At 36.1% G+C, this 59,447-nt stretch overlaps 5 protein-coding genes, 2 long non-coding RNA genes and 1 pseudogene across 8 annotated transcripts; 5 read left to right on the top strand and 3 right to left on the bottom strand.

Annotated features, from left to right (window-relative positions):
* The first annotated feature begins 12,597 nt into the window (after window positions 1–12,597).
* Window positions 12,598–13,626, top strand: LOC145640406 (protein FAR1-RELATED SEQUENCE 3-like). The gene is made up of 2 exons (XM_081691689.1): window positions 12,598–13,071; window positions 13,588–13,626. The coding sequence occupies exons 1-2, from the start codon at window positions 12,598–12,600 to the stop codon at window positions 13,624–13,626; spliced, it is 513 nt and encodes a 170-aa protein (XP_081547815.1).
* Window positions 13,627–18,437: 4,811 nt separating this feature from the next.
* LOC145638009 (uncharacterized) lies at window positions 18,438–19,110 on the top strand. The gene is made up of 2 exons (XR_014114584.1): window positions 18,438–18,704; window positions 18,829–19,110. It is a non-coding gene; the product is annotated as an uncharacterized LOC145638009 (long non-coding RNA).
* Window positions 19,111–20,383: 1,273 nt separating this feature from the next.
* Window positions 20,384–21,788, bottom strand: LOC145638007 (uncharacterized). Of its 2 annotated transcripts, none has more exons than XM_081688986.1 (4): window positions 21,170–21,788; window positions 20,923–21,060; window positions 20,775–20,836; window positions 20,384–20,692 (listed from the first exon to the last, which is right to left on the bottom strand). In XM_081688986.1, exons 1-3 carry the CDS (start codon window positions 21,446–21,448, stop codon window positions 20,786–20,788), a joined length of 468 nt encoding a protein of 155 aa, XP_081545112.1. In that variant the 5' UTR covers window positions 21,449–21,788; the 3' UTR covers window positions 20,384–20,692; window positions 20,775–20,785. The 2 variants fall into 2 exon arrangements, with proteins under 2 accessions (XP_081545112.1, XP_081545109.1); XM_081688983.1 differs by having other exon boundaries at window positions 20,775–20,849; window positions 21,170–21,786.
* Window positions 21,789–21,928: 140 nt separating this feature from the next.
* LOC145638008 (uncharacterized) lies at window positions 21,929–22,878 on the bottom strand. The gene is made up of 3 exons (XR_014114583.1): window positions 22,358–22,878; window positions 22,123–22,176; window positions 21,929–22,004 (listed from the first exon to the last, which is right to left on the bottom strand). It is a non-coding gene; the product is annotated as an uncharacterized LOC145638008 (long non-coding RNA).
* Window positions 22,879–39,998: 17,120 nt separating this feature from the next.
* Window positions 39,999–40,604, top strand: LOC145640405 (putative mitochondrial protein AtMg00310 pseudogene; annotated as a pseudogene).
* A 78-nt stretch (window positions 40,605–40,682) lies between these two features.
* Window positions 40,683–41,674, top strand: LOC145640403 (uncharacterized). The gene is made up of 2 exons (XM_081691688.1): window positions 40,683–41,141; window positions 41,261–41,674. Exons 1-2 carry the CDS (start codon window positions 40,683–40,685, stop codon window positions 41,672–41,674), a joined length of 873 nt encoding a protein of 290 aa, XP_081547814.1.
* A 951-nt stretch (window positions 41,675–42,625) lies between these two features.
* LOC145640402 (putative serine/threonine-protein kinase WNK10) lies at window positions 42,626–43,775 on the bottom strand. Its single transcript, XM_081691687.1, has 3 exons — window positions 43,740–43,775; window positions 43,397–43,588; window positions 42,626–43,285 (listed from the first exon to the last, which is right to left on the bottom strand). The coding sequence occupies exons 1-3, from the start codon at window positions 43,773–43,775 to the stop codon at window positions 42,626–42,628; spliced, it is 888 nt and encodes a 295-aa protein (XP_081547813.1).
* Window positions 43,776–51,071: 7,296 nt separating this feature from the next.
* LOC145640401 (heat shock cognate 70 kDa protein-like) lies at window positions 51,072–54,000 on the top strand. The gene is made up of 2 exons (XM_081691686.1): window positions 51,072–51,685; window positions 52,358–54,000. The coding sequence occupies exons 1-2, from the start codon at window positions 51,466–51,468 to the stop codon at window positions 53,998–54,000; spliced, it is 1,863 nt and encodes a 620-aa protein (XP_081547812.1). The 5' UTR covers window positions 51,072–51,465.
* The last annotated feature ends 5,447 nt before the right edge of the window (window positions 54,001–59,447 follow it).

The following is a 59,447-nucleotide window of genomic DNA, read 5'->3' as shown; positions in this document are numbered from 1 at the left end:
AGGAAAATGTACAATCAATTGTATTGTAATTAATCCAGTGCGCTTTGTATTAGGCCTATTTTTTCAATCCAATTACATTATAAGTCACAAACAACACTTGCAATTTATATATAATGTGGTGGTTTAGCAGAATTTTAATTTGTAAGGTTATCCTTTTAGGCGAACAAAAGCATTACATGTATGTCTTTGAGCCTAGGCATAACTCCCAAAAGGGAAGAAGCGAAAGCACATACATAGTTAATAGGTGAACCTACGTGCGAGTGTGCGACGATGCAGGTTTATAGTACAATTGCGATGATTTTAGTGTCTGTTTTAATATTATGTTATTGATAACATGATACATTCTCATGATATCAAAATAAGTATATAATTTAAAATTATATTATTTTACTAGTCTTTATTAATTTCTCATATTTACTGGTTTATTAAATTAACTTAGTTTTTTTACTCTATGTGCATAGACTAATCTCCTCAAAATTCATTAATAAATTTTACTTAAACTTAATAACACGTTAACACACATTAAGCAATTTGCAAATTAGACAATACATCATGGACAGACAAAACCCTCATAATGTGTAAAAGAGTGCTTGGTTGTTATTTTTTTATTATTTTTTTTAAAAAAAACACTACTAGAAAACACCTTATTTCCGACGGATTCCTTCCGACGGACCTTAATTTCCGTCGGAAAGTTTGAAATTTACGACGGAAATGTGTGCCTCGTATTATTTCGTCGGAAAATAGATCTTCCGACGGAAACTCCCTCGCAAATTTTCCGACGGAATTAAATTTCCTCGCAAAAATTAAATTGCGACGGAATTTTCCGTCGAAAATTGGTTTCCGACGGAAATTTCCGTCGCAATTTAAATTTTCCGAGGAAATTAAATTCCGTCGGAAAATATTTAACACAAAGCACCAAAACTCGTGCCTTAGCAACAGAACAGAAGAGAAGGGAGAGAAAGAAAGGGGAAGAGAAGAGAGAGAAAGAAAGGGGAAGAGAAGGGAGAAAGAGGAAGACCGCCGCGCCACCGCCGGACTTTCTCCCGTTCGTCCGCCGTCGGTGCGCACCTCAGGTAAGTGCCTTACTTGGTTTTTTTTTATTTTTTTTTTAATTTTCGAAGAACCCTAAGGTTCCTAACCCTAACTATGTCCAGCCACCGCCACCGCCACCGCCCTGAGGCGCCGGAATTTCTCCCCTTCATCCACCGTCGGTGCGCCCTGAGGTAAGTGCCGCACTTTGTTTTTTTTTTTTTTTAATTTTCGAAGAACCTAACCCTAACTATGTCCAGCCACCGACCCCTGTGGTTTCTTTGCCACCGCCACCGCCCCTTTCCCTTCTACCACCACCGCTTGCCTGCCGACGGTAAGTGAATTGTGGTTTTTATTAATTTTTTTTTTTAAACACTAACCCTTACCTGTTTTGGGTTGACAGGCGCCACCTTTGGGTCGACGACCACAACCACCACCACAACCTCCGGCCACTGTGCGTAGGTGGTAAGTTTTGTGGTTGTTTTCTGTTTTTTTTTTTTGTTTTTTTTATTTTTTTATTTTGTAAAACACTTTAATTAATTGAATCTCACATTACACACTCTAAATTATATGTCAATTAAATTTATTTGTTATAAGTGTGGATTTTTTTGGTGTAATTGTCAATAAAAAGGGTAGATCTAGAGTTTAATGACATTATAAAACTTAAAATTGTTAGTTTAGTTGATGAATGACATGTTAGTGAAATATATAAATTTAATTGTATATAGAAATATGTTAGTTTAGTTTATTTGGTTAAAAATAGGCATTAGTTTTGTTTATTTTAAATAAAAATATTAACTTAGTTAAATCAAGTTTAATTATACATGTTAATTTATAATGTTAACATTTTTGTTAGTTTAGTTTAGTTTATTTTAATTATGTATGTTAGGTTATTTGGTTAAAAATAGGCATTAGTTTTGTTTATATTAATAGTATGGTGTTATGATATGTTTCTCTTGTTTAGTTTAATCTTGATATATTTGTTTAATATTATGTATGTTAGTTAAGTATATATATTTTTAAATAAATCTTATAATTAATTAATTTCTCCCTTGATCTTTAAAATAAATAATGTTAGTTTGGTTTAGTTTAGTTTAACATAATGTAGTTTAGTTAATATTATGTTAATATAATGTGTTGTAGTTTAATTTATTTTAATATAAAGTATCTTAATTTAGTTTAGTTTTTTTAGAAATATGTTAGTTTAATTTAATATATAAAACGGTAGTTTGGTTTGGTTTAGTTTAATATGATATATTAGTTTACTTTGGTTTGGTTTGATTTGTTTCTCTTGTTTAGTTTAATCTTGATATATTTGTTTAATAATATGTATGTTAGTTAAGTACATATATTTTTTAAAAAAATCATTTGCATAATCATATGCCTAGATACCCGTTCAAGGCATACACATTAGGAGTATGTCTTGAATAGTCCCCGGTTGGGACTGTCCTTGTACGTTTATTCTCACTTAGGTGGTGAATGTATTCCTTTGTTTTAATTCTAAGGAAGATCCTTGCTTGTCATTTCTCTACAATGTTCTCTAGGTACATATATAGGTGTTTCTAATCGCCTATATTGTGTACTCGGGGAACTGTAGGGAGATGCTGCCGGATTTTCCATAGAATTGAAATTCTGGCATACATTCACTAGTGAGATTGAACGTACAAGGATCGGTTAGGTTAGAGTGATAAGGACCCTTGGAAATCGTTTCTCTTCTCATTTGCATTTCCATAACAGTTTGATCTACAATGAATATATATTGTGCTTTATGACTAATGTGATTAATGGCATATGTGTTAGTTGTGTAGAACTTGTAATCATGAAACGAAAAGAACGTAGCTGGATGTACGAAAGGAAGGTTGGGAATTCTATTAATCCTGAGTTCTTGAAGGGGGTAGATGAATTCCTTAAATATGTGGAAGATCATCCCGAGAGTAGCAACCCGAATGAAGTTAGGTGTCCATGTTTTAAATGCAAAAACAAACATCTCTGGGATCCAGATACGGTCAAACTTCATTTGTATTGCAGCGGTTTTTTACCTAATTACTACGAGTGGATGTGTCATGGGGAAGGGTTTCCAGGAACTCGTAGAAGGGAGTCAAATGAATATCGTGAAATGGTTTTGGATGCCTTTGGTCAGTCTCAAGATCAAGGCCATTCCGAAGAGCCACCTGTTTCATTAGAGGAGGAGCCTAATGCACAAGCCAAGCCATTTTTTGATTTGTTAAGGGCTTCTGAACAACCGTTGTACGAAGGGAGTTCATTGTCTGTGTTAGAGATGGCTTCTAGAATCACTAGCCTAAAGTGTGAGTATAATTTGCCGCACAGATGTGTTGATGGATTTGCTTCTTTGGTTAATGAAGCGATTCCTAACAACAACCACATGGCCGAGACATTCTATGAGGTCAAGAAAATTGTTAAGGGGTTAGAGCTGCCCCATGAAAAGATTCATGCATGCCCGAAAGGATGTATGTTGTTTTGGAAAGATGATGCTCAATTATCTACATGTAGGGTGTGTGGCAGCGACCGATACAAGAAGACTTCTAAAGGTAGCTTAGTGCCTTTGAATGTTCTATTTTATTTCCCTATCACACCTAGGTTGCAAAGGCTTTTTGCAACTAAAAACATTTTTGAGGAAATGACATGGCATGCTAAAAATCCTCGAGTTCAAGGCACAATGGCACACCCTAGTGATAGTGAAGCGTGGAAACACCTAGATAGTTGCTTTCCTGAGTTTGCCTCTTAACCTCGTAATGTTCGACTTGGCCTATGTACGGATGGATTTGCTCCACATGGTCAGTTTGGGGGACAATATTCATGTTGGCCTGTCATTTTGACCCCTTATAACTTGCCTCCGTCAATGTGTATGAAAAGACAGTTCATGTTTCTTTCGTTACTCGTTCCTGGTCCTAAAAACCCTAAGGGCAACTTGGATGTTTACATGCAGCCGCTCATACACGAGTTGAAACAGTTGTGGGAAGTTGGGGCAAATACTTACGATATTTTGAGAAAACAAAATTTCAATCTTCGAGCAGCCATCCTATGGACCGTTAGTGACTTCCCGGCTTATGGTATGTTATCTGGTTGGACCACAGCCGGTAAGAAGGCTTGTCCATATTGCATGGAGAAAAGCAAAGCATTTTGGCTCGAAAATGGTGGTAAGGTTTCTTGGTTTGACTGCCATCGTCAATTCCTTCCGACAAATCATCCTTTTCGAAATAGTAAAAATGCATTTTGTAAAAACAAAGTCGAAAAAGGTTCACCACCTCACATCATGTCAGGAGAGGAACTTTGGGAATGTGTGAAAAACCTCCCGAAAGCAACAGATGGCCCCGAGGCACTGAAACGTCTCAAGAATGCAAAAAAAGGGTGGTTCAAGCAAAGCACTCTATGGGACCTTCCATATTGGAAACATCTGCTTGTTCGTCACAACTTAGATGTCATGCACGTTGAAAAAAACTTTTTTGATCAGTTGATTCACACTATAATGGACGTGAAAAAGCAATCTTGTGACACCCCATCAGCTCGGAATGACATTGCTAAATAATATAAACGGCCCCAGCTACATCTTCAAGAGGATGATAGAGGAAAAGAATTCATGCCAAAGGCTCCATTTGCTCTTGACAAGGCTCAGAGAAAGGTTTTGTGTGAGTGGGTCAAACAGCTGCGGTTTCCTGATGGTTACGCTTCCAATTTGAGCCGATGCATTGATTTGCAATCAGGTAAGTTACATGGAATGAAAAGTCATGATTGTCACGTGTTCATGGAGAGGTTGTTGCCCACTACTTTGAGAGAATTGCTCCCTACCCATATATGGAATGCAATTACAGAGATAAGCCAATTCTTTCGCGATTTATGTTGCTACACAATTACAGTTAGCGACATGGAGCGATTGGAAAAAAACATAGCTGAGATCCTGTGCAAGCTTGAGAAGGTTTTCCCCCCATCTTTCTTCAACTCCATGGAGCATTTACCAATTCATTTGCCATATGAGGCAAGTTATGTGGACCTGTTCAATATCGGTGGATGTATCCTTTCGAAAGGTAAATCAAAGGTCCTTTCTCAACTCTTACTTTCATCTCTTTCATTTATTTCCGTTACTTATACTTCTACAGCTACATAAACATAATTACAGGTTCCTCAATCACCTGAAACGAAAAATTGGTAATAAGGCTCGTGTTGAAGGTTCCATATGCAACGCTTATCTCACTGAAGAGATATCAAACTTCTGCTCCAATTACTTTCAGCCCTCAGTTGACACAAAAACACGAGATCTAGGTCGAAATGTGAATGCTGATGTGGAATCCCCGGCTGACAACGATGAAATCCCAGAGCTGTTCACGGTGGATAAGGGTCGTGTGTCAAATTTGGGTAAAACTCGGTATTTAGATGACAAGGAACTCGAACGTGCTCATTTGTTCGTTTTAAGAAATACCGGCATTCTTGGTGAATACGAAAGGTATATATGTTTACGATAAACTTTTGAAAATCCCTTAAATTTAATATAATTGCTGCAATGATTAACCATGTGTCATTAATCTATTAGGCAGTTTGAGGACTACATTCTTAGTACTCGAACTTATTTGCGTCGAGAAGATGTCATGGAGAAATGCGAAAGTGAATTCCCTGATTGGTTTCATCACAAGGTGATAATACTTTTCGAACATTGCATCTCGATTAATTTGTGATAATATAATATAATATATTTCATTTCAATTAGTGTGACGCTTGTATTCGTAGCGGTTATAGGTGAGAGAACAAAAACCAAGTTCCGATGTGTTGCGAGCATTGTCTATGAGGCCTTTCAAGCGTGTTCGAACTTGGAACCAGATATTTGTCGGTGGCTTTAATTTCCACACACAGTCCTATGGCAAACACAAATCTACGATGAATTACGGGGTGTGTGTCTCAAGTGAGGACGGTGGAGAGTACTTTGGCATTTTAAACGACATAATTGAACTTGTCTACACCGGTCCCGAAAAAGAGTACAAGACTATTTTGTTTAGTTGTAGTTGGATGGATTGTGGTAAAGGAATGAACATTCATGAACAATACAAGCTTGTCGAAGTAAATCATACTAAGAAGTATCCCAAGTATGATCCATTTGTCTTATCTTACCAAGTGTCTCAAGTGTATTATGCATCTTACCCTAGCCTTAAACGTGATCGGGTTCAATGGTGGGCTGTATTTAGAACTCAAGCAAGGTCGGTGATTGATGCTCCGGTGGATTTAAAGTTTTTGCAGGGTCCTTCCCCACAAGTACATGCAACGCTTTGTCCACCAAATGACGTTCCAGACTATGAAATTGATAGTGATGATGATGATGACGATGGCTTTATTATCTCAAGCGATGAAGAAGAAGAAGAAAGCATTGGCTCCAGTGACAGTGACGAAGAAGAGGACATCGATGTATTTTTAGATGACACTAGTGATAGTAATAATGATAGTGATAATGATAGTGGTAGTAGTGATAAGAGTAATGAAGAGGAGAATATGTAGTTACTCCTTTTACTATTGTCTTCGAATGTTTAGTTTTTAATGACTACTCGGATTTGTAATATTGCATTACATTTTTGGTCTCATTTTATTATTTTAATGTCTTATGGATCTAATTTATGAATTTACAATGTGCGATTATGGTACTAACAACTTTTTCAGGTGGTCATCATGGGAGGAGGAAATAAAGGAGAAACGTCCAAGAGGAGAAAGTCTAAGGGGAAATCTCCGGTTGTACGTGTTGACGAGGATGAGTCAATGAAGGAAGCGGAGGCACATGATTTGGGGGCCTCTTAAGAAATCGTCAGAAATGTACAAGGGAAACAGGAGCAACAGCAGCATCAGGAACAGGAGCTACAGGACCCGCATCCTAATGACTTGCTAGAGTTGGACCCTTTCACACTTTGGTGCGTATGTATTTGTATAATGAAATATCCTTAAATTCGTATTTACTTTGATGAAGTGAATTTGTATTACTATAACCATGTTTTGTTCACTTTTTGTTGATTATATACTTACATGAATGTCTATCCTTTATTATAGGTTTGATGATATCCCGGTGAAGAATGTGCTCTCCGACTCGCTAACCGGCTACTATGTTCAGCCTTGGAGGAATTATGGAGAGGTTGATGAAGATTCGAGAGAGCACTTTTGGAACTTGTTCAACGTATGATAACTTTAACCTAACATAATACATGTTTTATAAATTATATTGACGGAGTTGAATTTTGTAATAAAGACATTTTCTTGATTTGCAGAAAAAATTCAAGTGGGCACCTGAGTTAAACAACCAAGTGAAGGACACTTTCGAAGAAAAGTTTGCAAATCGCCTACGTGACACGTTCTACAACATCACACACAGGCTGAATGGTCGCAAACCAAGATGGCTTAATAAGGATGTCCATGAAGGCATGATGCGAATTGTTGCCACCGATCCAAAATATAAGAAGCGGTCGGAACAAAACAAGAAGAACCGAAGAGGCGGGTCCATGGAAAATGTTGTTGAACCGACCCACTTTCAAGGTTCAATGTCATCTGTACAACATGCTAAAAAGATGGTAAGGTTCCTACAATATGTCCAGTAACAATTATGTCATTTGTCTATTAATGAATTTTGGTGGGCTAACATGTTTTCATTGATTTTCTGCATGTACATATAAAGGCTGCAAAAAACCAAGGCCAATTACCAAATGCCCATGATCTTTTCTTGAAGACACACTTCAAGGAAGTGCCTGGTAAAGGCCAAGTCGCTGCCAACAACAAAGCAAAAAGGATTGCGGTAAACACTTATTATATGAGTTGAAATATGGCAAATTAGCAAAGTAGAACTCAATATATGCTTATTTTGGATGAATTTGGATGAGTTAGGGTCGAACATTGACATATGTGCTTATTTCTCTTAATTTCTATCCTTAGGCACTTAAAAGTATGTGATATTGGAATGTTATAAGAAAGAACGAGTCCATTTGCTTGAAAACTTAGAAAATAGGCATGGTTTTAGCCATATAGGCCTAATTTGGATGATTTTGGAGGAGTGAAGGTTCAAAATTGACATATGTGCTTATTTCTCTTAATTTCTATCCTTAGGCACTTAAAAGTATGTGATATTGGAATGTTATAAGAAAGAACGAGTCCATTTTCTTGAAAATTTAGAAAATAGGCATGGTTTTAGCCATATAGGACAAATTTGGATGATTTTGGAGGAGTGAGGGTTGAAAATTGACATATGTGCTTATTTATCTTAATTTCTATCCTTAGGCACTTAAAAGCAATTGATATTGGAATGTTAGAAGAAAGAACGAGTCCATTTGCTTGAAAACTTAGAAAATAGGCATGGTTTCAGCCATATAGGCCAAATTTGGATGATTTTGGAGGAGTGAGGGTTGAAAATTGACATATGTGCTTATTTCTCTTAATTTCTATCCTTAGGCACTTAAAATCAATTGATATTAGAATGTTAGAAGAAAGAACAAGTCCATTTGCTTGAAAACTTAGAAAATAGGCATGGTTTTAGCCATATAGGCCAAATTTGGATGATTTTGGAGGAGTGAGGGTTGAAAATTGACATATGTGCTTATTTCTCTTAATTTCTATCCTTAGGCACTTAAAATCAATTGATATTGGAATGTTATAAGAAAGAACGAGTCCATTTGCTTGAAAACTTAGAAAATAGGCATGGTTTTAGCCATATAGGCCAAATTTGGATGATTTTGGAGGAGTGAGGGTTGAAAATTGACATATGTGCTTATTTCTCTTAATTTATATCCTTAGGCACTTAAAATAAATTGATATTGGAATGTTAGAAGAAAGAACGAGTCCATTTGCTTGAAAACTTAGAAAATAGGCATGGTTTTAGCCATATAGGCCAAATTTGGATGATTTTGGAGGAGTGAAGGTTGAAAATTGACATATGTGCTTATTTCTCTTAATTTCTATCCTTAGGCACTTAAAAGTATGTGATATTGGAATGTTATAAGAAAGAACGAGTCCATTTGCTTGAAAACTTAGAAAATAGGCATGGTTTTAGCCATATAGGCCAAATTTGGATGATTTTGGAGGAGTGAGGGTTGAAAATTGACATATGTGCTTATTTCTCTTAATTTCTATCCTTAGGAACTTAAAAGCAATTGATATTGGAATGTTAGAAGAAAGAACGAGTCCATTTTCTTGAAAACTTAGAAAATAGGCATGGTTTTAGCCATATAGGCCAAATTTGGATGATTTTGGATGAGTGAGGGTTGAAAATTGACTTATGTGCTTAATTTTCTTAATTTCTATCCTTAGGCACCTAAAAGTATGCGATATAACTCCATATTGTTGGTTGTTTTTTTAACAATATTTTTTTTTATCTTCAATATTTTGTAGGACACCTACCAGAAGAAGCTCGAAGAAACAAGGAGTCAGGGGATTCAAAAGAGTCCCAATGAGTTGTACTGGGAGTCGGTGGGTGGGCGCAATAAGAAGGGGCGTGTGAAGGGACTTGGCCAAAGTGCAGAGCTCTACTATGGGAAACATGGTCGAGGTTCCCGTTCTTCACAGCAATACACGCCGTCTGTCATTTCTCAAATGCAAGACCAGATGGAACACAGGGTGCAAACTCTCCAAACTCAAATGGAAGCCCGAATAGCTGAAATGGAGAGGAGATACAAGGAGAGTTTCGATGAGATGATGAGTCGTCTCAACAACAACGACTCATGTTCCACCATTCATCCTCAGCATCGAGACCTTAGGAACGACCCGGGTGGTGGTGGTGGAGCAGGCCAGGGTTTCCAGGCGATTGCATAGCTTAGCTTTAGTCTAGCATAGAATAACTCTAACCTAGCTTTTGTTTGGTATAGATACCAAAATGTGGACTATCTTTTGTACTAGGACATAATTATTATATATATATGTACATAACCATAACCCTAATTTCGTAGGTCAGTAATTAATTTTTTTAAAACAACAATTTTAGGACTCAATATTTAGTTTTAAAACATAATTATTATATTATTTGTCGATTTATCATTAAAAAAATTCAGGTTTGAAAATGCAGAAAATTACCAAAATTAGTTTTGGGCTGGAAATACAATTTGCGACGGAATATTTCGTCGTAATTTACATATTTGCGACGGAATATTCTGTCGTAAATAATATTTTGCGACGGAATTTTCCGTCGCAAAATATAAATTGCGACGGAATTTTCCGTCGCAAAATATTATTTACGACGGAATTTTCTGTCGCAAATATGTAAATTACGACGAAATATTCCGTCGTAAATAATAACTTGCGACGGACTTTTCCGTCGTAAATAATATTTTGCGACGGAATTTTCCAATTCCGTCGCAAATTATTATTTACGACGGAATATTCCGTCGTAATCTAAGGTTTGCGACGGAATTTTTCCGTCGGAAGTTTGCGACGGATCCTCATGAAAGGCCAATTCCAAGTCCGACGCTTTTATTTCCGTCGTAAATTCCGTCGTAAAGTTGGTTTACGACGGAAATTCCGTCGTAAAATGGCCATTTTCCTACAAAGGGTTTTCCGACAACCATTTACGACGGAATTCCGTCGTAAACCAATTTTACGACGGATTTTACATAGTTTACGACGAACTTTTTCCGTCGCAATTTTGCTGTTTTCTTGTAGTGAAAAAGTACATAACAGAGTGCTAATATATTTGTCATTTATCCACAAAATTACAAATTCTAGATATTTCCTCTAAAGGAGGAGGCCCCCATTACTCTTCATGAGAAACGAACATTGTTTCTCTAGTGGCATTATTGAAAATATGTCCAACTTTTTACCTTGTTGGATTGCTGACTGGGTATAGGTAGGGACATGATTACTTGGCAAGTGTTGCTGACTTTGGTTTTAAAAATTGACGAACGTTATCTTCTCAACTGGGACCACGCAGTAAACCCAAAAGAACAAAAGAAAGCTACTGCTCTCTAAAATGGCGAGAGGAGATAATTTTCATTCTTGTTGGCGATTCCAAATCCGGCGTAGCTGATGCTCCGAGGCGGTTTCCAGTCTTAATTGGTTGATATTCTGTGTGAATGGAAGTAGAGGTTAGTCGATTGGTTTAATGTTGGTCATTGTTTAATTGCATTGGTGTATTCGTTATAGGGTTTCTGAAGATATGTTCTGCTAATTTTTTATTAAATTGAGTACCGAATGTAGCAAACTTTGTTAATTGAACTATAATTTGTGAAATAAATTGCAAATATCAGTTACTAGTTGATATTTTGGTTACAATTTAGTGGTTCAATTTGTTTGTAGTTTTGTTGTTCGAATATTGCAGTTTTTTGTAATTAAACTTGAATTGTGAATTAAATTACAAATATTATTTGGAAATGGGTTGATGTAGTTAGTGGTGTAAGTTGTATCCTTTGATTTTAACTGATTGTTCTGTTAATATCGATTGTTCAAATTAGGTTTTGATTTTTTTCCAAAATTGAAAATTAAAGTGCTGCGATATATAAGTGTGGTTTCGTTTGGAAAAATTGAGTTGTATATTACTCTAAAATTGAATTTATGAATTCTAGTTACCTGGTAGAATGTATAGCTGAAAATTGATTTGATTAAGCCTATAGCATCTGTATTTTGTTAATTGGTTGATATACTAGGATTATTACTGTTTTAGTTGCACTTTTGGTTGTTAGAAACTGCTTATTTTTGTTGCACCTAGCTCTGACATGGTAGAATCTGCTATTTTCTGTCTTGTGTCTGTGTTGTTAATTTTGCTCAACTGCTCCTTTTTTGTTAGACACATTATTTTTGGTTTTGCTAAGATTGCTAATGTTTAAGTTGGAATGTGAATCTATGTTGTTTTATGTGTGGAAGGAGTAAAAGGTTGACATGGGGACTGATAATTTTGACTCGGATATGGAACCGGTTATAGGGGGCATTGAGGCTGGTGTTGTAGATCGGGGCAGTGGAGTAAAGTTTAGGAATACTATTGATGTGGAGGTTAAAGATGTGGGGGGTGAAGGTATAGAAGATATAGTAGTTGAGGATGTTGTTGTTGACACTGATAATGTCACTGGACATGGTGGTGAAACTGATGACTCAAATGCAATTTCTGTTAGGTATTTATCCCCCATGAAAACAATTCATACGACACACACAGTTGTTGGCAGCAACCAAATGACTGTGCTCACTGTTGAGGAGCCTAAGCTTGGGATGGTATTTAAGTCTTGGCAAGAAATTGAAGCTTATTATAAGAAGTATGCTGAGCAGATTGGGTTTGGAGTGACAAGGGTGCAGGGAGTAAATTCTAAGCAGGACAAGAGTAAAAGAATTGCTACCACTTGGAAGTGTGAGTGTTGGGGAAGACCCGACATGAGGGCTAGGAGGGAAGCCAAAAAGAGGGCAAAGGCAATGGGAGTTGGAGGTGCAGAGGGATTAGTTGACGGTGATATATATGAGAATGAGTTGAGTCGTGCAAAGCGGACTTCAAAAAAGTGTGAATGTTTGGCCAGAATTTATGCTAGTCTTAATTAAGATGGTGCTTGGGAATTGATGACCGTGCACTTAGAGCATAATCACTTGATAGATCCGGCTTAAGCGAAGCTTGTGAAGGAGTATCGCATGAAGCACATCACCTCAAAGGTAAAGAAGAGGTTGATGGATTTCTATGAACAAGGTGTGCCGATATCTCAGATTCATGGGTGCATGGCAACTGAGCAAAATGGAGTGAAAAACATGTCGTTCACTGTCAAAGATTTACGACATGAGGTATACAAGGCTAGGCGATTGAAGATGGTTGGAGGTGATGCAGTGGCTATGATGGAGTTTTTTCAAAAAATGCAAGCCGGCAACCAAAACTTTTTCCACGCACAACGTTTAGATGAGGAGGGGAGGCTTAAGGATGTTTTGTGGGTAGATGCTAGAAGTAGAGTAGCATATGAGGAATTCGGGGATGTAGTTTGTTTTGACACAACCTACCTAACTAACGAGTATGAATTCCCTTTTGCTAACTTCGTTGGTGTGAAACACCATGGCCAAACTTTGTTGTTGGGATGCGCACTTATATCACATGAAGACTGTGATACTTTTGAATGGGTATTCCGGCAGTGGCTAGCATGCATGAACAACCGACCTCCTCAAGCTATTTTGACCGATCAAGCAGCAGCCATGCGGAGGCCCCTACTTGAAGTCATGCTAAACACTATTCACCGTTGGTGTATATGGCATATTATGAGCAAGATACCGGAAAAACTTGGCAAGTGTGGACGATTAGTTTTTTTCATTAACTAACCCTGTTTAACTACTAATAAGTATATGTTTTTGTTGTTTGTTAAATTTGATTGACTGTTCTACCCGTTAGCAGCATGATCAACTTCATATATATGGCTATACGGTGTTCTGCCTCACTGCATTTCAGATACCTTTAATGCAATCTGCCATTTCAAATATTTTAAATGTACACTATCTAACTATTAATAGTTTTATGTGGTGGTTGTACCTGCCATGTTGTGTTCCTTCTCAGTTTGTTCATAGGTTTAATTACAATGCCCCCCCGCACCTCTGGTACATATTTTCCTATCTTGTCATAGTTGCTCATGGAATATATTTCAGTGCTGGTCATATCTAATGAAAGACCTTTTTCTGTATTGATTTGTATATGATTAGTTACCAAGATTTTCTCAACCCTCTAAAAGCGGTTGTGTATGAGAGTTTTACCCCCATGGAGTTCCACGACCGATGGGTAGAGCTTATATATATCTGAGTACAATTTGGAGGAGAATGACTGGCTGCAAACCCTCCACAAAGAGAGTTATATGTAGGTCCCGTCTTACATGAAGGAGTTCTTTTGGGCAGGTATGAAAACCACTCAGAGGGTAGAGAGAATACATCGGTTTTTCGATGGCTATGTGAACCGACAAACCAAACTTCATGAGTTCCCTCAAAAAGTATTGCATGGCGTTGAACAAACGGCTCCAAGATGAGGAGAGTGCGGATGACCGTTGCTCCAAGTACCTGAGAAGGTTAGTTAGGGGGTTTAAGGTTGAAGAAATCTTTCGGAAGTTATACACGGACAATAAGTTCCAAGAAGTTCAAAAACAGTGTTCAAGGATGATGTACTGCAGCATTCGAGAGGAGAAGGTCTTGTCAGAAAGCCTTATTCATTATTTGGTGCGGGATCGTGTATGGATTGTTCCACCCGGTGCTAGTGAGGATGTAATTACAGATAGGCGGAGGATCTACAGTGTTTCATTCTTTCCGATCACAAAGGAGGTGCAATGTGAATGTAGGATGTTCGAGACACATGGCATACTATGCAAACACTCCATTAGGATCCTTGATGAAAATGATGTGGAAGTTCTTCCTGATAAGTACATTTTATCACGCTGGCGGAAAGACATTCCCCGGAGACACACAAGGGTCAAAGTTGCTGACCATGATCCCGGAGATACGGATCATGTGAAGAGATTTGACATGATGATGAAAAAATTTGAGCCTTTATGTGAAACTGCTGCGATGGTGAACGATCAGACAGTTCATATCGTGATTGAAGCACTCTCAAAACTACAAGCAGTAGTTAACGACTGTAGGGACAAGAAGCTTCAAGAAGATGTCCCTGTTGTGAGCACACTCTCATCAGTAGGAGCAGATGGAACGACCTCCTCAGTTCAGAACTCTATTCAGTCAGATCACAAAACTTGTCCACCCTCTATGGACCCTGTTATCAAAGACCCTGTTATTAAGAAAAGGCGAAGGAGAAGGCCAAAGGGTTCAAGGCACAAAACACATGCTGAAACCGGGTACAAGAACGCTAACAAGAAGCCCAAACATGTAAGTACAACCCTGGACAAAGTGAATTACTATACCTTGAGTCTTTAACTGACTCTGAGTATTGTTGTCTTTGATATTTTGTCTTTGATATTTTGTCGTAGGGTGCTGCAAAAGGTGGTGCAGGGGATGATGCAACTGGTAACGCTGAAACTGGGAACAAGACCAATAGTAAGAAGAAGGCCACTAATGTAAGTGTTTTTGTTAACCCTGATTACCAACTAAGGCTATTACACCATGAATCATGTGGTCACTGTCTGAATATTCTAACTGTTCTGGAACTGCAAATGGTAATAATTAGGCTACAGGTTCTGGGGTAGCTGTGAAAGGAAAAGGCAGGAAAGGTACTACAAGCAGGGGAGAAGCAAAAATTCCCAAGGGAAAGAGTAAGCAGACCAAAGCTAAGGGACAAGATGCATCTAAGGGACAGACTAAGCGACAATCCAATGCAATCAAGGGAAAGCAACCGGTAAGGGACTTAAGATCATTTATTTAATTATTAAAATGCAAAAGTAATGGTATTTAATTATTAAAATGCACAATATATGGTATTAATCTTGTTCAAAACACTTAATATGACCAAGTGAAGCGGAAACGGCTTGATGAGTTGCTGGGATAATGGAGACTAGACAAATATGCCCTATTGTGGTTCTGGTCCGCTGGAACCAGTATTAAATGATGTCCTTATTTTATCATGTGATCTTTTTGTGACGTTGTTGAGGTTATGCAACCTATGATCAGTTAGTAATGTATTTATGGTTAAGGTAGCACTGATGCTTGTATCCATAGGTTTTTGCCTTATTTTAGGTGAGCTGTTTGTGCTTTTGAAACTGAATGCATATTGTTCGATGGATTGTTAATCTATTTGTGTTTTATGGTTTTTTTTTTTTTTACTACTTTCTGGACAAGTTTCGTTTGGGACAATAATGAGGTAAGTGATCATAAGCACAGCTGATAGGATTAATAGGATACAAAGTTAATGTCACGATAATGGTTATGCTGATAAGATAGAGGATGAAATAACAAAACTATAATAGAGATTAGTGGTCAAACAACCCTGTTCAGATTACCATAAACTTACAAACGGTAGAGTAATCACTTTCAATTCACGGTTCTCAAAATGACGGTTAACTTAATTGGAGCAGTGATACATTGCAATAATGACGGTTAACATAATTGGAGCAGTGATACATTGCAATAATGAGGTAACTGATCATAAGCATAACCGATAGGATTTATAGGACACCTAAATAGTTAATGTCACGATTTTGGTTATGCATGCTAATAGGATAGATGATGAAATAATGACACAATAATTGAGATTAGTGGTAAAAAAACCATCATTTCATTTACGATTATAGGAACACTACAAACGGTAGAGTAATGAATTTTGATTCATGATTATCTAAATGACGGTTATCGATCATTGGACCTAGGATACATTGCAATGATAGTAAATCATAACATTGACACTAATGACCATATTACACTAATGAGGTTAGTGGTCAAATAGTCCTTTAAGATTAACGGTTAACCTAAAACGGCTAATGACATAACATAATGACATGCTTAAAGTGATGAATTACATAGCTAGGTTAATATTCTCAATCAATCAAGGCAATTGAGATAATCGATCATAGTGAAATGAGTGAAATAGCTAGGGTAATATTCCAAATCAATCGAGGCAAATGAGATAATCGATCACATGTATAATTTCAATTATAATTAAATCTAATCCATTATAAACTAAATTACATGATTAGTATTACACAAATATTTAAATTAAAATTATATAACTTCTATTATTATTCAACCACATAATGTATCAAGATCAAACAAAAAAATGTAACAATTGAGGGTTACTAGGGGTTATAGGGTTTAGGGTAATAGGATATAGGGTTTGCTAGTATAGTACTGTTGTTGAGACAACTCATGGGAAAGCTTTTATTGAGGTTGAGTGTACTAGTAAAACAAAAATTGAACTACAGACTGCAGAAGAATCAAATTTTGGTTCAAACAAACTACTAAAATAAATTTATTTGTCTTTATGTGCTTAGCAGCTAGCAAAAAAGCACTCTGTCTGCATAAGGGGAACTAGAATAAAAAGGATACCACACCTCCACAAATCTATTTCTTTATTTTGTTTCTATTCTTCACCTTTTCCATGGAAAACCCTCACACTCCCAACCCCTCTGGTTTCTACTTTGCGCCACCAACAAAGAACGCTGTTCATTGTTTCGAATACAACAAAAACACTGAGCCGGAAATCAAATTTAATGACTATGTTTACTTCTACAGTCCCAGAGGTTTGCCGACTTTAAATGTTGTAGAGTCCGATATCTTGAGGAAGATTGTTGCTAAGCCCACGGAGGAGCAACACAGGATGGACAAACTGATGATGATGGATGAGTCCGGGGTGATTCTTCCTGCTCACTTGCCCAACATAGCTGATGTCGTGGGTAAGCCCGAGGTTCAAGCCGTCATTCGAGAGCTGGAGAATGATGCAACCGTGGAATATGAGGGCAAAACTAAAATAATACCAAAGCGGTTGGTTAACTTGATCGACCCGAAGCCAATAGTCCCGCAAAGTGGCCCTATTTACTCTCTACGAATGGGTGGGTTTACCACGGAATTCGGGAGCTACACCGATGAATTTGTCTTCCTTCAGGTACAATTCGCCACTTTGATTAAATTGGTTTGTGTAATTATTTTTTTATTTACTTAGTTGCATTTCTGGTTAATATTTACTTGCATATATGCATGTTTTTAGGTACTTTACTTTCTTATAATGTATGTTCAAATAACATAACTGTTGTATTACTATGATTTTAGGACTATAATAACTAAGTTTTCCTTTTGGTTAAAAAGTTTGTAAAACTAGAGAATTATTAGGTTCCCGATGTACATACCGGACAAAATTATGAAATGGGGAGTTTAATGACTAAGCTAAAAAATTATAAATTATTCACTAATTTACTAATTAAACAAATATCACACCAATGTTTTTTTAATTTTTTATTTGTTTAAAATTTGGTGGGGCTAATTTTTAAAGGTCCCACGAATCATTCCATTACTTTTGAACTTATTAATTTCATTCCAACGTCTCTTATAACATGTTGTATTAAATTGGGACAGTAATTATTTTATACTGGTGGCCTAATTTTATAACCACAGGTTGCATTTGTTGCACTAGTTAGTAATGATGATTTAACTTTTATTTATTTAAATCAACCAGTTATCAATTTGGGCTACAAGATTGAACCACGTCATTAGGCTGGACCCTTTTAGTGGACTGTATATTGAGTTATTATAACCCCTACATGGATCAAGTTTAAATAGAGGAAATTATTGCAAATATGTTGTATTGAACGAACAATTACTTTGATTAATACGCTTTCTTAAAAATAAAAAAAAAAACTGTGATTAATACGCGATTTTGTATTTACAAAATGCAAGGTGAAAGACAAAATGAGCGCCATCAACTTCACGCTCACCCAGGACCAGTTCATTGAACATCAGCCCACAAGTCGCTACCAAGCTATTACGCTTCGCCCGGAGTTAGAAAATGACAAGAAGACCCTCAACATTGGCGCTGCTGTGATCCTATGGAGTGGTCGTAGGATAACAGTACACGACCATCATTTGTGCCCCACTTTCAACAAGTGGTTGGAACTCACAACCCTATTTTCATGATTGTGGCAGAAATCGGGGCAACATCCTTCAACACTGAAAGGATTCTGCGCAACCTTGGGACTGCTATGAGGTGGAGATTTGATGCAGGGAAGGGTATAATGGGAGGCAGCATCGTATTATGGGATCCAAGTAGAGTTAATGCTACGGTGATGGTTGCGGACTCACAAACTATTGAGCTCCGAATGCTGGGTTCAATCAATGCAAATGAGGTAAGTTCAGATCATATATTCCCCTAACTAATTCACTAATCATCTGCCATTTGTAACATAAAAAATTATTCATCAATTATTGTTAAATTGTATGAGCTAACTTAAATTATGTATTGGTGAACAGGAATAGGTGAACTGATGTGTGGCTTGCTGCGTCGAATGGGAGGATCTCATTAATTCACTACTATTATGTCTGTAATATATAAATGTTGGTGGACTAGTAATGGTACTTAGCTTGTGTGTTGCCTTTAAAATTTCAACTATCTGAGACTTGGACTACTATTATATTTGTAAAACAATTAAGCCTATGTGTGCTAACATGGGCATATGTGTGCGTGGTTTAACTCCACGTGTATGTATGATATTATGTGTTTATGTACGCTATTATGTTTGAGCTTTATGTTTTCTTCAAGGGCTGATTTGAGGTGACAAAGAACTAGTTAACATGCATCGTTTTCACAACTGGACAGATTTAAAACTCCAAAATTGCATTGTCGATTATCAGTAGTGTCATGTTTGCATAGAGCACCACAAAATAAAAGTAACTAATTACACCCAGGATTTAGCATTAAAAGTAATACAAGAAAAGTTTTATCCCACTGCAGAATCCCAACTCATCCCAATATCGAGCTCTTCATCCTAGCTTATGGTGTGCAACTGTGCACAATTGAACCCTTGCGTTATAACTCCACAATCTAAACATCAAAGTAATAGCAAGGATTCCTGAATCATCGCCACAGGAACAATTTTTAGACATCAAATTTTTAGACATCAAAAATCACACAACTTATAGCACCTCCATAATCCCATCTAAATCCTAAATTCGATACTCCTCACCTAATTTTCTCGGGTCCTAGTATTCGATCTCCCCAAACAACTCCACCTGTTTTACTTAACCATTCATTCATTCAGCAATGCACTTCATAAAATATGTTGATGGTTTCTTCCTTAATTACCAACTCACAAAATGTATGAAGCATCACCTCAAACTCGAACAAGAGATGGTGGATAAATATTAAATGGCGCCACAATTCACTAGTATTAACGAACAACTTTAAAAATCACAAGTATACACAAAACATTACCAAACTTCATTCATCTATCTATCCTTAATTGATGCATTAAAAAAATAACTTTATACAATAATGTTTAATAAAATCAATATCAAGAATGACACTAATTATATGCACGTTGCAAATTCAACAAAAGTACATGAAAAATCGAAAAATAATTCAAAAAAACACAAACCCTAATCATATATTCCCCAGATTCCAACAGAGGAAAGGCGAATCCAAAAATTCAATAAAAATAGCAAAATCAAATTAAAATAAAAACCCATATAATTCATTCCTCAAAAAATAATGGGTAATTCACAAAATCCCCAAAATTTTAATTTTTAGCCACATAATTCACAAAATCATCAAGTGGGGTCAAAATTGAAAACCCTAGCCTCACAAAAAAATTCACATGAAATTCCCCCAAAAATTAAATTAAAAACAACACAAAATAAAGGGAAATTACCTGACATTAAATGGAACATTCAAAGCTTGCTGCAATTTACAATTATTGAAGGCAGAATTAGGGGCAGAAAAGTTACAATCAGGAACAGAGATCTGGATATCATCTATATAAGAATAATCATACAACCAATTAGGGTTGATGAACATGTCTATTAGGTGATTTAATTAAAAAGCAATTTGATGAAAAAGGCTCAACCAGTAACTACAACAATAAACATTCCTACAGGTTATTACAAATTGATTTAAAGTAAGGTGATTTTATGAAAAAAGGCTCAACCGGTACCACAACAACAACAACAACAACAATCATCCTCCATTTTATTACAAAGTGCACACAACAGTTAAATAAATTAGTTCACAAGGAATCTTATTGCTCACTTAACACCAATGAGTATTATTGCTTCACTATGCAGTTCGCCCCCTCCTTTGCCTAACATGGACACTAACCCCCAGTTCTGTTGACACCATCTATCCAGAAAAAAGAGGGTAAGCCATCACCATATAAGAAAAAAAATCAGAATATTAAAAACAAAAGGAATGTACTACGCACGTTATGCTCATCTAAGGGTCCAACACTATCTCTTGCATCCCTTGGATGTTGTTCGCCATAAGCTACATCCAACACCTACAACAAAAAAAATATAGATTATTGCAGCCACATAACTAATGCCATTTATGATAAAAATGAATATGCTTACCCCTAACCTCCCAAAGTCCCCGGAAATCAGTTTGTCCATCTTCGAAGCTCTTCGAATATGCTGCATATTCCAGGCTTTGACTCTGGGAAAAACATCCCAATCAACAGCATCCCTATCTAAACGGTCCAAATAAAAGATCTGAAAAAAAAATTATATATATCATTAATAATTAATAATGGGGCCACATCAATAATCTATCAATAATATGCATGATAAACAAAACTAGTAAGTACTACCAAAGCCATACCACTGCAAATAGAGAACAACCCCCACATCCACTAGCAAATCCATTAGCATAGAACCGCCGGGCGAAGCTAGAACCACTCCTTATTAACTTCGATAAAACTAAAGCACACCAATCATATTGAACTGCTTCCATAGCACATCCAATTGTAGGTATAAGATCAGCTGCAAGCCTTGGTGACTGCGTAGGGCACAATATCATCCCCAACGAAACTATCAAGAACAGCGCCTTAAATTCCTCTTCCTCGGAAGCATCAAAGTACCCCTCTAAGCGATCCATCATATTCGAGCTCAACGGTATCCCGGCAGACGTGTAAACCCGACCAGATTGTCCAGTACACTCCCATCACTTTCCATACTTTAACAGAATTCTTTGAACCATTTCACGATCGTGTGGAGTCATTGTTTTGGTGCAAGGAACACTCCTTGATCCCATAGGTATCCCTAGAACCCAACGGATTTGTTTCTTAGAAAATCTAAACTCGACACCATCAGGACTAATCAACATTTTACTAATCGGATCTATACGAGTGACAAGCCAATAAGCTAGCTGGCTTGGAAGTTGCATATCAAATGCAAGATATAATAGACCACCAAAACCCATTTCAATCACTCAACGTTTTCTCCTATCATCAAATTTCTGACATATACGCCCAAACGTCTCCACACGGCAACTCATGTTCGGTGGCCGTCAACCGGACCCGGATTATTAGTACACACCAACACTTTTATAAACTTCTACACATAACAATAAAGCTTACCTTCTTGCTGCCCTTGGAAAGTTCCACCATCACACGTGCTCCACTTTTCACAGCTCCTCCACAAGTTAAACTATCATCCTAAAATGCATAATCAAGTAACCAGTGTTACTGGTAAATCAAATAAAATTCATTTCAAATAACCATTATTATTAAGCTCTTCAAGCACCAACACATCCCATTAAAATAAAAGCTTTACCTTGAACATGCCAGGCTCCAAACATATTGTTTTAGCCCTGCCTTTGGATACTTCCTGCAATTCATTTCAGACATTGAACACACCAATTAATTATTCAACTACAATCTCAGTAAACAATCCAAAATCATAACTTTTCTGAAAGACCATTCCATCCCACTAAACCCATAACAAGTCCAAGGAAGTTGAGTTACACCTCTCTCCAGAAAATTCTACCAATACTGAACAAAATACATACCAATTTTTCTGAACGTCAACGCTTAGAATCCTCTTCAGACATTTACACCTGTCCATTGCAACAATACCAATTCAACTACCGCGCAGCTCACCAAAAATTCACTTAACAAACACACTTCTTTCACTTATTTGAATATTTGATTACCATTCAATTCACAAAATAATCATCTAACATTCGATTTCACAAATACCCAACTAGCATTCAACTACTCGAATAATCAACATGCATTCATTTGTTCACTAGAAGGAACAACCCTAACATAATTACAACCCTGAATCCACCTAATTGGAACATACATCGAACAAAAAATTACAAGGACTACCTAACTCTGAAACCAATTTCGTGGCAATTAATAATTAACAAACAAATCAATTCATGTTCTTCGACATTCCTTGGATCTATTTCAACATAATTTTGGCAAATGGTATACAAATCAGGAGTAAATCAGTTCATTCTTCACCGCACAACAAAATTAAAACAATTCAAAACAACCAGAATAGCAGAATCGTAATGGAAAGCAGCTGAGATTTACCTTTGAACTGGCGTCAAATCTAGTGTATTTCCTCGAGTATTGCAGCTTCAAAAACTTCGTATCCCAACCTGTTCTAGCTGTACTTCGTGTTCTTTCAAAAAAAAAAAGTTCTACTTCCTGGTCTTTGTTACTTCTTCCACAGTAATTTCATTACTTTTACTGCAGTTACCTCTTTTTAACATCAAGTTAACACCGTCAATAACACTTTTACAGCTATCTCTTATTATATACCACGTCAAATATCGAAAATCCACTCATACCCCACGATATTACTGTATTGCCCTCAAGAGAAACAAGTGTGGTTAATCAATAAGAGAAACAGAGATTTCCTCTAAAGACTATATGATCTATGATCACATCTTGTTTCTTGATCGCTTCATTAAATAAATTCACAAATTTAAAAACAAAAAACCGATTTACATTAGTGTACTGTGTGGCAGGTTGAATGAGGAAAGTAATTAACTTTCCTTGTTTTTGCTCGCACGTGTCAATGTTATTTACAGTATTTGGTTTCCTCTCTCTTCCTAATTTTACGTCTCTCTCCTTTGCTCATTCTCTCTTCCGCCATATTTTTTGCTTCCGTTTCCGCCATTGTTACAAGCTTGTTTCAGCTTTCTTCCATCGATTTCTAGGTTTGTTTACTCATAGTTTTGTTTTCTTAATTTACTTTTTTTTTCTTTTTACTGTGAAAATCGTCTTGCAAACGAAGCTACTAACTGCAGGTGAATTTTTTCTTCAATTTTTATTTATGTATTCTGTTTTGCACTTTTCTTTACACACATTAGAAATAATCATCAAGGATCAATTGAAATAAAGGTAATTCGTGTTTAATTTGAATTCTAGGGTTTTATATGATGAATTTAACTAGGCTATATGGTGGGTTTTGTAATTTGTACAAATTTTACTTATTTTCATCTTTCAAATCAAATTATAGGGTTCTATGTTGTGGATGTTAATTTGCTTTGTCTTTTATGTAATTTGATTTTTGTTATCCTGCAATATGAAATTATACTTTATTGAAGAAATTTAAATTAATGTATTGAGTAGCTTTTCGAATTTCAGATAATTTTGGACCAAATAGACATTATACAATAGATAAAAGAGTTTTAAAAAACTGCAGGGTTGTATTTAAAAATTTTTAGGCCTTACTTCTATGGAATTTTTTTTGCAAAGAAGGGAACTATCCTACTTACAAAAGCAGTAGACAATAGAGTTGAGTACAGTAAAAATTTTTTAGTCTTTTGAACTAGATATCACTGCCTTATTACTTGAAAATTGAGAGGGATAAACTTTCAAAGGATAAATCTTTGTGGGATTTATTTTGGTGTCTTTTGTAGGGAATTTGGTTGAAAAGAAATGCTGGACACTTCGGGAGAAGATCAATGAAAACCTTTGTCCTGCAAGACCTGCCTTAACAATTGCTATGGATGCTGGCCTTAGTAAGTCTATTCTTGAGACTGATAACATTTAACATTTTACTTATTTAAAGCATGTAAAACAGGAAGTTATTATCGGTGATTTTGTTATGCTTACTAGTCTTAACAATCATATCTCTTTCTCTCATGTAAGTAGATGTGGTAATGTTGCTGCTCATAAACTTGCCCAAGCTAGTGGAGATGAGAGTATGGGTTGAGGAGGCTCCACGTTGTGCAATGGCTGCTGTGATGCTTGATTTTGCTAGCATCCCTTAATAAATTTTTCTACTGTAACTTTCAAAGTTCATCCTTCTTTTTTTTTAACACTTATTCAATGGTTTAGGGATCTCTAGGCCCCAAGAACTTTTAGAGCAAGTAAATTGATATTGTAATAGTCAATAGCAATTAAGATAAGTGCTTGAGTCATTTATTGATGATGATTTGGATTGGCGCAATGTACTTTTGATGACACCAGAGTTGTTGATGAAGTTTCTCTCTATCCTTCTTTTAGTGAGCATACTAGCTATTTTTTTTAATGTGTGATTGTGTTGCAATGGTTATAATAGCAATGGAAATTGAAGTGTTTAATATCAAGGCTATTAGCTCAAATGGTAGAGCAATGTACTATAAGTGTACATGTTGTGGGTTCAAGCCCCACACTACTAAAATTCGGTCAAATTGCGACCGTTTTTCTACGACCGTCATGAAAACGGTCGCAAAATATGATTTTTCGACAGTCTTGAACGCAGTTGCAAAATTACGACCGCTTTTTAAAACATTCGCAGATTTGCGACCGTTTTTGCCCTTATAAACGGTCGCAAGGTAATTTGAACATTTTTAAAATAATTCAAAATTCGAAAAAACTTTTGCGACGGTAAAAACGGTCGTAAATCGCAAAATTTGCGACCGTTTAAGGCGGTCGCAAAAGTAGTTTATTTTTATTTTTATTTTTTTTTTTTAAAAAAAAAAAAAAAAAGATCCTGTATAAAACTCACCCAATCCAACCCCTAACCCTAATTCATTCACGCCCTCAGCCGTTTTCTCTTTCTTCTCTCTCCTCTCTTCTTCTTCCTTTTGTCTTTCCTCCATTTTTACCACTGTCTGAAGCTCTTTCCTCCGTCACCATCTTCGCCGCCTCTCCTCCTTCCTTTGTTCTCTTTTACTTCATCATTATTTCTTTGTTCTTGTTCGAAAATCACACGAGAAGAATCGGAATTTCGGTCACCACAACGATCTCCACCGTCACAAGCTTATGGTTAAACAAGTTAATGGTTTTTAAGGTCAAATTTGACAAAAAAAAAGTCTAGATCTAGACTTTTCATGGTCGAATTTGGCTTTATTAAACCAGAATCAAGGTGAAATTCGAAGTCAATTCTAGTTTTGAGGTAAATTTTCTTATTTATACTTTTTGTTTTATTTTCCTTCGAATTTGGGGGTTTTTTTTTTCGAATCAGGTTTTTTTTTGTTCGAAATATCTACGTTTGAAGTATTTTTTGTTTGATTTCTGTTTATTTTGGGTTTGATTTTTCATTTTGATTTTTTGTTAATTATTGTGGGTTTGATTTTTGTTCATTTTGGGTTTTATTTTCGTTTTTAATTTGAGTTTGATTTTTTGTTAATTTTGATTTTGGGTTTGATTTTTGTTTGTTTTTCGTGGGTAATTTGTGTGGATCTATATTCTGGGGTTATATTTTGTTTATTTTTGTGGGTTCTTTTGTTAATTTTGATTGTATTTGGTTTCATTTTTGTGGGTTGAATTTTCTAGTTTATGGGTTAAGGTTGGCGGTGGGCAGGCAAGGGCGGAGGTGGTTTAACGTGGGCGGAGGTTAGAATGGGGTGGTGGTTCATGGTGTGAATGTATGCAGGCTGAGTCTCGGTGGGTACAGCCGTACAGGTGGTGTATGGTGCAGCTGGGTTTCGTTTATTTCTGTTTTTTTTTATTATTTTTTAAAAATTTAGCGACTGCCTATATCCGTCGTAAATTGACATATTTATGACCGCTGTTGTACCGGTCGCAATTAATTATATTTGCGACCGTTTTATAACCTGTCGTTGAAAATAGTGAAAACGGTCGCAAAATAATTGCGACCGACAACTAGTCGTAATTTTGTTTTTTTGCGACCATGGGAATAACGACCACCGCTTTATGACCGTTGACGGTCGCAATTAAATTTTGCGACCGTTTTTCTAGCTTTAGCGACCGTTTGCGGCGGTCGCAAAATGCTTTATTTTTAGTAGTGCCACATAACCTATACATAACACTTTCGTATTGGTGTATTCCTATTGTTGGTGTAACTGTGTAACCATGGTCATTTTTATATAACTTACTTAGGATCATTGAATTAATTAAGTTCTTTTAATTAGGGTTACTTTTGCCTTGGTTATGGTCACTTTCACTCATTATTACTTTTGTCCATGGTTAGGGGTACTTTTTCACTTGAGCAAGGTCACTTTTGACTCGATTAGGGTCACGTTTATCCTTGGTGAGAGTCACTTTACTTTTGTCTCGGTTATGGTTATTTTTGCACTGGTTATGGTTACTTTTAGTCTTGCTTAGAGTCACTTTTGCTCTTGGTTTGGGTCACATTTGCCCTCAATTAAGGTCACTTTTTGCCTTGCTCAATGTCACTTTTGTCCCAGTTAGGGTAATTTTTGCACTCGCTTAGGGTCAATTTTATTCTTACTTAGGGTCAATTTCATTCTTGCTTAGGGTCACTTTTGTCTCGAATTAGGGTCACTTTTGCCCTTGGTTAGGGTCTCTTTTGCCCTCAATTAAGGTCACTTTTTGCCTTGCTCAAGGTACTTTTGTCCCAGTTAGGGTCACTTTTGCACTCGCTTAGGGTCACTTTTATTCTTGCTTAGGGTCACTTTTGCCCTCAATTAAGGTCACTTTTTGCCTTGCTCAAGGTAATTTTGTCCCAGTTAGGGTCACTTTTGCACTCGCTTAGGGTCACTTTTGTCTCGAATTAGGGTTACTTTTGCCCTTGGTTAAGGTTACTTTTGCCCACAATTAAGGTCACTTTTTGCCTTGCTCAAGGTCACTTTTGTCCCAATTAGGGTCACTTTTGCACTTTGTTAGGGCCACTTTTTCTCTCGCTCAGGGTCACTTTTGTCCCACTTAGGGTCACTTCTGCCCTAAGTTAGACTCACTTTTATCCCCAATTTGTGTCACTTTTGTCCTCAATTAGGATCACTTTTGTCAATTAGGATCACTTTTGCCCTTAGTTAGGTCACTTTTGTCTCTAGTAAGGATCACTATTTCTTAAGTTAATACTATGGTACAACAAATAGCCTACGTAGGACTCGAACCTACATCCTCTATGCGTAGAAGCATAGAGTGCTCGACCAATTGAACTAATAGGCTTGTAAACGACATAATAAAAAATTGTTTTTTGTATATAATGATTTTCTCTTCCAATTAACAAATGGCATATTTACAGAGGGCTATAAATATACTCTTATATTCAATAAAATTGCATAGTACCTTGATAATAAGCATTAGGAAATTTTGTTTTTTACCACCTTACAAAAGCACTAAAATCTGTTTTACCACCTCCAAAAAAAAAAAGTATTACTTTACCACCTTATAAAAAAAAATAAATATAGGTTTTACCACCTCCACCTGACTCCGGTGACGGAAATTTGCTGTGGGTCCCACCATTTATCATTTCCCTCCATATTTAAGACAAAAAATACGATTTCCTTCTCTCTCTTCCTTTTCTCACCTTCCCCTCTGAATTCTCATCAATTCTCACCTCTCTCCATCAATTTCTCATCAATTTTTCTCTGAAATTCAACCTTTCACTCTCTCTCCTCTCATTTTCTGATGTTTCTCAAAAAGTAAACCCTAAGTCGCACAGTTCTTCACTCAGCAAGAGTAGTTGGGACCACAATTTCGAAGCCACTCAGCGAGGTATCTTTCATCTTCAACGCGTAAAGGTCCAAAAGCTTGAGTCTTTGCTGACAAAGAATCTCGAATTCTGACAAAAGCGGTATTTTTTAGCTCCTTACTGTACTTTGTGTGGGTAATTGGGAGTAATTTGGGGTAAAATTTGCTTTTTTTGGGAATATGTGAATTAAACAATTATAAACCCTAATTATGCGAATCTTGACTTAATTAAACTGTGTTATTGTTAATTAATTAGTTGATTAGGGTTATATATATATGTGTAGGGAATAAATTTCAAGCATTAAACCCCTAGCTTGAACCCCACTGTGATCATACACTAAAGTACGGTGGCGTCCAAAAGGGAAGAAGATAGAGCAAAAGAGTCGCCAACAAGTTTTTCAGGAACTTGTAAACCGTTCATAGGATGAAGGTTACACCCCTTAACGATCCAAGAGATCGTCAACTCCATAAGGTCTAGAACCAAATAAGGGTTCGGGGATGATGGTACAAATCCAACCTAAAAGAGATTGAACCTGCCCTAATAATAGGCCTCTACTTTATTCTGCTCGTATTCATGTGCGCTTTTTGACTAACATGCAATCAATAGGATTAACCCTAAACCTGTTTATCTATGTTGGTTGAATATTAATGCACAAACAAATCTATTATTGGCGATCACTTGAATTTATAATCACAATTAACCCTAAACAAGATTATTAATTATCTTATTAAGCGTGATTACAAGTACAAATTCCCTTTAAACATGCATAAAAGGTGATCAAGCAATAAAAATAAATAATGTATCAAGCAACATAATAAATAATCATAATAATAATCATAATAATATCATCATAGATAAAATATTCATCATCAGAATAATAATAACAATAATATTCATAATAATAACAATTATAATCATAATCATGTTCATGTCAATATTAAAGCATAATAATAGCAAGATCCTAGGCATGATACTAACAAGATTAATAACAAACCCTAGCATGTCACTAAGCATTAAAAATCAAATCTTTAACCCTAACATGATACTAACAATCATAAATATTAGGAAGAGAGTAGGAAACATCACAGGAATCATAATAAGCATATTTGATATTATTCCTAAACATGATATTAGGAATATCATAATAACAATATAAACATGATTTCTACATCATAATATCAATAAAAACCATTAAAGTACTTACTTTGACTCCTCGTACGTCTTTCTAATAACAAAATACACACGTTAGTAACTTCAAGGAAAAAAATAATCAAAACAATTAAATTAAATAATCAAAAGAGAGATTTGGGACCAAACCCTCAAAAATTAAACCTTTCACGTCTAGGGCGAAGGCAACTTCGAATATGGCTAGGTGTATCTAAGTCTTGCGAATGCGGTATTTTGTATTTGAGAAAAGGCTAGTTTAGAAAAAGAGAGAGAAAGATGAATGATTAAGAAAATCTTGATGAGAGTTGGTGAATGAAAACGGAGTTTTTAATACGCTATTTATAGAGAAAATCAGCCAAAAAGATAAAATAAACAAAACAGAGTCTGACGCACAAAAAACAGAGTTGGCGCAAACCTTGGCTAACTGGCGTTAGGCACCAACACTGGCGCCATGCGCCAATGGCTAGCGCCAGGCGCCAGGCCTGGTTCTAGGCGCCAAAGCCTGGGGTCAGGCACCAAGCCTGGTTTTAACGCGTTTTCGAAAATCAGAAACGTTTGCCGTACTGGAGGATAAAATCATATAATTTCCTCGAAAATGCTATTTGATTTTAATTAAAACTCTGAAAAGTCAAAAAGTCAATTTATCAATGCTAATTGAATTATGAATGAAAAGAACCTTCTAGAAGAATCTAGAAGACTAAAACCATTCCTAATTGCATTAGGAATGATAAATCATATTAGGCCCTCCTCTAGATCATTGGGCCGCATATAAGGCTCAAACCGGGCCCAGTTCAGTAAATTGGCCATAACTTCCTCAATATTCATCGGAATTGGGCTTATAATATATCGTTGGAAAGTTCTTGTCAAGCCCCATCAAACTACACTACTATTGGACCCATATCATGGACCAACCAAACTATATTGACTGTTTTCTTAAAATAAGTTTTCAAAAACAGAGAGAAAAGAAAAGACATTAAAACTATCCGCAACACTAGACTTTCCACACTTTCACTTCATTCGATTATGATTCGACGCGAAAGGGACTCATCACTGGGTTTGGTTTTGGGGAGACACAAATGGGTGTCTACAATATGTTAATTGTTAATTAAGTGCATAGTGTAGCCTAATTGGTCTTGCATGTTGTAATTTGTGAGTAGTTGTAAATTGGATTGATTAATTGTTCAATTAAATACTGAGATTGTGCATTGTTGTGTTTGTTTTGTTGTTGTTGGACCTGTTACAGCTAGGCTAGATAAAGTGAACCTTAAAATGACATTGGGGGGTGCATTTATACCCTCATTAGTTGGTAAAAATAGAAGGGTGTTAAATTGGGATGGTGGTTGGGTTTATGTGAGGAAAAATGTTACTATTTCTAGCATATATGTACACTACTTGAGGGAGTCAGCTATACAAGGTTTTGTGTATGCTACTGTTAGGGTGCCTAAGGGATTTAGTTGTTGGTATAAACAGAAAGGGAAGTCTTGGGTAACTGGTAAAAGAGAGTTGAATAGTGATGATGAGGTAAAGGGGTTCCTTGAGACAGTGAATAAAGATGGGCAAATAGAGATGTATGTGACTAGCCATGAGCAAATTCAAGCAACTGATAAAACACCATTTAAGCTTATAAATGGTAATGAGTTGACTTCAAAAGAGAGGAGCAGATTTAAAAAGAAGTTGGGTGGGCCTAGAATACTTGAGACAGGCCCAAAGGATACTAGCTTAGAAGTTAGGAGAAGCCCAAGGTTAAAAGGGATTGTGATTCATGACAAAGAGGCTGAGGACAGGGGTGAAAGGGTGCATACAGCTACAGATAGAGTGACAAGAAAAGATAAGGGAAAGGGAAAGTTAGGTGAGGGAGCTTCTGGAAGTTTACTGCAGTTGAAAGGGGTAAGGGAAAGGTTATTAAGGGAGCTGTTGGTGCTAGATCTGGGGGTGAAGAACCTAGGAAGCAAGGTGCAGGCAAGAAGAAGCAAGGTGTAGGGAAGAAGTTGGTGTTTGGAGATGAGTACAGTGATAGGGAGGGAGGAACTGAGTCTTCTGATTCTAAGCACAATGATCTAGGACTGGACTGGGAGGAGGGAGAAGAGGATATTTATGATGATGAAGATGATGAAGAATGGTTGAGGCAAAACCTAGATCTGATTAGAACTGAGGTGCAGGGCAGCTTGAAAGGTGTAGGTGAAGATCCATAGGAGCCTAAGGATCCTAGGGTTGACATTGACAAACATTTGAAATCACTTGAATTGAGGGTTGAAGAAGAAGCTGATGATGATTCTGAGGAACTTAGGAGCTTAGATGGTGAGTCTGATGATGACAATGGTGGTTGTACTTGGTTTAATGCTGAAACAGATTTCTCCAAGCCTATCCAATTTGAAGTGGGTTTAAAGTTTAGCAATGTTCAAGTGGTGAGAAAAGCTTTGAGGCAACATGAAATTGAGAATAGGTATGAGTACTACCTATTGCATAATGACAGCAAAAGGATAACAGCTTACTGTAGAAGAAGGTGTAGCTGTCAGTACAACAAGAAAAGTTGTAGGTTGGTTCAGTGTACTTGTGTGAAAGGGAGGAAGTGTAGATTTAAGTTCTATGCTTCTAGGTTAGTGAAATCAGATGCTTGGCAGATTAAGTCTTTAGTGTTGAAGCATATGTGTGTTAGGACAAAGATGAACAAGAAGTTGACAGCTGAATTTCTGGCAGACAGGTACTTAGAGGAGTTTAGGAGTAACCCAGGGTGGAAGATAAGACAGATTCAAGAGAGGGCATTGAATGATTTGGGGATAAAGGTTGGGTATTACAAGGCCTGGTTGGCAAGGAGCAGGGCCAAATTGGTAATTTATGGGAGTGCAGTTGAGCAATATGCTAGGGTATGGGACTATGGGAAAGCTTTCCTAAAGTACAACCCAGGCAGCAGTTGCAATGTGGTTGTGGATACAATGGATCAGATACAGAGGCCAATCTTCATGAGAATGTACATTTTCCTTGCTCAACTGAGTTTTGGGTTTGTCTCTGGTTGCAGACCCATCATTGGGGTGGATGGTTGCCACCTTAAAAGAGCATATCCTGGGCAAATATTGGTGGCTGCAGGTAAAGATGGAAATAACAACATATTTCCAATAGCCTGGGCAACATGTGAAATTAAGAATAAGGAGACCTGGGTGTGGTTTCTTCAAAGTCTGATGGAGTCACTAGGCTGCTTTGATAAAGGACATGGCTTAATTGACTTTCATGTCTGATAGGCAGAAAGTAAGTATCTTCTTTCTGGTTTTTGCTTTTTTTTTTTTTTCATTTATATGGTTTAACTTTTGTGTCTTTTGTAATATGCTAGGGTTTGATTGAAGCATTTGCTGAAGTTGTCCCAAAGGCAGAGCTGAGGTTCTGTGTGAGACACATTTGGGCAAATTTCAAATTGCAATTTCATGGGGCCACTTTCAAGGAGCTTTTTTGGGCAGCAGCTAGGGCAAGCACAGTGGTATATGCCTTCACTTTAATTTCATGTGTTTGTATGTGTGTGTTTTTACCGTTTATAATTTGTCGTATAGTCTAGGATATTTGTGTTTGCATATGTGTGTTTGTGTGTGTGTGTACAATTTGGAGTATTGAATTTGGCATTGCTGTATATCATAACTTTGGCATTGCTGTACAATTTGGAGTATTGAATCTATGCTGTGTGTCTTTGTGTGTGTGTGTCAGTTTGAATTTGAGGTGGCTATGGAGTCAATTCACTTCCTGAATGATGAAGCTTATGAGTACCTTGCAAACATCCCCCCCACCACTAGTCTAGGCATGCTTTCTCAACTACATGCAAGTCTAACATGTTGTTAAACAACATGTGTGAGACATTTAATGCCGTGATTAGGGAAGCTAGGGATAAGCCCATTCTTACCCAAATGGAATGGTTAAGAAGGTACATGATGAAGAGAAGTAATGATAAGTGGGAGGCTGCCTCTAACTGGGAGGGTTTATTAACACCATATGTGAACAAGCTGTTTGATAGCATTGAGAAGTATGCTAGGGCATGTACTGGGGTGGCTTCTAGGGGAGAGACCTTTGAGGTTCAGTACAAAGATGACCAGTATGTTGTTGACTTGTCAAATAGGACATGCACTTGCTATAGGTGGGAGTTGACAGGGATACCCTGTACCCATGCTTATGCTTGCATTTTGGACAAGAGGGAGGACCCAGAGTTGTATGTGCATGTTCACTATTATAGGGTCACTTACCTAGATGCATATGAGCCTCCCATAGCTGCAATGCCTGGTTCAAAGCATTGTGAAAGGGTCCAGCTTAGAGATCCTTTGTCACCTGTGATAAAGGTTCAGCCAGGCAGACCAAAAGCAAAAAAAAGGAAGCTTGAACAAGGTGAAGGGTCTTCTGCTGCTACTTCTCAGGGGAAAAAACAAAAGATCAAAAAGCAATGTAGCAACTGTGGTGGGTTTGGACATTATGCCAAAACCTGTAAGCAAGGTCCTGCACCAGAGAAACCACAAGAGGCTGCACCAAATCCCAAAGGGGAAGGCCACAGCTGCAGACAGCTTGGATGAAAGAGCAAAGGAAGAAAAGTGAGGCTAAAGCTGCAAAACAGGTATATACATGCAATTTTGCATTCATTGTATGTGTTTTAGGTTGAGTAACAATCAGCAATTGATGACTTCTGTTCTTTTTGACATGCAAGCTGCATTGACAATGCCAAAACCACAGACTACTACTGGAGCAGCATCATCCCAGCCTCAGCAACTGCCCCAGCATCATCAGCACCCTATCAATCTCTGATTCAACCCACCACCAGAGGCAGAAAAAAGAGCTCAAGTCAACCCCAATCATATGAGTCTTCATCTCAGCCAGCCCAAGCAACAGAAGCAAGGCCCAAGCTGCAAGTTACCAGGAGCAGGACAAAGAATTTGAACAGCTTGTAATAGTTTAGAGAATTTGTACTTCATGAACAGCTTAGTTTTTTAAGTAATTTCATGTGTGTAGTTGGACAACTTAGTTTTTTAAGGTGAACTTATGTAGTGCTCTTTTGCTGCAAAACTTTCTCAACATTTTGTATGCATATGTGAATATGCCTTTTGCTACTAAAATGAATGGGAATGACTAAATTAAGCACTACAAGTTAGAGCAACCTTTTCAATACATTTCATTTCATTTGATTAAGAAAATATTCAAATACATAACATGAAATGGCAGCCCTAAAAAAAGCCATAAAACCTTGCTTAAATTTCCAAATGTTCACACTAATCCTAAGATCTAGCAAAATACAAGGCCATAACCAAACCTAGGAAACAAAACACAACAACACCCATAAACATAGCCAAATTCTTTGATGATCCTTCATTTCCATGAGTCTCCATGCTCATCTTCTTCCTGTCAGAATTTAGTGCCTTACACTTGATCTTCAAGGAATCAATCTCATTCAACAAGCATCTCCTCTGCCCACTAACATCATCTACTTCCCTCTTCAAGTCACTAATCTCACCCTTCATCAATTTCTTGTCAAGTATTAAGTTGTTAATCACCTCTGTTTGCCATGGTGTTCCATCTGGCTGATCCACCCACTCAAAGCCTTTACAACCCTTTGTCTCTGTCACAGGGTCATAGAACTTGCAGGACCTGTACTTGCGTCCCGGATTCTCCCTAGTCCAGGAAGTAAGCCTTGCCATGGGTAATCCGCATTGACATTTTTTTCTTTTGATGGTGAATAACTTATGGAAGACATTTCCTGCAACAGTTGGCAAGCACCATCATCAACATTACTCCCAATTGAACAAAATTACCATTGCCATACCCTAATTACAATAATCAATTCAAATTTAAAAAACCCCAATTCAATTGAAACTAACATGAACCCTAATGTTAAAAATACGAAATTGGGGCTCAATTCTTAAGTCATATCCACAATTAAAATCAAACATCACATTTGCGACATAATTCAGACAACAATTGCAAAAATTTGCTACGAATTCATCTTATTCGAGATTTAATTGAACAACGTACCTACTTCCCATTTCTATCTCAGTGAACTTTGTTAAATGAGCACAAATATGGAACAAATCGATGCTGGGAATGCTAGGGCACAGTGAAATTGAGCTTTTTGGAAGCAAATCGAAAAAAAAAACCCCAAAATCAGTGGATTTTTTTCAAGAAATTGGTAATAAGGGTTATTTATATCGAAAAATCGAGGAAGAAAGGGCCAAATTTAAAAAAGTAGCCGTTAGAATGGGACCTACAAAAAATTTCCGTCACCGGAGTCCGGTGGAGGTGGTAAAACCTATATTTTTTTTAAGGTGGTAAAGTAATACTTTTTTTTTTTTTTTTTTTTTTGGGAGGTGGTAAAACAGATTTTAGTGCTTTTGTAAGGTGGTAAAAAACAAAATTTCGTAAGCATTAAGCACCAGCAACAATTTTACAAAAAGCTATGAATATACTCAGTATCAATAAAATTGCATAGTACCTTGATAATATTAGCGAGAATTGCGATAAATGAAAACAAATATAATAACAACAGGACACTAGCTACCATAAGATAATAATAATTTCTGTTAAGCAAATAATATAATTTAAGTTCAGGTGAATTAATAAGTCCCTCGCCTAGGGTTCTGTCGTCCTTGGTCTAGGGTTCTGGGTTTTTCTCGTGTTTTTATCTTTGTAATCGTGTTTTTCCTAAGCTTTCTGGAGTGTTGATTTCGGTGGCACTGATGGCTGATGATTTAATCAAAGATTGGGAGAAATTCCAATTGACTGATGCTGAGAACTCGGTAGTGGGGGATTCGCTAATCGAGGAGACTGATGACGAGTCGACTGCACATATGCAATTGGCAGTTGTGGGCAAACTTCTTACTGTGAAAACTTACAATACGGAAGCTATGAAGAAAACCCTTACTGGAGTATGGAAATTGGAGAATAATATTGTAATCCGAACAATTGATACCAATTTGTTTATTTTCCAATTCATGAATAAGGAAGATAAGCAAAGGGTGACTGAAGGTATGCCATGGTACTTTGATAATAAACTGTTATTGCTGAAAGAATTAAAGGGGGAGGAACAACCTTCGGAGGTGGTGTTTGATTGCACGCCGACGTGGGTTCGCCTCTTTGATGTTCCGTTCAATAAGAGAAATGCACGTATGCTACGTGAAATTGGTGATGTGCTGGGGGTTTTATTGGACTGGATGAAACGAATCCTCTCATGTGGGGTGAATTTCTGAGAATTAAGACAATGGTGGATGTTAGCAAGCCGCTGCGCAGAGGGCTATTCATATCTACAGGGGGGACGAAGCCAAAATGGATTGATATTAAGTATGAAAGGTTGGCTGATTTTTTTTTTTATTGTGGTGTGCTTGATCATACTGACAGAGAGTGTGTGAAAAAAGAAGAAGATGATGAGGTGGGTAGGGATGTGGTGTACCAATATGGACCTTGGATGAGAGCTTCACCATTGAAATTGTCAAAATTTGCTGCTGAAACAATAGAGAAGGAGAAGAGAATAATGGATAGAATAAAAGTCGGGAACATGGGAGGCTCTTTGGGTTATAATGATCCCAAGGCAATCAAACTGGGTCCAGTTGGCGTGGCTCGTAAACTTAGCTTCTCCTCACCAGGTGCTTGTGACCATGATGTATCTCCTAGAAGTAGGAAGGTGCAATTGGAAGTGGCTCTAGACGAGCAATCAAAGAAGCTTGTGTATAGGCCACGTGAAATTCAGAGTGTGGAGAGTATTAGTATGGAGAGAGGTGCAGGGGAGGTGGAAAAACATAATATGGAGCAAATTGCTGATGCTCATAATGTGGGGAGGGCAATAGAAGAGGGGGCTAGTATTGAGAGGGGGGAAGTGGTACGAAGGGAAGAGGGAAACAATGTGGTGGGGGCTGCTGGGGATAAAGTGAGCCAATCTACTCCTATTCTGGGTAGTAGTGAGGGTAAAAAAGAAGCAGGGAAGAGTAGTGAGGAGAGGGTGGGGTCAGAGGTGTCTAGTGGGAGGAAAACATGGAAAAGAATTATGAGAATTGATGATGTTCAAATGAGGGAGAGCTCTGATGTGGAGAATAAGGAGAAATATGGGTTAGGTGGAAAGCAGAAAAGGAGTACAGAGGGTGATGGGGGGAGTGTAGATTATGGTGATGGTGAAACTGATGCAAAAAAATTGAAGAGTGTAGTGGAAGCATCTATTGTAGCAACCAAATTTAAAGTAGAGGGTCTTGGGAAAAACCAAGCCCTCGAACGACAATGAAACTCTTAAGTTGGAACGTCTTTGGGCTGGCAACCCATGGACGGTTCGCTCTCTTGGTGACTTATGTTGGAAAGAGAGGCCAAATATTGTCTTTATTATGGAGACAAAGGTGTGTAGTAGTGTTCTAGAAAAAATAAAAAGGAGGTATGGATTTGAACATGGTATTTGCTTAAGTAGTGAGGGTCGATCAGGTGGTATGGGTTTGTGGTGGCGTGACATGGAGGTACAATTGGTGTCTTACTCTAAGAACCATATTGCGGCTAATATTCTAGATGGTGAGGGAAATACTACTTGGAGAGCTTTTGGCATTTATGGGTGGCCGGAAGCGGAGAATAAACATAAAACGTGGGAAATGTTGATTAATTTGCATACATCAGGTACAGCTCCATGCTTGATGTTTGGTGACTTTAACAAAATAATAAGCATGAATGAGAAGGAGGGAGGTGCTATACGAAGGGAGAGCTGTATGGAGGGGTTTAGGGAGTCTATTGACCGGTGTGGGCTGCGAGATTTGGGTTTTACTGGAAATATCTTTACATGGCAGAGGGGTATAACTCCAGAAACTACAGTTCGGGAAAGACTTGACAGATTTCTTGTGGAAGATGGGTGGTGTAATCTGATGCCGAATTTTAAAGTGAGACATCTACCCATCCAAAACTCTGATCATGCACCGATTTTGCTAGAGGCAGGAAACTACTTTGAGAGGGGAAAGAAGGAAAAATTATTTCGTTTTGAGGCAATGTGGTTGTCTAAGGAGGAGTGTGGAGAAGTGGTTGCAAATGCGTGGAAAAGCAAAGTAGATGCTGAACCCCATGTTCGGTTGTTAAGCTACGCAAAAGATCTGACCAAATGGGCGGCTGTGACTTTTGGTTCGCTGAAGAAAAAAATTCGTAAGGTGGAGCAAGCACTTGGGCAGGCTCAAGCTGGCAGAGTTGACACTCAAATGTTGCAAACTTGCACAAAGCTATCTGCAGAGCTCGATGAATTGAGGTGACTTGAAGAGTCTTATTGGTTTGCGAGGTCAAGAGCGAACGATCTAAGAGACGGTGATAAGAATACATCTTAATTCCATCGAAATGCAAGCCAACGTAAACAGAAGAATTATATAACTGGCATTTTTTATAAGCATGATGAGTGGCACGAAGAACATCAGAAGATACAAACTGTAGTGTCGGAGTACTTTGCTGAGCCCTTTGAGACAGACCACCCCTCGAACTTTAGTGATGCTCTCGCAGGCTTGAGTACCTTGGTGTCTGCCGAGGTAAATGCCAGACTTGAAGAAAAACCGAGTGGTGAGAAAATAAAATTGGCGCTATTTCAAATGCACCCAAACAAATCTCCCGGCCCTGATGGTATGCATGCTTTATTTTTTTAGAAATTCTGGCATATTGTAGGGCCCGATATCATTGCTTTTGTGAAAAAATGGTGGAATGGTGGTGTGGACTTATCAGAGATTAATAGAATCTGCATTGTTTTGATTCCGAAATGTAATGAGCCTGTTAGGATGAAAGATTTTAGACCGATAAGTTGCTGTAATGTGCTATATAAGATAATTTCGAAGACTTTAGCAAACAAGCTAAAGCCTTTGTTGAATGATATTGTGTCGGTTAATCAAAGTGCTTTTGTCCCGGGGCGCTTGATAACAGATAATGCTTTGGTTGCTTTTGAGATTTTCCATGCCATGAAAAAGAAGGGGGAGGGAAGAGATGGGTCCATTGCTCTTAAAATTGATATGATGAAAGCGTATGACAGGGTAGAGTGGGTGTTTTTGGAGAAAGTCATGACAAAACTCGGTTTTTCTATTAGGTGGATTAATAAAATCATGGAGTGCCTAGAAAGTGTCTCTTTCTCTTTCAAGGTGAATGGGGTGATCTCGGGTGATGTTCATCCTTCCAGAGGCCTCCAGCAGGGGGATCCTATTTCACCATATTTGTTTTTACTGTGTGCGGATGCTTTCTCTGCGCTTTTGACTCGTGCTGCAAAGGAAAATAAAATCAAAGGGGCTCGTATCTGTGTTGGGGCACCTAGAGTCTCACATCTATTTTTTGCAGATGATAGTTTATTATTTGCAAAAGCTACTCTGCAGGAATGCTCTGTGGTCGATGATATCATCAGTACTTATGAAAGAGCGTCTGGTCAAAAAGTCAATCTAGATAAGACAGAGGTAACTTTTAGCAAATGTGTGCCACTAGATCGAAGAATGGAGATTGTTGAGACTTTGGGGGTTAGGGAGGTAGACTGACATGAGAAATATTTAGGGCTTCCGACTGTTATTGGAAAATCGAAGAAAGCTGTATTTTTGCGCCTGAAGGAGCGTGTTTGGAAAAAATTAAATGGGTGGAAGGAGAAACTGTTATCGAGACCGGGGAAGGAAGTACTCATCAAAGTTGTGGCTCAAGCGATACCGACATATATGATGAGCATTTTCAAGATTCCAGATGGATTTCTAGATGAAATTCATACTCTCCTGTGTAGGTTTTGGTGGGGTTCGAGAGAGGATGTTAGGAAGTTGCATTGGCAGAGTTGGGAAAAATTATGTCTTCCAAAGGCTATGGGGGGATTGGGGTTCCGTGACTTGAAGAGTTTCAACCAAGCTTTACTAGCAAAACAAGCATGGAGGCTCTTAAAGGGTGGTGATACATTGCTACACCAAACCTTGAAGGCGAGATATTATAAGCGATCTAGTGTCATTGAGGCAAATCGCGGACATAATCCCAGTTACTCATGGAGGAGCATTTGGGGGGCAAAATCAGTGCTACGTGATGGACTTGGTTGGAGGGTTGGTAATGGGCATGACATCAAAGTATGGACTGACCCATGGATTTTTGAGGACCGAAAGGTGGTGTATCCTAATCCAAATGGCCAGTATGACATGGATATGAAAGTCAGTGATTTGATGGTGGAGGGTGGTGGGTCTTGGGATAGGGAGCTAGTTAATGATCTATTCCCTAATGATATAAGTGCTGCAATCTTAGCCACACCTCTGTCTAACAGGACTCCGAAAGATTTGTTGTTCTAGAAACATACAGAAAATGGTGAATTTTCTGTTAAATCATGCTACTGGCTTGCACGAACTGGTGAATTATTGGCAGGTGATATGAATGATGAGGATACCAAGTTATGGAGAGGGATTTGGCATCTTCGAGGACCCCCAAAACTGCAGCATTTCATTTGGAGTGCATGTAAAGGAAATTTAGCAGTGAAAGAGCGGCTTGTTTATAGGCATATTACGGATGTTGAGACTTGTCAGGTTTGTGGTGCTGGCAGCGAGACTATTATCCATGCCCTCTTTCATTGTGATGCTGCTGCAGAGATATGGAGGCATAGCAATCTGGCGAATTTGCTTGTCGGGGCACCTACTGCCTCTTTCAAGGAGAGATGGTGTTGGTTAGCATTTAAGGTGAAGACAAAGGAGCTGAGATCAATGGGTGCTTTAATGTGGGCAGCATGGTTTTGCATAAATAAGGTAATATTCAACAATGAAAGAGTCAATGTAGTCCTTGTTGCTGCTGGATATGCGAAGTTGGTAGAGGATTATGGTGAGTATGTGAAGAAGGTGGGGTGTGTTCCTGCTGTTGGGCGTAGCAATGGGTTAGTTAGCAATGTTGCTGCCTGGTTTTGTCCAACAAGTGGAGTGGTAAAGGTCAATGTGGATGCATATGTGTGTGCTGGTAGTATGGTGGGGCTGGGGCAGTGGTGAGAGATGACAGGGGGAAGCTCTTGGTTGCTGGTGTGAAGCGCATTCCTTTCACAACCCCTGCTATTGCCGAAGGATCTGTTGCTAGATATGGTCTATCAATTGGCAAGAGATTCGGCTTTAACATTGTCCATGTGGAGAGTGATGCTACTAGTGTCATACGTGGTGTCCAAGGCAAGAGAAGAGGTCTGACTCCAACTCACCTTATTTATGAGGATATTAGGCATGATAAAGCTTTTTTTGACGTTTGCGTTTTTTCTCATGTTAGACGAGCTTGTAATACGGTAGCTCACCACATTGCTAGGTGGGATACCGGAACTTGTGATGAACTTGTTTGTACTGGACCGATCCCTCAGAGTACCATTACTTTGGCGGAATTGGATTTAATTTAATAAAAGCTCGTTATACCTTTTCCTCAAAAAAACAACAGGACACTAGCTTACTCTGACATTACCAAATACAAGCTGTAGTTGTTTCCATCATGTAGCTTCAATTATGATTTGATAGTTAAATATTTTAATTTCACGCCATGATTTGAATTGAAGGTTCGGAAATATGACGGTCCCAAAAATCAACTGTAATGGTTAATCAATAAATTTGAAAGCAAGTATTGCAATTTGAGTAATTTAGGGTTCGTAATTTGATCATCGACAGGTTAATCAATTGCAGGCTGAAAATTAAGATTAGTGGAATTGAAATTCTATACAGATACAACTATCTTGTTGTGGTTTGAGGTTGAATTTTGTTGCAATATTCTTTTGTTTGGTTGAAAAAACATGAGAGAAAAATATTGGGGCCTGTGATTGTTGTTGTTGTTTTCATGAATGAGTTGATTGCTTATGGGCCTTGTGGCACGTGTGAGATTTGGATGTACAATAATATTATTGTACATTGGGGCATGCAAAAACTTTTGTAAATAATTTGCTTATTTAAATCTTTCTTGTCCAGCTATTTGTTTTAAGTCGTTATTTAAGGTAACTCTAATGATTTGGATTTAATCATGTGTTTATACTACAATTATTATATAGAGATAAGAAAACCGTAGAAGAAAGCTTTTGTTACATAAAAGATGCTTATGAAGAATTAAAATCGAATTATGTAGTACTACAATATTACTAATATAATATTTCTTTGTCCAAATCAAACACTTACAACTAACAATTAATTGACATAATGAAAGTAAACACTTACAACTAACAATTAATTGACATAACAAGAATAAAATCTAGGCAGACAACATAAACTCAAGAAAACATACATACTTAACTAAGACTCAAAGTGTCTCTAAGTCACATTTAGTACACTAACATAAAAGAGTATCATCGAATAGTCTATTTTTATACTTAACTAAGACTCAAAGTGTCTCTACGCTGTGACTGCTGTCGCTCTGCATCTTGGTTGTGTTGGCTTCTGTTTGAGGAAGTGCTAGCCTGACCTTGACCGTTATTACGAGGAGCATCATTTGATTTTACATGAGGTTCATGCTCAAATTCTGTTATGAGTTGTTCCATATTCTCAGAAACCAGCGCGATTACTTTAGCAGACGAGTCAATTTCTCCTTGAATGTTGTCCATGATATCAGGAATTGTATCAACTCCGAGTAAGAAATCAAAATTAATCGTTCTAACCATATCAAGGCCATCAATAATAATCCTCAAAGTAATAGATATCAATACTTCCTCTGACATTTTCCCCTGTAACCAGAATTTCTTATATCCGCTGTCAAATTCCATCAGTACTTCTGTAGGCTGCAGTAGTAGTCCAGCCACCTGATCTTGCACAGATTCTTTCAGAGACAGATTACCAGCACTAGTACTTGCAGTCGATGAGTCAGCAACATCGACTGCAAGCAATGGGTCATTCAGAAGGTCCAATGCCGTCGGTCCACCAGGTGCAAAGTCAATACACTTATCAATCAACTGCTTCATCTGAGGGTCAGTCACACCGAATAACCCAACAGACTTGAAACCGATATTAAACCGATATTCACCATTTCCGTTAAACTACTCCCAAACGAAAATATATCAGTCTGTAACGCTGGTGTACTCCCTGATTCAAAAATCTTTGCCATTCCCAAGTCTCCTAGTTTAAATCGTGCTCGTGTTGCCTTTAACAAATATGTTACTACACTTAATATCACGGTGAGTAATAGGCAGATTATGAGTATGAAGATAGTGTAATGCGCTTAAAATCTGTCTACACCAAATCTTGATCGCCGTATTACCCACAAGATCAGGTACATGTTCCCTGCTATAGTCTGTCAGATTTCCTGAAGAACAAAACTCAGTAATCATGTGGACGACTTTCTGGTCATCATCAATCCAATAATGGTAACATTTCGTAATGTTTTCGTGGTCTAGACCTCAATAATTCAGGTTCGGCACATAATTCCTCAAGATTTTCAATAGACGCTATTTCGTACCTTGCGAATTTTCTTGTGAGATCTGTCTCCATAACCGTATAATCGTTGGCTTGTGAACTCGAAGCCGCCATTACTAACCGAGTAGTAATTAATTAGAAGCAACAGAACAGTACACAGAACAACCGAAAGAATATTTTTGATAATTTTATGGATAAAAATGAAGTAGAAATGGAAATAACAGAAATGGATAATTTTGAAGTAGAAACAAAATAATAGAAATGGATGGATGAGATATTTATAGTTGTAATTAGTTATTAAGTTGTTAGTTTTGTAGGGAAATCAGTTAAGTCGGTTATCAAGATCAAGAAACTTAAAATGGGGTTTCTTGATTAGTTACTCCTATTATATTCTAGGAAATATTTAGGAATATATTGATTTGGTGAATATTTTTATTCACTACGAGCAGGATATATTTTCCTGTAATTGTCTCTAGTTTCTTTTTCTAGCTGTGCACTTTGGTTAGGCTTAGCCGCTTAGGAAACTAGACTACTTGTATCACAAATATTCTGTTCGGTGGATCAATATCTTATTTTACACCTTTCTTGATTTTCACATTAATAAATTTCTTTGTAAAATGAAATCAAGTATTTTGTTTTTGCAAATATGATTGGTTTTACCACTTAATAATACGGCGTATATTAATAAAATGGTATTTTCAGTTTCTTGATTACCGTATTTACCGACTTCACCCAAATCTATACTTAGTATTTAAAAACACAAACCAAAATTGACACATGTCATCATTCTTTCTCACCTTTCTTTATTCATTCTCCCTCCTTATGTTTTCAAAGAAATTCTCTTTTCATCTCCCCCTATATTTCTCAATAACTTTAATATTTTGTAATCTTTATTTTAATTCAATAACAAATTAAATTTCCTAAACCTTCTCCTCTTCTCATTATTCCATCTATCAATTCAATTTATTCACATTCATAATTCATTTCTTTAATTTGACCCCTTATCTTCCCCCTCTTCTTATATAAATACAAATTTTCAATAAAGATTTTTTCACACTCATTAAGTTTCAAAAACTTAAAAATTAGATAAACATCTCTCAAAATTCTATGTGAAATTTCTACAACAATGAGGATGATGATTGAAAAGGGAAATATTGAGGTGGCAAGAATACTATGGAAATTCCATGGGATGACATTGTTTGCGTGTCATGGGGTTTTAATTTTGAAGATATTAAGCGCAATATAAGAGACATATATTGGTAAAAACTAAAGAAGAATATCATGCCTTCACATTTGATGTAAAAATTGTAAAATTATAATAAGTGTTTGGTATTTACAAAGTAGTTTTTTATACAAATTGTTGATTAATATATCATGCGATAGAGATATGATTTTACGATTTTAAGCCATTTTTTCTACAACTATTAGTCTATTACCACTAATTCATAAAATATTATAATATGTCAAAAGACGATAAAATAATTCATTCAAATAATTTGTAAAGGGTTTTTTGTTTTTTTTGGTGACAAGATAATTTGTAAAGTTTCAAATAAATTTATAAGTTAAGCATAACCCGTGCGTAGAACGGGTCCAAAAGCTAGTTGTTATAAATATATATAACCATTAGAAATTTAGAATTACTCTTCAAATCATAATTTTCGTTTTTATTGTCACATCACATGTTACTTTTCTTCAAAATTAATAAACTCTTACGTTATTCACTTGCATACCAATCATCCTTGTTCTATCTGTATTAGATTTCCTTTTTATGTCATAAAAACATAGTTAATTGCTATGAATGTTGGGTTGACGTCCATGACAAGTCTGAAGATAATAATGCTGCAGTGAAGAATTGGTGTCGACAAGTCTGAAGATCATAATGCTACAGTCAAGAATTGGTGTTGACAGATTCTGAATGCAATAGCTTTTGTAGCGCACTTTGAATCTGTCACCAATTTTTGATCGCCGTATAGTATTGTATTTCCTACAAGATCATCTGCCGTTTTCCACCATACACCCAGGTGTACCATGAGCATGGTACACTCAGTTATAAACTTATAATACAAGGTTATTAAAAATCGCGGAAAGAACATTGCATACAAATTAAAGTACATGAGTCAAAAAAAAAAAAAATCAAAATAATTCCCTCCTTGATTTAAGGTATTGATTTGTTATTTATATTTCTTGATTCATGAAATTGATTTATTATTTATATTTTATATATTAATAGAATACTTTTGATGAATAGAAGTTCATTTATTTTGTTAAGAGATAGAAAGAGAGTTTATATAGAGAGAGAAATCATAGTAAATTTTTTATTTCTAAGTGATTTAATGTTTTAATAGAGTTGATTTTATCGTTCCAAACTTCCAATATATCTCTTAATGATGTAATTGATTAATTCATTGTTGAGAGAAAAGGTATTTTAAAAAAAAAAAAAAAAATCATTGTTTTCTTGCTATTTTCTGAGGTTGAAGATGATGTTCTTCGTATTATGATAAATGTTCTATTATCATTTCTTAGTACATATTCTTTTTTTTTATTGGAATATAATATGTTCATTAAATCTGATCAATATGTTTTTGTATATGAGCTATATTATGTTCTTTACATTATAAACATTGTACTTTAATTTATGTAGTTAAAAAATGTTCTTTGCTGGGTTTCATTAATACAAATAATGTTCTTTAACTTAGATAGTATGTTCTTCTTAGGTCCTGTTATCTTCACCTTAAAAAAATAATATTAAGTAAAAAAAAATTCAGTTAAGTAAAAATAAGTTAAGTTCTGTAAAATTAATTTTAATTCAGTAAAAATAATTTCAGTTCAGTAAAAATAAGTTCAGTTCAGTAAAATTCAGTTTTCTTAAAGAAGAATTATAATAGAAAATCAGTAAAAATAATTTCAGTTCAGTAAAAATAATTAAGTTCAGTAAAAATAATTTCAATTTAGTAAAATTAAGTTCAGTTCAGTAAAAACAAGTTTAGTTCAGTAAAATAATTTCAGTTCAGCAAAATTAAGGTGAATCAAACAGGGTCTTACTATGCATTTGCTTTAAACCTCGTATTATTTCGGGTATTATGTCTTTTTTTTTTTTTTTATCATTGCGCTCTCTTGTTTCATCCCCTATGTTTTTTTTTTTTTTTTTTTTTTTTTTTTTTTTTTTTTTTGTAACGGTGAAAAATATGATTAATTTTTGTATACATTTAAAAAAAAAAATTTAAATAAAGTATATTGAACATGAAATTTTAAATTTTGAATTTTTGAAATTTGAAAATGAAATCTTCAATTATTTTTGGTAGAAAAAAATCTTAGATAAAGAAATTATGGAAAACTCAATATTTTGAAATGATTTAACATTAAATGAGTGGTAAAAATCAATTAGTAACTATCTACTACATTTTTCTTAAATTAGTTATTCATAACTTACCATGTTCTTTATATTTCAATGATGTGTTCTTTTATAATTTAATGATGTTATTTACATTTATAAGCTATGTTTTTTCTGTTTCAATCCGGGAGTACCATGCACATGGTACACCCGGGTGTACGAACCAACCATTGACGTTTTTAGGTTACTACTGCCGTATTATGCAAGATGAGGTGGCTAGATTACTTCTGCCACCTACAGAAGTCAGTTTACAAGGGATAATGTTAGAGGATGTATCGATTTCTATTACTTTGAGGATTACTATAGATGGCATTGATATGGTTAGAACGATAAGTTTTGAGTTCTTACTCAGAAATTGAACTTTTTGCAAAGATTGAGTCGGGGATAAGTCGGTTGCTCTGTACCTTGTGCAAGTATTAAACTCAAGAATATTGTGGAAAAAACAGCTTAGCTTTCGTATTGATATTAATCACATATATATACACCATACATTAGGAAACCTAATTAGCCTAAAACTCCTAATAAGATAAACTTATTAACATAAATACAATATTAATATAAATATAACAAATAAACCAAACCGGCTTTAATACTCCCCTTCAAGTTAGAGAATGCAAATCACGAATGCCCAACTTACGTAATAGAAAACCAAATTGCTGACGTCCAAGAGCCTTGGTTAAAATACTGCTAACTGATGACATGTCGAAACATAGGAGGTAGAAATATTACCATTTATCAACTTATCGCGAACAAAATGACAATCTACCTCAATATGCTTCCTATGTTCTTGAAATACCGAATTCTTAGCTATATGCAAAGCCGACTGATTATCACAAAACATCTGCATAGGCTTTGAATGTTTAACACCAAGAACAAACAACAACTTTTTCAATCATTTCAACTCACGAATAGTGAGAGCCATAGACCTGTATTCGGCTTCAGACGAGGAACCCTTGCACTATGGAGTAGTATTTATGATGAATGAAATCAAGAATTATAAGCATGAATTGTATGGAACCAGGGGAACGGGTGCTCTAAAGAGCGGGAGCGTCTGCTGCAACGAACTGGAAGAAAATAGCCAAAACGAGCCTCGAAGGATCGAAGGAGCGGGCGCTCCTCCGGATAGGAAAGTACTCACTAATCATGTGAATGGTTTTCGCTTTTTCATCAACCCAAGAATCATAGCATTTAACTATATATATATATATACAATATATATATATATATATATATATATATATATATATATATATATATATATATATATATATAATTGGGATGACGTTGGTAAACAAGAAACCGAAAATACCATTTCTTGATTTTCACATTAATGAATAAATATCTTTTTAAAACTATTCGTTTTATCACTTAATTATATGTAATTTTGGACTTAAGTATTAATGTGTTATTCTAGTTTCACTTAAATTTATTAGGACCTTGCTAACAAGCACCCCGAGGCATTTGATAAGGGATAAATATATTACTTAAAATAGTATTAAATTCGGAATGCATGACAAATCACACATCGATCAATGTAATTAATGTTATTCATACCATTATATTTTCACATTTAGCTCTCTTATCTAAAGCCCCGAGGGCGCTCGTTAGCTTTTGCTAATTTATTACGCATTTTTAACGAGGGTATTCTATTATGTACCAAAAATAGAAACCTAATTAAAAGTGTAAATATTAATGAATAAAGATTTTTTTTTTTTTTTTTTTTTTTTTTTTTTTTGTAAGGCAAATTAAAGAAATGATGTATATTTTATAAAAATTTGAAAAAAAAAATTAAAAAAATAAAAAATCAAGAAACCCCATTTTAAGTTTCTTGATCTTGATAACCGACTTAACTGATTTCCCTACAAAACTAACAACTTAATACGGAGTATGTAATTTTGGACTAAAGTATAAATTTTGACTAATTTCCAAAGTGCTTAACGTGTGTTATCCTAAGTTTAGGTTAAATTAATTAATGCATTTTTAAGGAGAGTAGTCTATAGTCTATACACCGAAAGTAGAAAAGCTAAATAAAAGACTAAATATCTTTATCTACACTTATATCATCATCATCATCATCATCATCATGCATTCATACCACATGTAAATTTTATTTTTCACTATTGTCACATAAAAGTTGCTTATGAAGAATTAAAATTAAATTATATAGCACTTAACAACAATGATCTTACTAATATAACGCCCGTTTTTCCAAATCAAACACTTATAACCGACAATTAATTGACATAAGAGCATCTCCAATGACAAGCTATTTACCAAATTAGCTTGCCATTGCCACATAGGATTTTAAGCTACTCCATTTTCTAGCTAATTTGTGCAATAATTGTTAGCTAATTTCTTAACATTTTTTTATTGAATTAATATTTTATTTTAAAAAATTATTTTTTGAAAGTGAAATTACTAACAAAACATTCTTTATTTTCATTGACTTTTTATGGTCAATTTTTATGTATGTCACTCTCATATGAGGGAAGGGGCTAGACTGTAACGACTCCAACTCTATACGTTTAAAATTCTTAAATGGACTGTTACTTTCTCTAGGAGGATATAATTTCAAATAAGGAGGATATAATTTTAAGTTGCGACCATGTGATACACATTAGCTAGAAAATATATTGATTGATTAAAAAAAAATCAAACAAATAAATATAATAAGACAATAATATACATATTCAATATAATGTAATAAAATAACATGACAACATAAGTTAAACACTAAAGTGACCTGGCAATCCTGACCCGACCTGATTGACCCGACCAAAATGACCCGACCCGTAACCCGAAAGTTGACCCGAAAATGACCCGAACCTGAACTAACCCGACGCGACTCGAACCTGACACGAAATAGAGTTGACCCGATGACCCGAAGTGACCCGACTCAATGACTTGACCCGAAATTGACCCAAAACCTGAACTTGAACCGACCCGAAATGACCCGAAACCCGAAGTGACCTGACCCGATTTTAGCCAAAAATGATTGACCCGAATCGACCCGACTTGTAGTGACCCAACCCGAATTGACCCGAAACCTAAGTGAATAGGGTGAAATAGTGAATTACTTAGTTTAGGGCTTTTTTATTTCCTACGTAATAGATACTCATGTTTTTTTTTAACGATTTTACTTTATTTTTCAAATTATTTTTTTTAAGTGAATTTATTTTGGTGACCCGACACAAACTTGACACGAATAGACCCGACCCGAATTGACTCAATCCAAATTTGACCCGAAAATTAATCTTAAAAATTGACCCGACCCGAAATTGACCCGAAAATTGATCTTAAAAATTGAGCCGACCCGAACAGACCCGACTCGAATTAACACGACTCGAACTTGACCCGACTATAACTTGACCTGAAGTGCTGACCAGATTTTGACCCAAAACCCGAATCAACCCGACTCGACCCGAACATTTGCTGACCCGAACTTGACCTGACCTGAATTGACTCGACCCGACCCCGACCTAAATGACCTGTTTGCCAGGTCTAAACCATATAATTAATAAAAAAAAAGTTTATAGTAACAACGACAATTATAACAATATCAAAAGTTAAACACTGTATAATAAAATTAATAAACAAGCATATTATCCATTAAGGGATTGCCTTCCGAAACAACTCCATATATTATTATCCAATGGATAGTAAGTAACTTAGAATTTTTCATAAATTGCAAGCAGGTCCCCAAATTCATCCGTTGGAGTTGCTAGAGCAACTCCAATGGTAAGCTAATTGTGAAATTAGCTTGTCATGCCACCTAGGATTGCAAAGCTAATCTACCTTGTAGCTAATTAATCCCACAATGGTTAAGCTAATTTTCAATAATTATTTTTATTTATTTAATTTTTTTTAATTCCCACAATTTGCTAAGCTAATTAGCTTAGCTAAGCAAATAGCTTTGCCCAGCTAATTTGGTAATGCAATTCCAATGGTTAAGCTAATTATTTATTAGTTTCATAAATTGCAAGCTAGTCCTAATTTTACACTGTTGGAGTTGGTAAGGAAAGTAAAATTTAGGTAAAAAACCCAATCCTAAGTAGTGTACACTTCCTTCCTTAAAAGACAAACTAAAATAAAAAATCCTAAGTAGTGTACACTTCCTAAAAAGATAAAATTAAAATAAAAAATCCTAAGTAGTCTACACCTCTGGACCTCCCTATAAGTAGTGTACACTCCAAATTTATTTTGCAAATCAAACAACTTTGTAATAAACTGCTTCAAACAAATACCCTAACCGTTTTTTCTTTCCTTCTTTCCATCATCCGACGTTAATTCCTTCAAATCTCCATCCTTTCTATCATATTATTGTAGACCCAAAGTTTATACACACGCAACTGAAGAATTTATACTCTTTCTAAAGAGCAATATCACCAAAAAAAAAAAAATTATAAAAAAAAAATGGAAGATAAAAGGAAAAAAAAATTGCCAGCGATAGGAATCGATCTCGGGACAACATACTCTTGTGTTGGAGTATGGCAGCACGGCCGTGTTGAAATCATAATCAATGATCAAGGAAACAGAACGACACCGTCTTGTGTTGCTTTCAATCAAACTCAACGTCTTGTTGGCGAGGCTGCTAAAAATCAGGCTACTGCTAATCCAATTAATACTATTTTTGGTTCGTCTTCTACCTCTATCCTTCAATATTCGTATATATCATGTTACAATATAACTTTGCCCAGTTTCTTATAAAATAATCCATAATTATATTTTACAAAATTGATTTTCTAACGTGTGCAAATATATGTCGATAGCATGCATTATAGAATAAATTGATTAATCTGGCGTTGACTTCCCTAAAAATTGGATTTGTTCTTTTTAGCCAACTCAAATCGTCTTATATGGTCCTTTTAAACAACCTTTTTCTTATTAGGTCCTTCTAAACAAAAGAGACCACTTATGTGGTCTTTTTGAACAAATTTTCCTAACATAATTAACAAACCAAACTTTAATGGAAACTTATAGGATTTTTTGATGGACAATTGTATATTTAAAATTATAAATATATGTTTGCTGATTTGTTTTTTTTTTGTTTTTTGAGAACATAGATTATAGATACACAATGTTAAAATCTGAATGAGCAATATTGAGGTAATGAAAAGATATGTAGTGGGTGAGAAATACTCTATAAGTCGTATTTGTCTTCTAAAGCACATTACCTAATGTATTTTTAAAAAGTTTATACTTTCTCTGTTTCAAAGATATTGCATCAAAAGCTCTCACAATTTTTCATAGTTTTGCAATTTAAGTTTGTCAATTTCACGTATTTATTCACTGAAATACACTACAGATGCAAAGAGGCTTATTGGCAGAAGATTCACTGATGAAGTAGTGCAGAATGACATGAAACTCTGGCCTTTTAAGGTTATTTCCGTGGCTGAAGACAGCAAGCCTGTTATCGTAGTCACTTATAAAGGCGAAGAAAAGCAGTTTGCTGCAGAGGAGATCTCTTCAATGATCTTAATGAAGATGAAACAGACTGCAGAGACCTACCTTGCCTCGGAAGTTAAAAATGCTGTTGTCACTGTCCCCGCTTATTTCAATGATTCCCAACGTCAGGCAACAAAAGATGCCGGTACCATTGCTGGACTCAATGTCATGCGGATTATCAATGAACCAACGGCTGCTGCCATTGCCTATGGTCTTGATAAAATCGGCAATGATAGGAAAGAGACGGCTAAGAACGTGTTAGTTTTTGATCTTGGTGGTGGGACATTTGATGTATCTTTGGTTAGAATTGGTAAACAGGCTTGTGAAGTGAAAGCAGTTAACGGAGACACCCATCTAGGTGGTCAGGGTTTTGACAGTAGAATGGTTGATTACTTTGTGGCCGAGTTTAAGAGGAAACATAACAAGGACATCAGTAAAGACCGCAGGGCTATTGGGAGGTTGCGATCTGCTTGTGAGAGAGCTAAAAGGATGCTGTCATCAGCTACGGAAACTAGTGTTGATGTAGATTGTTTGTATGAGGGTATTGATTTGTATTCAACCATCTCCCGTGCCAAGTTCGAAAAGTTGAACTTGGATTTGTTTAAAAATTGTGTGAATCCTGTTAAGGAATGTTTGGAAGATGCCAAAATGAAAAAGGCTAATGTTGATGATGTTGTTCTAGTTGGTGGGTCAACTAGGATTCCAAAAGTTCAAGAAATGTTAAAAGATTTCTTTAATGGGAAGGAGCTCTGCCAAAGCATTAACCCGGATGAGGCTGTTGCATATGGTGCTACAATTGAAGCTGCAATCTTGAGCGGTGTACGTGACAATAAAGATTTTACACTAATAGATGTCATTCCTTTGTCCCTTGGAGTTAGAAATGAAAGTGGTGGTTGGATGAGCATTTTCATCCCAAGAAATTCTACCATTCCAGCAACAAGGTCAAAAATAATGTGTACTGCAAAGCACAATCAGACAAAGGTGATATGTGATGTATACGAAGGTGAGAGCCCCATCGCCTTAGAGAACAACCTGCTAGGTACATTTACTCTGTACGATATCCCTCCAGCACCGAAAGGTAAAGAAAAAATTGATGTTTGCTTTGAAATCGACAATGATGGTATCCTTACCGTGTCAGCGCAACATATAGGCACTGACAACAAAAAAAAAATCAGTATTACAAATCACAGTGGTAGGTTATCTAAAGAAGAGATTGATCGAATGGTAGAGGAGGCCAACAAGTACAAGGCAGAGGACGAGGAGCACAAAAAAGCTGTTGCAGCCAAGCTTGCATTGAAGAATTATGCTGAAAGTAAGTGGGACATGGTGGATGTTTGCTGGAACAAGTTTCAAGAGGAGGATGCTAACAAGATGAAGGATGCAATTGAGATGACAATCCAGTGGCTCGACTGGAATTTCAATCTCGCTCGAGTTTCTGAATATGAGGAAAAGTTGAATGAGCTCAAGACAATTCTCGACCCTATAATTGGAGACATTCCTTAACAAATTAAAGGTGCTGATACAAACTAGAGATGCTGGTAAACTACAGAGTGATAAAGTAAAAACAAGTAATTAAACTGACTAGAATCAAAACTAATCGTGTAGTTATTTTATTAAGCCCTGAAAATATTACAATCCCCTATATATTCTCTCTATTATAAAGACATAGAATTCAATAATCGTTTCTTACTTAACTAAACAGTACATCAAGTAATACAGATGAAATGTACATACCGATTATCCTAAAATGGGAAAAAAAAATAAATAAAATAAAATAAAATAAATTGCTAACTAATCGACAGTGAGGTTCTTGAACATTGATCACACTTTGAAGATTAATCATGGGATGTATTGTTGCTGATTTGTGGTTCTGCCTTAAATGCTCTGATTCTGGCCCCTGGGAAGACCACAAACGGTTTAGTCAGGATGGTGGATTCAGTAGAATTATCAAATACTGATTCTTGAAATTCTTTCTTGAAGGGCTTAACTCTGGCACCCGGAAAGACAACGAACGGCTTGGCAAGGATGTCCGAACAACTTGTAGCGTTTTCGGGAACAGCTTCCGTAATGTTGCGGAGGATCGTGTTACTCTTATGGTAGTATGTTATCGAGAATGTGGACGATAGAAGATTCACGGAGTCTAAGTCACGGTTTACGGTGAGCAATGCCATGGTACCAAGAAAGGTAGCAAGAACCGACAAAGCGATAAAGCCGATAATTAGGAAGCAAAGAAGAGAATGTCGTCCAAAAATTATGTCGAGCCAACTACTGTTTGTATGACCCTCGTTTGGACCACCCTGATTTGGAACACCCTGAATTGGACCAGAACCATCAATATCATCGTCCAGCGCACCACTAGTACCTTTCGCCATTGTGAGAAAACGTGTTTAGGGGAAGGTATTAGAGAGAGATTTCGGTTTTTAGAGAGATTTTGAGAGAGAAAAGCTACGGGTTTAAGAGAGATTTTGAGAGTGAAAAGTTTTTTAGAGAGATCTAGAGAGAGAAAGGTTTTAGAGAAATAATAGAGAGAAATGAGGGTGAAAGAAATGATGGAGATAGAAATGATTTATAGGGGTATTTGGTCGTTGATTTGGTTATCAAGATCAAGAAACAGAATCTAACTATTTATTTTTTGATTTTTTTTTTTTTAGTTAGTTAGTTATCTGTTATTAGTAAGTTCTTTTAGTCAATTATATAGGGTTTAGATAGATGCGTATAATGCTTTTTTTAGTTTCGAGTCAAAATTCATACGGATCGGAGTAACTGACTATATAATGTCACTTTTTGTCTAATTCTTTTCGGTTTTCACTATTGCATCGTACTAGGATGTTTTAACAATGGACTAAAACTTGCAATTTTATAAATATGAATGCAAAAGTAGTATTATAATACTTCTGTTTTAGTTTTTTTGGATTCAATTAACTAGCTAATAAGCTCACCTTAATGTAAAATATGTTTTAAGTCCGCAATTAAAGCAAGAACAATCAAATTAACTTGTTCTATTATTGTAATAATTCGAGGCATATAGATTTGGCAAGCAAAAAAAAAAATAAAAAAAATAAAGTGCAAATCAAGAACATAACTCCAAACGTATTATGGAATTGAAACCAATAGTTATGTAGCCTAAAAGAAGTTTTAATTACTCATCATCATTTCATAGATGGTATTGAATTATTGCTCAATGTTCTCAAACTATATTCTAAGGATAATTACTGCAATTATGTGTGTAAAGTCACATATTCTCGCGTACGTGTACAAATAGAATGATCTAGGTTATAGTTATGTACGTATAAATGTATAATGATTGAATGAGAATACTCTACTTGAGTGAATAACACAATACAACATGGTATGAAATTTAGTAAGGGACCGAAGCTATCAAAAAAATTGTTTGGATCTTGGCATGTTATTATGTTTTTCTTGCTCAAACACTTCTTTTGAACTATTAATAATTAGTGGACGGGCACATAATTATGATCATCCATAAATAAACAATTATTTAATGAAAGGAAAATTTGTTGAAAACCAACTTATAAAAATCAAATTTTGTTGAAAATCATGTTATAATTTTTTTTTTTTTTGGTCAAAACACATCTGTTTTAAAAAAAAAAAATTGTCGAGGCACACCAGTTTTATTATTTTTTTTTTGTTAAGTCCACTTTTCTTTTATTTTCCCCCCTTTCCCTCCATTCATTCCCTCTTCGTCACTCCTTCTCATCATAATTTGGTTTTTATAGCTTTTTATACAATTGAACGGAAATATAAGTGACGAAGAGGGAGTGAATGGGAAAAGGGGGGGATAATAGAAAAGTGGGGTTAAGTAAGTCACGTGAGGTACACATGTTAATGAATGATGGACACGTTAATCAATAGTTAAAATTCGAAAAGTGGTGGGATTAAAAAAAAATTAAAATAGGTGTGTTCTAAAAAAAAAAAATTTATAACACGGTTTTCAACAAAAAATTGGTAACAAATTTCTTAATGAAATTAAACAGTTTAGGAATTGAAGTAAGCAAAATTTGGGAAAACCGAGAATCGAGATAAGACGCCACCAATAATCTGGGTACAAAAAACATACTTCCTCCGTTTTCTTTTAGATGTAACACACCCTTTAGCGCGGTAATTAAGAAAGGTGGGGTTTACATAATATAATAAACTTTTAAATAGGATGAATGGTTGTTAGGAGTGTAATTTAGTGGGCCATGTGCTTTAAAATAGGATGATTGCTCTCACTACAAAAGATCATAATCTAACAAAATAAACAACATGCTGAGTTTGTATAGTTTTGGCTACAACAATTTCCCCTGATGGAGTCACTGTGACAGATCAATGTTTGTTTCGATCAATTAGGTACATTCAAACTAGTGATTTTATGAACCAAAAAAATAAATGGAAAGTAATACGAGTAAATTTGACGTGAAAAGACAAATTTCGTCTGTACACAAATTTTTTCAAAGTCTTATATGTGGCTGGACACACCGTGTGACCAGTCCTTATAAGGGTTATTTTGCTAGTGTATTGCAGGTTACTTGGTCAGTGTTAAAGGGTTACTTGTTCATTGTTATAGAGTTACTCGGTCATCAGTGTTATAGGGGTAACTCAGTTGGTATTATAGGGATTACTTAATCACAGTGACAGATCAATATTTGTTTCGATCAATTAGGTACATTCAAACTAGTGATTTTATGAACATAAAAAAATAAATGGAAAGTAATACGAGTAAATTTGACGTGAAAAGACAAATTTCGTCTGTACACAATTTTTTTCACAAAGTCTTATATGTGGCTGGCCACACCGTGTGGCCAGTCATTATAAGGGTTATTTTGCTAGTGTAATGGGTGTTACTGGGTAAGTGTTAAAGGGTTACTTGTTCATTGTTATAGAATTACTCGGTCATCAGTGTTATAAGGGTAACTCAGTTGGTATTATAGGGATTACTTAATCACAGTGACAGATCAATGTTTGTTTTGATCAATTAGGTACATTCGAACTAGTGATTTTATGAACCAAAAACATAAATGGAAAGTAATACGAGTAAATTTGACGTGAAAAGAAAATTTTCGTCTATACACAAATTTTTTTCACAAAGTCTTATATGTGATAGGGTTATTTCGCTAGTGTAATGGGGGTTACTTGGTCAGTGTTAAAGGGTTACTTGGTCATTATAGAGCTAGTTACTCGGTCATCAGTGTTATAGGGGTAACTCAGGTATTATAAGGGTTACTTAATCAAGGTTAAATGGATTACTTTAAGTGGCCACACAGTGTAACCGGCCGCACACAAGACAGGTTGCAAATTTTTAGCCACAATTTCTATTTTTTCTTTTTTTTTAAAAAAAATAAAAAATTCTTAGCTTCTTGAATCACACATCACCAACAACATATTTCCACTTCACCCATTTCTCTCTCCTCTTTTCTTAGCTTCTTCTCCAATCCAAACCACACATCACCAATAACCATGTTACAAACACAGATTTGAAGAAATTGGAAAGAAATTAAACTATGTATTCAATTGTTTGAAGAAGAATAAAGAAATTCTAGAGAGAGAAAATACATCATGCTAAACTTGTGTTTGATATTATGAGTGAATGATCAGTAAGAATATCTAATTACAGCTATTTATACTAGATTCTATTACAATAGAAATAAGATGTAAGCAGTCTTCAGAAGCTTCTGGAACTTGGCCGAGCTGAAAGTTTGTTGTAACAAAACTTCTGCTAACTTGGCAATTTGGTTATAACAACTTGTGCTGCAAGCTAGTTGTTGTGACTTAATGAACAATCTTCAATGCATCTTGTATATTTAACATCCCCTCTCAAACTAGGCATGGTATCAATCATGCCAAGCTTGGTAAGCAGCTTCTCATGCTGAGCTGAAGGCAGAATCTTAGTGAACACATCACCTAATCGCTCACCAGTAGGAACATAGACTAAACGAATTAGCCCATCCAAAACCTTTTCTATAGTAAAGTGACAATCAATCTCTATGTGTTTAGTTCTTTCATGGAACAGAGGGTTCTTAGCAATGTAAATCAAACTCAGATTATCATAGTGTAGAGTCATAAGCCTTTGTTTATCCAAATCAAGCTATTCAAGCCAACGAACCATCCAAGTCACTTCGCTGGAAGCAAAAGCAAGTGTCCTGTATCCTAAATAGCTTGAAGATTTAGACACGGTATTTTTCCTCTTGGATTTCCAGCTAATAGATGAAGATCCTAGCATCAAAACCCAACTAGCTAGTGATAGACCTCCTGCTATCAAAGCAAGCACCCCAATCTGAATTTGAATATGCCTGTAAAACTTAAGAAACAGAACTATTGAGCAGAATACCCTTCTCTAAGCTACCAGAAATATACCTCGGGACATGTCTTAGATCCTGCAAATGAGGTTCTCTTGGAGACTGTAGAAACTGGATGAGAATTTAAGCTGTATAAGACAGATCAGGTCCAGTGTTACACAAAAAATTTAACTTCCCAACTATTAACATGTAATACTCAAGATCACTAATCAAGGTTCCTTCATCAGCATTCAGCTTTAGATTAATAGGTAATGGTGTCACTACATACTTGAAATCTGTAATACCATAATCCCTTAATAACTCAGTAGTGCATGTATTTCTCCTGAGTTAAAGAAATCCCTCAAGGAATATACCTAACTTCAATACCAATAAAATAGGAAAGTTTTTCCAAATCAATAATAGTGAAGGTGTGATGTAGGTGAGCTTTGAGGGAACTAATTGAAGTTGAATCATCACCAGTGATGATTATATCATCAACAGTGATGATTATATCATCAACATATACTGCAGCCAAGGTTATTAGACCATTTTTCTTCAAAATCTCTTTAGCTGGCCAATGTGGCCTAGCTCTGAAAACCTCTAGCAACTGAGTTGCCAACCAAGTTTTTTTAAGTTGTCTATTCTTACTCATATTCCTATGGCATGTATGTGAAT

Source organism: Chenopodium album, chromosome 7 (genome assembly GCF_948465745.1).
Source record: "Chenopodium album chromosome 7, dcCheAlbu1.1, whole genome shotgun sequence".
In the NCBI taxonomy this organism is placed as follows: domain Eukaryota; kingdom Viridiplantae; phylum Streptophyta; class Magnoliopsida; order Caryophyllales; family Amaranthaceae; genus Chenopodium; species Chenopodium album.
The sequence above is the reverse complement of the archived record's forward strand: the minus strand, read 5'-3'. Positions and strand labels throughout refer to the sequence as shown.

Bases quoted from the DNA above. Each gene is read 5' to 3' on its own strand.
- LOC145640406 (XM_081691689.1), top strand. From the start codon at position 12,598: ATGAAGCACATCACCTCAAAGGTAAAGAAGAGGTTGATGGATTTCTAT. The intron at 13,072-13,587 runs GTATTCCGGCAG...AATATATTTCAG, and splicing joins ACTGTGATACTTTTGAATGG to TGCTGGTCATATCTAATGAA.
- LOC145638007 (XM_081688983.1), bottom strand. From the start codon at position 21,448: ATGATGGATCGCTTAGAGGGGTACTTTGATGCTTCCGAGGAAGAGGAA. The intron at 21,061-21,169 runs GTATGGCTTTGG...TTTTTTTTTCAG, and splicing joins GTTGTTCTCTATTTGCAGTG to ATCTTTTATTTGGACCGTTT. The intron at 20,693-20,774 runs GTGCGTAGTACA...TTTTCTGGATAG, and splicing joins GACCCTTAGATGAGCATAAC to ATGGTGTCAACAGAACTGGG.
- LOC145640403 (XM_081691688.1), top strand. From the start codon at position 40,683: ATGAATGATGAGGATACCAAGTTATGGAGAGGGATTTGGCATCTTCGA. The intron at 41,142-41,260 runs GTGGGGTGTGTT...GTGTGCTGGTAG, and splicing joins ATGGTGAGTATGTGAAGAAG to TATGGTGGGGCTGGGGCAGT.
- LOC145640402 (XM_081691687.1), bottom strand. From the start codon at position 43,775: ATGGCGGCTTCGAGTTCACAAGCCAACGATTATACG. The intron at 43,589-43,739 runs GTTATGGAGACA...GATGATGACCAG, and splicing joins CACAAGCCAACGATTATACG to AAAGTCGTCCACATGATTAC. The intron at 43,286-43,396 runs GTTAAAGGCAAC...GTTTGGGAGTAG, and splicing joins TTAAGTGTAGTAACATATTT to TTTAACGGAAATGGTGAATA.
- LOC145640401 (XM_081691686.1), top strand. From the start codon at position 51,466: ATGGAAGATAAAAGGAAAAAAAAATTGCCAGCGATAGGAATCGATCTC. The intron at 51,686-52,357 runs GTTCGTCTTCTA...AATACACTACAG, and splicing joins TCCAATTAATACTATTTTTG to ATGCAAAGAGGCTTATTGGC.